Raw genomic sequence first — 54,042 nt, 5'->3', positions numbered from 1 at the left:
ACATACTTTACTTCTTTTATTTTTTTAAATGCGTTATATGTATTAAACACAAAACGGAAGTGTTTTACTATTATAAAACAAAACTAGATTTTATGTTTAATGAAATTAAAAAATGTTAAGCTTTATAAATTAGCAAGGATCTAATTGATATAAAGATGAAGTTCAACGTTTACATATTTATTAAAAAACAACAATAAAATTAAATTGGAGAGTTGACGTGGAAAGGTAACCTTAAAACAATATTAGATTTTTTTATTTTTTTTATTTTGATAAAGTAAGTAGGGGAGATGTGTAAATAAATATGAAAAATGTAAAATCAATTATGAATGTGTTGTTTTGTTTATTTAAATAATAAAAAGAAGAAGAAGAAGAAGAAGAAGAAGAAGAAGAAGAAGAAGGAAGGTAGTCGGCTCCGTGTCTAATCATGTCGACAAATTATTTAAAAAATGTAATGTTTTAAAATACCAAACAAAAAACAAAAGGACACACCTAACTTTAATTTTAAACAATCAAGTAGGGTGTGACAACTTAAATGACGTACCCCCTCTTTTTATTTTGCTTTAAATTCTTTATTTTTTTCTATTCCTATATTTCTTTTCTTTTTCTAAAATCAAAACTTATATATTTTTCACCATTTCCCTCTATTTTTATACATTTTACTTATGTGTAATTTTTTAGTTTTAATCTATAATTTTAAAACAGTGTTTTGCTAATACATCTTAAATTTATTCATAAAATTAAGACGGTCCAAAATTTAGTAAATTAAGAGTATGTTTGATAATATTTACGAGAAATAGTCTTTTCCAGAGGTTTCTTTTATCTAATTCTATATTTTTATGTTCAAAGATTTCTAATTGTTTAATTAAATTTAACTATCCAATTTGATGATTTTTTATTTTTATATTTCTTGACTTGTTCTTTATTCATTTTTCATATCTACGTGTTTTGTTTTTTTTTTCTTTCTATTTATTAGTTTTCCTTCTTTTCTTAATCTTTTATATATTTAATATTTTTATTTTTTTTCTTCTCTAATTATAATAAGAGTTTTTAGGAAAAAACATACAATTTGACAAACTATTTACACTCCGTAGAAAAAAAAAATTACTAAAAGACATGATGTATGTTTTATTTTTTAGGAAGGGTAAATATTTTGTAAAGTATTCTATTTTTTACAATTTTCTTTTTCAATAATTATATATTCAATTTAAATTTAAATTTTCAATTTTTAGTATTTAGATTAATGTATTATTTGATTTTTAAATTTTGGTTCTGGTTAATTTTTTTTATTTAACAATATTTATTTTATATTTGTTGATTTTTATATTTATATGTTTAATTTGATCTTGTATTTCAAATTGTTCAATACGCAAGTTTATGTATTATTTTGATGTTATAAATTTATATTGTGAATATGTTTATTTAAATGTTTTCTAAATTTTATATTTCAATTTTTATAATATGCATATTTATATGTTATTTTAATTTTAAATTCATTGTTTTAGTATCATCAAAATTAGTTAAAACTGTACATTATATAAATTATTTTCATTAAAATAATCATTTAGGTTGTCTTTAATATTTGACGATCATGATATTTTATATAATAATGTAAATGATTATAAATTTAGTTAAACATCGTTGTAAAGAAAAATGAATCGAATGATAAATAATATTTCAAATCAAATTTTAATATATGATTAATAAAAATTATCATATCATAGTTATTAATTTTATAATGAAAATTATGTGTATTTGATAACGTTAATGTTTTATAATTATTTTATAATTATTTCTATATGTATTTTAATGAATTCTATCCAAACTTAAAAAGATTAAGTAAAAATGTTAGGAAAAACAACACACAAAAAATACGATAAAAGTAAGAAATAATTATTAAATAAATTTATGTTCTTGATTTTTTTTTTCTCTAATAAACAAAAAACATTCGTTGATTGTTTTAAAAATACAACAAATAAGAAATCGCAACACTATCGAACATAGCATACTAAAATAACAAATTTTAAATTAATATAAAATAAACGTGTGTTCTATAAATATTTTTTAATTGGTTTATTTATAATCTATTATAAAAACTTTATTTCTACCCAATCTTAAAATCATTTCAAAACATAGAAGAACAGATAGTATATATTAAATGAGTGTTGAATTAAACACATTACCTAAATTAAACTATCAATGATGTAGAGTGTCTTTGAATCATATAGTTCTTATTTTTCCTTATTTATTTATTTTATTTATTTTTAAGTTATAGATAATTTTATCATTGACACCTATAAATTAGGTATGAGGAAAACAAGCACAATTTTCTTCCTTGTCTCCTTCTACATTATATTAAAACAATTCATTTCCTGACTTGTCTTATTTGATTTGATTTGACACAAATTATTTACACATATACTTTAGGTTAAAAGTTTAAAGCTATGGTATTATTTTAAAATACATAACATACATTAATTTAAAAAGGAAGTAAATGGATAGGATTCTTCATAAAATAAATGGATGAGAAGAGAAGAGAAGAGAAGAGAAGAGAAGAGAAGGAGGAAAGTGTAAATGGTAATCAATGGTCAGCCATAACACAACCAAACCGAAGCCCGCGGTTCGGCTTTACCGATTCCCCACGTTTCCACATTGCTTAGTCATCACGCTTGCCTTGACAAATGTGGTGTGATCCGTTAAATTTGTCTAACCGTTTGCCTACCCGTTACGGCCGTCCATTCCCTCCCTTCTGCCTCCCCCCATCCATTTGTCCTCTTTTTATTTAGTGTAGTGAACAAATGGTCAGAGTTTCGATTTAAAAAACTTAAAAGTAGTTTTTAATTATCTAAACAAATAAATACAATATATTATATCACGCCATGTTTTTAAGTATAGCATATTATAATTTTAATTGAGAAATTTTTTCATAAATATAAAAAAAATGAAAAGGTCTACGGAGGTAGTCACTCTTTTTAAATATTCATTTCTTTTACTTTAAACAAAAAAGAAGGACGATCAATAGTGTATAAAAAAATCTTGAAAAAAAATCGTTTAATACCACTTTAACTTATTTATAAATATATTTGTAAACATTTCAATGGTTTATAATTTAAAGCAATTTTTCAATTTTTATCTTGTAATCGACGAGTTATATTTTATCTAAAATCTAAAAATTATAAAATAAAAATTTGTAAAAAACATATGTATGAAAGAGATAACAATAGATTGTTATATGTTGTTGTATCATCATATATTGTTAATATTATTATTTTTCTTCTAAACTTTACTTGGATAGTAATCATTTGCTAATCCATAGCTTAGAAATAAGTTCTCACGAATTTTAAATGAATTTAATTGACTTATTGTATGGAAATATAAAAAAATTTAAATACAAATTGCAAGACAAGAGCAATACAAACTTGAGTCAAATTCTAGATGTCGTTTTTTCCCGGTCACAGGATTTGTCTTCCTTACACGTTATCTTCTAAACCACATTTAATTTTATTCTTGTGAGCAAAGTTTTCCAATTTGACTTTTTATATATTTTTTTATTTTTCAATTGCAAAAAAAAAAAAAAATAAAAAAAAAAAATAAAAAGAAAAGAAAAAGAAAGAAAGAGGGAGACAAATTAGATGTTTAGAGTTGACAAATCATAGGTGTAATTACTTTCCTTTTTTCTGTTTTCTGGTCCATAGGTGTAAGAGTCTAACAGCTAGCTGCAAAGTCACATTTCATACTTAATTAAATTATGCATAGCCTAATTTATTATTTAATCGATGAATGATAAAGTAATTAAACGAGAAAAGCATTTAAGCATCATAGTTCAATTATTCTGTAAGTGTTAATAATTAAATTTTTTCATAATCTATATAACGTAAATTGTATTTCATTAATTTTAATATTAAATTATAATGTAAAGAAAATGCATATACAAAAATATTAATAAGTCCTACCTAAACTCTATATTCTAATAAATCTTTAACCCTATTTAACACTTCATTAGGGGAGCAAATTTATTTGATTTGAACTTAGATAAAAGCTTTAAATTTAAAATTCTATTAGTAAAAATTTTAAATTTATTTTTTATCGGTTTTTAAAAATTTGAAAGAAGTGTATATAAACATAATTTGTTTAGAAACAAAAATAGGTAATAAAGGAGATATTAATAATCGAACAATCTGGAGAAAATCCGAATAGACATTTTTCGTAAAGATTATGGGTATAGTAGAGTAGTGCATTGTCATTTATCAATCTCAATCAAACCATCCACACATAAAGGCTGTGGATATTTGACTTTTAATAATCCACATTTTCGGCATTTAAATTCCATTTTTGTGTTTTCTTTTATGGAATTTAAATCCCCGAATTAATACTTTCCTTCCGGAAAGAACCGATAGAATTAGAAATAAACCAAAAGAAAACAATAAAATTACCGCAAAAAGACGCGTGTATCAAATTACAACTTTGACCCTCAACTTTTTATATATTTTTTTGAAGAAAACAAATTCTTAAATATTATTTATCATTAGATTAATCCAATATCAATTAAAGTTTTAGAAATTAAAAAAAAAAAAAAAAAAGAAATTAAAGTGCATGGCATTGTTAAATCTAAAAGCTTCAAGAAGTTAATTTGTAATTAAATAAAGCACACATACTTTTAAAATTCCTTAATAATATTCTTTACTTGATGTACTTATAGAATCTTTTTTCCCTTTTATTTTTCAATTTAAACTTATATTTAGCGATTACTTTTTCCAATGGAAGATATAATGTTTAAATTATTTTCAACAATTCTCTTAACCAGATTTTAAAAAAATATATTCTTAACTTAATTAAAAAAACAAAACGCTGGTTTTCGAAACATAAGTTATTAAATGTTACGTTATTTTTTAGTTTTCAGTTTTTGACTTTTTTTTTTACTGTCGGGTAAAGAGTAGATAATAGAGATTTGAGAATGTAAGTATTGTCGATGGATTTTTCTTTTGGCTAATTTTCTATGATTGATACCAATTTTGTTCGCAATCTAATTTTGGCATAATTTGATATAAAGAGCAAAAGATAGTTTCCCAAATTGGTTAAAGAAATAAAGAAAAATAAACTACTAAAGAAAATGGAATAAACATATCTTTTGACCTAATATTTGGTTCTATTTCATTTAGTACAACTCGATTGGATTAGTTCATGTAATTTGAGCCTAAATTTTATTTGATTTTTTACTTTGAAAAATGTTACATATTTAATTATTAAGTTTTAAATTTGATTTTGCCATTTAATCTACTCTCTAAATTTAAACAAATTTACATTTTTACTCTTTAAACATTATCTTTTTGTCCAAATAGTTCATAGTTTTAAGATTTGTACTTTTAACCTCGATTATTTACTAAACGATACCATCTATGTTTCAAGTAAATTTTAAATCAATTATCATAAATTATCAAATTTTATGTCCCTTTAGTTTTCGTTTTTTGGGCCAAAATTGAGATAAGAAGATTTGGAGAGGGAAAAAAAAGAGAAAATATTTTTTAAAGGATAAAAACCAAATAAAAAGATAGTTAGTGGACTCACAATTGGGCTTTTCTTTAATAGTTCAATGGGCTTATATGAAGATATTGAGAACCCAAATGCACTAACACCAAGCGTCGTCGTATAATAATGGGCCTTCGTGTACAACCGAGCCCATCAACAATATGTGGCTTTATATATATATTTATACTAATTTTAGAACTTAATAAAAATTTAATTTAGTCCCTAAAATCTAAACCATATATATATATATTATAAAAAGATAAATAATCCACTGATTTGATAGGTCATTTCCTCCACAATTGCAAAGAAGGAAGCAATTCATTTTCTAAATTTCCTTACTTTAGGTTTAGGGTGGCAAAGTCAATCCTCAATATTGGTTTAGTCCATTTTCCAATGGAAAATATATCATGACAAATTTGACCTAGTTTCTTTGTGGATAAGAAGGGTAATTTAATTATTCATAATCTTCCGTTTATAGTTTGTTTTTTTAAATTGGGTTTGTTTTCTTCCATTTTATTATTCGTAATTTTCTTTCGATAGAAAACAAAATTAAGCTTTTGAAAACTATTTTAAGTAGTTTTCAGATTTATCTTTGATTTTAAAAATGATATGACAATAGTGATTATAGACTTGATTTTCAATTAAAAAGGAAAAAAGAAAAAAAAAAACTAAATAATTAACGAGAACTTAATAGATCATTTTAAACTAAATTGGGTAGTTGTCAACTGCAATTTCAATCTCAAGATTATATTTGAAAGTGGGAGTTTTTCTAGTACTACGAAAGTACTATACTCTGCTTGTTTACACCGTAAAATTGTCTTTACATATATTTGTGAACCGCACGTTACTATAAATAAATATAAAGGTGGAGCAAGGAAAAAGATAACAACGATGTAGGGAAATTTTCCCTACATTCATAGTGATATGATTTTTTCCCCATTGAAAGTGATTATGGAATGACTATCACTTAACAATTTATTTCTTTCTACTTAAATTAGTTCTACCACCCTCTAATTTTTGTAAACATAAAATCAAAATGTTATCAAGAATATTAATACTTCAAAAAGATTTTGTAATTAAATCTAAATCGCTCATACATAGTGGAACCAAATATTAACTTGATCTAAACACTTTTTGCAAAATAATTATAATAAATTAATTAACCTCAAAACGAAATTTCTAAATTCAATTTCAAACGTAACTTTAAATCATTGATATGTAATCTCCTTTTAAATTACATAACCAAACATTCAAGTGATGGTATAAAAAGTCCAAAATGTTGTTCGTTCTAACAAAAATGTTTAAATTGTTTAAGTTTATTATTTTAGTGTTGGTGATTTAATTAACTTATTTAATACAACAATTTTAGATTGAGTAAACCTCTAATATTTTGAGCAACAAAATTGATATCGAATAGCGTTTTTAAAATCAATATTGAAATGGTTATAAGTTTGAATGTAACTCTAGTATTATTTATTTTTATTTATGTATTTATACGAAATTTATGCATACTAAATAATTAAATAATCGATGTAGATCGACCATGTTATTTAAGACATATATCTTCGTATAAAAATGAATAGAGATTCAAGATAGAATCGAAGTTATTATTATGATTAGGGATAAAAGGATACTTGCATTAACATTATTGGCCATGGCGTACATTATTGACCTAAGGTTGGAGAAAGAATAAATAAATTTAAGTTCTATAGTTAACAAATGTATTAATTTATAAACAAAAAATAATAATAATTTATGTTAAAATATCATTTTAAACCGGTTTTTATTTTATTTTAGTCCTCAGAAAAATAGTCCCTACAAAGAATTAATTTATTGTTGAATTGTTTACAATAATGAAATTTATTGTTATTAAGAAGTATAATTTTATTTTAAGTTAAACTAAAATGAAATTTAAAATAAACGTACAAAGTAAAAACTTAGTACTCACAATAACTATTTTGATTTTTGAATATCGTGTTTGATTTCTCACAATTTATTTATAATGATATTATCTTTTATAATAAAAGCTAGAAGTCGTAGTAAACTAAAATTGATATGATTTAGAAATTACGAGACTTATATCTATGATTTGATTTCTAATTTAAATATTTTTTATATTACATATATAAATAAAAAATTAATTGTAATTATTTTTTAATTATATTTATAATTTGAAGGAATATATCATTTAGTTTGAATAGAAAATAATGAGCTAACAAATATTAACTTAGTTATTACGACTTTAAGTATTAATTATCCTAAACGTTGTCTTAGTATTTTGAACATATATTATTAAAGCTAAAGTGTGTGTCAACATCTCGAAATGTTGACTGCCTACCCATGTAAGAATTTTGTGTTCCTAGATTGAAACATCAACATTTATTTATTTTCCTTTCTTTAAGTTTATGAATATATTTGGCGTTCAAGGAAATCAAATTTATTATAAAATTTGTTTCTGTGGGTTATTATATTTCGTCCTTTATATAAAGCTAAAATATGCATACACTACCAACATGAAATATCTTGGATGCAAATATAATTTCAATTTTCATCAATCCATCAACTCTTTTTTATTCATTCCAAAAAATTAGCAATATATATATATATATATATATATATATATATGCATATAAATAAAAAGTCTGGATCGGGCCAGTCTTACCCGGATCCGCAACCAATTTCAATTCATTCCTCTTCATCATCCACGATCAGAGCCGCCGATTTCCCCTCTCCCCGAAATTTCTACTTCCGACAAGAAACCGCAGCCGAATCAACGCAAGACGGCTTCAGATTCTGACTCTGTCTTGATTTGCCTTCCGATCCAACGCATACAGGTTCTAAGTTCAGATCCAGATCCAAATTTCTGTCCAATTTCTGCTCTGGAATTCTCTCAACCCTAATTCCAACTTCATCGCGTTCTTCCTCGTTCGATTTCATCCGCTTCGATCTCTTTCCCATCAACAGATGGCTCGCACCGTCGATCTTCTCTATATATTTCGTCGCAGCGTGTAATCGCTTAAGAATGGAGAAGAACTCCTCCACTTCTTCATCCGTCGCCGTCTCCGCTTCTTTTCCTTCCTTGGTCACAACGTCCTTCTGGTTTCCAGCGCCGGCGTCGTCTCCCCGCTTTCTTTTCCCTCTGTCCGTACTCCGACTCCCTGGAAACAACTCAAACGGCATCGTTTTTTCTTTAGTGGTCAGTAGTGAAGGCGAGAGAATCTTTCTTTTAGGCTTTTGATGCGTGAGTGTAGAATTTTCTCTACAAAAATTTATAATGCGAAGTGCTATTAAATTGTTTTCTAAGCAGTGGAACTTCTGTTTATAATTTTCACTTTTTATAATTTTACATATTCAATTATTAAAAAAAAAAAAATCCCTACAAGAAAATCATTTCTACCTAATTAATTGGAAAATTTGCACATGTTAATTTTAATTCACTAACCTATCAAAGTCTGTATAATTGTAGTACTAGAAAATAGAATAGAATATATAAACAATAAAATGAGTTTCCTCAATTAAATTACCGTTAAAAGACCGTATAAAACAAAGTCAAAGATGTAGTTAGTGTTATTTTAAAACGAGGAAGAGAATTTGTGGATTATGGTCAGAGATTTATTAAATAAATGTTGACTATTTTATTTATTTAGATTTTAGAACATGGGAGGGAATAATAATAAAATAAATTGTTGTTATTATTATTATTATTGATTTATATATTTTGTAAAAGGAGGAATAGAGAATATTTGTTTGAATTGTCCACGGAGAAATGTGTCAAATGAAGTTTGTTTGAGAGTGACGTCGTAAGAGGACGAGATATTGTGTTGTTGGAGTGACGTCAGCGATAGAGATTAGAAAATGCTTTGAAAGAAACCTGACTCTGGTAACGTGTGGCCTCCGAACTTCGTTTCCCGGAAATTTTGCCCAACGCTTTCGGTCATCTATGACTTTTATGACCATTTGCGGATTAATTCCACAAATTAATCGTCGGATAATTATGGTATCAATTTATTATTATTATTATTTTTTTTTTTGTTACTGGATGAATTATAAAAATTAGAGATTAAAATAAAATGTAGTTAAATTTGTATTATTGGGTTCACTTCCCTACGGTTTATAAATAAAATGAAGGCCAAAGACGACTGATGGATTATCTATTATTTATTTTGACAAGAGGACAATTTTAATAAGCTTTGAATAGCAAAGGAAGGTGACTAATCAATATCGGTGGGTGTTTTGTTTATTGGTGTATTGATATTAGGTATATGAAGAGCAACAACACAATGCACATGTATCGTCCACGTGTTTTTCTTACTCTTCTACACGTGTCTCACGTCTTGGTTGTTGCATTTGGGGTTTCACGTGTCCTAATTTTATTCCTTTTTTTTTTGAATAACTGTTCTTTTTGATTAATTATTAAAAAATATGGATAATGATTGGGTTCATACTATAATATGATTCTTTTCGAAGATATTCGGTAATTTTACTTTTGTATACGGATAAATAAAAAGTATATGAGATAGGTGCATTAGAAGAAAACATTGAGTTTTTTTCCTCTTAAAATACTAAGACCATTGTATCGTTACTAAAAATTTGAATATGAACAACATATGTTCTCTTTCTAAAGATTTTTGGTTTGGATAGAGAATAGAGGAGAGTGTGGAAATTAATTATCAAATTTTGGCCGATATTAGAGCGTAGCATATTTGAAATGCTAAAAATAAGGTTGTTGTTTTGTAATGTATTTGTTAACTTCGATTCTATTTGTGCTTTGGAGTGTTAAATATATCAGTGAATTTGATGGTTCACATGTGAGAGTCAGAATACTTAAGATACATTGATTGTTTAGACTGTTTCAATAAGTTAGAGTCTTCCTTCTTTAACATTTATTGAAATTGAATATAGATGTTGTTTGGATTTTGTGTAGTGAATCTAGGGATCTTGGGTGGGTGCTTCGAGATCACCTAAAAGTATTTATTTGGTTGGCCTTAAGTTTAGTCATACATGGAGAAAATAATTGATAACTTGGCTCAACTTCTATATTATTTATAGTGGAATACAAGAAATTATGGATTCGACTCACATGGGAGAAAAAACCAAGATCCTAATCTAGTGTGATATTAGTGTTATTATTCATTTGTTTGGGTTTTTTTTTCAAAAATTGTATGGAAAAAATTATTTATGAGTCGGACAAAACCAATCCATTATTCCTATTTCCATTTTCATATGGGAGTTTTTGAACAATATAAATATGTATATTTTTGTTATTGTTGTATGGTCATGAATCATCGATTGATCCAAAAATTAATTTACTTACATTTCAAGTTATGGAAAACAAAAAAGTTAAAAAGTTATAATTTTTTCTTTAAAAGAAGGATTCAACAAGTTCAGAATCTATTTCAAACTTTTTTTATTACTTAAATGAAAAGTTTGCTATGTTCAATAATGTTAGTAACTCTATGACTTCTCATTTGATGTCTAAGGTTGCTTATCTTTATTTGGTCAAAAACATATGCTTAGAAGTTTGACTATGACATCTATTTGATTTTAATGAGAAGAGAAGTGAAAATACATGAGAAGTTAACTATCAATTTAACAATTGCAATCACGTTTTTTTAAGATAGATAAATACAATTATAATGATATCAATGAATATCAAGTCAAGCCTAAGGTACTCAGTTCATAAATACATAAATGTCATGTCATTAAAAAAATTTCTTTATAATGATAAAGTTTTAAAAACAAGAGATAACCTATTAAATTTTCGGTTTTCAAGATAGCGATTGACAAAGTGACACACCACTAAACATTAACATAATTACAATTACGAAATTATGTATGTATTTAAAATATCATAGTTGCAAATTATAAATCACATCTCAAGTATCTATAAATCACAGATTCTCAAATTTTCAAGTTTTTCCATTATGAAAATTCTCTAAAATTAAAACTTTTCATCAAAGCTCCCAGAGTTAACAATGGAATCGGGGCGGGGTGGGGGACACTCCCTATTCCCCATTTTGGGGAGTTGGGGTCAGAGTCTAAGAATACTCAATCTCCGAATTGGATCCTCGTATGAAAAAAATTCTCTATCCCGTTATTTTATTATTAATTCCAAATAGATTTAAATTGATAATAACAATTATTTTAATAATTTTTATCTCAAATTTTTTATTAAGAAATTAAGTTCATTCATGCAGTTTTTTAAAAATACATTTTTTTGATAAACTATCTACATCATAAATGAAATTAAAAAAAAAAAACCTAACAAAACAGTAGCTAGTTTAAATTTTAAATTAAGAAAAAAATCTATATCTATAAATAAATAATAATAACAACAACGATAAACAAATAACATTATTATGAGTGAAAAACTCTCTCCATTTCGATTTGACACTGTCTCTACCAAACGGAGCAGGTCTTTGGGGTTCCGACCCCGCAAAGAATTTAGCCATCTCAAAGTTTATTAGGGATGTATATGTTCCACAATAATTTTCACCACTCATTCATCTTATCTTCATCAATCTGACTATAGTTTGCTCTCCCCATCCCCTTCGGAGCTAAATGGTATCAATTATTCTATAGTGCATATCCCATCTTTCCACTATGAGTAGGCTTGACCAATACCCATCATTCTTCTTCCACCAATGCACATTTAAGACTAGTTTGATAGCACATATATTTATGTATAGTTGTCAAAACAAACATAACTCAACGATAATTGATATGTGCATTTTATTTCTCAAAGGAAAATCGTATACAACTTTTTGAAAGAAGGATGAAGATATTAAGAAAATAAGAAGCTCCCAAATTATCTAAAGACCGTTGTACAAGTCGGATGAGACAAAAGATAATAACAATATTTCTTTTACCAAGTCATATAGCTCAAACAAATCATGATCCAACTTAAGCAAGACTATATTCTCTAGATTGTTTATAAAACAATAATGGATTACAATAATGAAAGTTATCTTTGCAAACAAGGATGTCTAAACTAGGTTGGAAATAATGATATATCAAACCTATCAATACTTTGGTTCTCAAAAATCATCTCTGTATCTTACCAAATCTAATCAATTCGATATATATATATCATGTCACGGATGGATTAAATAGACAAAAATTGAAAATAGCAAATAATCTTTCAGTAAATATTACAACTTATTTATTTACTTTAAATACTCATCTGCTCTTCTTAAATAGTACACTGCACTGCCATACTATACTTCTCCAAGCTCCAATGGCGGCCTTGCAGGTTTCCCCATTTCATCTTCTACTGCTTTTCTCCCTTTTCCTCTTCCTTCTTCCTAACTTCGCCCTAAAATCAGCCGTCGCCGCTGTAACACCCAATAAAATAGGCAATGGGTACCGTCTGATTTCCGTCGGCGATGCTCCCGGCGGCGGCATTCTCGGCATCCTTCAAGTCAACACCAAAACCCAAATTTACGGCCCCGATATACCTTTCTTGCAGCTCTATGTGAAGTACATTGAAATTCTGAAATCCCATTTTTACTTAATTTAATTTTCATATTTTGGTTCATTTTGGCTGATTCTATTCATTTGATTTTCACAGACATGAAACAGAGGACCGTTTGAGAGTCCATATAACAGACGCGAAGAAGAAACGATGGGAAGTTCCGTACAATTTATTGCCGAGACAAAGTCCTCCGCCGCCGAGACGTACCGTCGTTTTCCCCAAAAACAACAAAACTTTTACAGAGTATTCCGGGTCGGAGCTGATTTTCAGCTATTCCGCTGACCCCTTTAGCTTTGCGGTGAAGAGGAAATCAAATGGGGAGACTCTTTTCGATTCTAGTTCCGACGAATCCGACCCGTTTAACAGCTTAGTGTTTAAGGACCAATATCTAGAAATTTCGACTAAATTGCCGAAAACTGCAGCGTTGTACGGGTTGGGAGAGAACACACAGCCCAAAGGGATGAAACTACAACCCAATGAGCCTTACACTCTTTACACAACCGATGTGGCGGCGGTGAATTTGAACACCGACCTTTACGGGTCCCATCCGGTATATATGGACCTGAGGAACGGCGGTGGCGGCGGAGAAGCGAAGGCTCACGGGGTATTGATTCTGAATAGCAATGGGATGGATGTGTTTTACAGAGGGAATTCATTGACGTATAAGATAATCGGCGGTGTTCTTGATTTCTACTTCTTTGCGGGGCCTTCGCCGTTGAGCGTCGTTGATCAATATACTGCATTAGTGGGCCGGCCGGCACCCATGCCTTATTGGGCTCTCGGTATGACTCACTTTACATCTATTTTGTTAAAATTCTTATGCATAACCCTTATAATTGTCATGAGAGTTTTATCTTTCAATTACAAAATATAAATCATGAGAACCAAAGATTCAAATTAGTGAAGAAAAAAGAGTACATGTTAAGGGTTACCCTATTCAATACAATAGCTAAACTAAGTGTTGTTAAAGAGTGAAATAGGCAAATATTGTTGGTATTTAGGGAGAATGAAGAAGATGAGCTTTTTGTTGAAAGTGTTTTGGGTTTGGTTTTGATGTGTCGTGTGGATGAGGAAAAAAAAAAGTGGGTTTGGTTAGATGATTAATGGGAAGGGAAATGGAAAGGGAAAGGTAAAAGGGATGGTCCATACTCTAAAGTGGACTTTTTTGGAGGTAAGCTTTCATGGAGTCATAGCAACATGTGAGGGAGTTATTGTTGTAGGTCTACACTTGTAGATATTATGATAATTTACTTTCATACTTTTATTTTATTAATTAATTTGATGATGGGTTATTAATTTTAATTAAAAAAAAAGAAATTAAAGGCTTAAATATCTTTCACTTTAAAACTAATTAGAGGTCTAAATTAAGGGTGTTTCAAAACAGTCAATTACTTGATTTATTCAACTTTCTTTTAATCATGTGATTGCAAAAGACAAATGCTATCTATTATAATCTTTCCAAATCCTATCAAAGAAAAACAAATGGAAGTTGGGAAAAGGATGCTTTGTTTTACTCTTTGTTTTGTGTATATAAAATGTTCAAAATTTAAAGAAACCATTATTGGTTTTTATTTCCGGAGTATTATTAATTTTGTAAAGAAAACAATTAAAAACAAAATGTTTTCCTTTTTTGGAACCATTTACATCAAACAAATTTAGCATGGGTTCAAACCATCCAGGCGTATATTGATTATTAAGGAGGCGTTATTTGACGATGAGTTTGTTATTATGGTATTTAGTGACTATAATTAAGTTATAATGGTTTGTGTTTGAGTTATAATAGTATATGTTTGCAGTGTAAATTAATTATTTTAGTTTGAAAAAAAAAAACAATAAACACCATAACAAATTGTTGAAGTAAATGATGAACGTAAAATAGTAAAAATTGTTAGCAATTTAAAGGTTTAGAAGTTCAATTATAAAATTGCAATGCTACATTAGTTTTAGGTTAAATACTCTTTAAATTTGATATCGATATGAGAGGTGAATCTATATTTTTATTATATATTTAAGAAATATTAAGTGCTTATTTGAAAAATGATAAAAATATTTATTTAATACTTAAATTTATTTTTTAATTTATTTGTAATTTTTCAAGAAATATCAATTCAAATTGAAATTTTGATATATCCATCACCATACATATTTTAAAATTTTTCGAGAAACATTCCTTCAACCCAACCAATAATGATTAGATCATTGGATGAAATGAATATTCATCTTTGAAATGTCAGCAACAAAGAAATAGATGTGAATAGGTGATCTTTTGTAGGGTTTCACCAGTGCCGATGGGGCTACCGAAATCTCTCCGTCGTCGAAGACGTCGTGGAGAATTACAAAAAGGCCAAAATCCCTCTCGATGTAATTTGGAACGACGACGATCACATGGACGGCCACAAAGATTTCACTCTTAATCCCATCAGTTATCCTCATCCAGCTCTCTCATCGTTTCTCAAAAAAATCCACAGCTCCGGCATGAAGTACATTGTCTTAATCGACCCTGGAATTGCCGTCAATTCAACTTATCCTGTTTACCAAAGAGCTCTAGCCAAAGACATCTTCATCAAACACGATGGCCACCCTTACTTGGCCCAAGTTTGGCCCGGCCCCGTTCACTTCCCGGACTTCCTCAATCCTGCCACTGTCTCCTGGTGGGTCGACGAGATTCGTCGCTTTCACGATCTTGTTCCGGTTAACGGCCTTTGGATCGATATGAATGAAGCCTCAAACTTTTGTACTGGAAAATGCACGATTCCGGTGGGGAAACAGTGCCCCAATGCCACTGGTCCTGGGTGGATTTGTTGTTTGGATTGTAAAAACATGACGGACACAAAATGGGACGACCCACCTTACAAAATCAACGCATCAGGATTGCAAGTTCCAATTGGGTACAAAACAATCGCCACTAGTGCCGTTCATTACAATGGTATTTTGGAATATGACGCTCACAGTCTCTATGGATTTTCACAAGCAATCGCTACACACAAAGCCCTTCAAGGGTTGGAAGGAAAACGCCCCTTTGTTCTTTCACGCTCCACGTTCGTCGGTTCCGGAAAATACACCGCCCATTGGACCGGTGATAATCAAGGGACATGGCCGGATTTGAAATACTCCATTTCCACTGTCCTCAATTTTGGTATTTTTGGTATCCCAATGGTGGGATCAGATATTTGTGGGTTCTATCCAGCGCCGACAGAAGAGCTCTGTAATCGTTGGATTGAATTGGGTGCTTTTTATCCTTTCTCAAGAGATCATGCTAATTTCTATTCTCCTAGACAAGAGCTTTATCAATGGGAATCGGTGGCTATTTCTGCTAGAAATGCATTGGGAATGAGGTACAAGATTTTGCCATATCTTTACACTTTGTCGTTTGAAGCTCATGTCAAAGGTGCCCCAATTGCAAGGCCGATTTTCTTCTCGTTCCCAAATTACGCCGAATGTTATGGAGTTAGCACACAATTTCTTTTAGGGAAGAGCTTAATGATTTCTCCTGTGTTAGAGCAGAACAAAACAGAGGTCACTGCTCTGTTTCCGCCGGGGACTTGGTACGATTTGTTTAATATGACGAACGTGATTGTGTCCAAAAAGGGACGCTATGTGACACTCGATGCGCCACTTCATGTGATAAACGTTCATTTATATCAGAATGCCATATTGCCGATGCAACAGGGTGGGATGCTTTCTAAGGAAGCTCGAGCAACGCCATTTAGCCTCATTGTCACTTTCCCCGCCGGCGAAGACGGTGAGGCTAGAGGAGACCTGTTTCTCGACGATGATGAGCTACCGGAGATGAAAATTGAAAAGGGTACTTCGACGTATGTGGAATTTTATGGTGTTAAGACCAAGGGTCGTGTGAAGATATGGTCGGAAGTAGCGGCGGGGCAGTTTGCTTTAGACAAGAAGTTGATTGTTGAGAAGGTTACGGTATTGGGGTTAGATGGAAGTGGGAAGGCGAAAGAGGTCTTTGTTAATGGAGCTCCGATGGCGGCCGGAGTTTTGGCCTCGACGGTTGACCAAAATTTACAGGAGCCATTGGGAGAAGAGGGTGAGAGAGGAAGAAGTTTGATGGTTGAAGTTAGTGGTTTGTCGTTGCCGATTGGGAGAAGCTTCGATCTATCTTGGAAAATGGGTTCTTGAATTTGGAAGTGTTGGTTCTTGTTTTTCTGTCACTCACCTTCTTCACTCGTATTTCTCCTTTTCATTGTTATGTAACATTGGGCTCGTGATTGGGCCTTTGAAATCTTTATGATTTGGGCCTGGGCAAATATCTATAATAGAGCGCCGAAAAAACGACGTATTGCCACCTCATCCGACAAATCTCAATTACACCTCCCAAAGCAAAATCACATTTGGAGAAAATTCGAACGATTCATCGAAGTGTGTTTTGAAATTTAGATAAATATTGTCATGGTTGAATTTTGTAGTTTTTATTCAAACAAATTATTAAAAAGCATCAATATATGAATTAAAGAGAGCAGGGGTGAGAAAGAATTAATAGATGCATATGTTTGGCATGCAATAATCCATGTATAGTAAAGAAAACATACTTTTAAAGTAGAACCCAAAACATGTAAATGAAAATCTGGAATGGTGCACCGGAAAATAAGCGGTCTTCGTAGCTATGGAGTGAGACTAAGGCAACAGCCGAAATGGCGTCTTCATCATAATGATAGGCGTAACAGCTGGGAGAGCGGGTTTTGGAATAGGACACGTGTCGAATGTGGAATGGAGAACCAACGGTTTAACAGAAGATTTTGGCGGGAAGAGTAAGGCGGTGGATTCCACGTCGGCGCAGTGGGCGGGAAAAACGTAAGCCCGTTACGTCGGTCCCACGTTTGTCGTTAAGCGAACATCATATTCGTGCATGTCTCATGGCAATGCACATCGCGATGATAGATAATGGTTTGTTGGATGTGGAGCAAGGTCATTATAGGAATTTCACATGATTTATAATCAAAATGGGAAAAGCATTAATTATAATGTCTTTTACTTTTCTTTGGAATTTGGTCGGGCTATGGTTTTCGGGTCGGATTCTATTTGCTGAAGTGTGCCGAAGATTTCCAGCCGTTGGATCTTTATTTTTTGCGGATTATCAATTTGGACAGTGTCACGTGCATAGCAGCATATTGTTGCCTTTCTTTTTTTTGTTCGTTTATTCAAATCTCTCTCACTTTCTTTTCTTTTATATTCTGAATCCATGTGTTTCTCTTTTGCTTTTAAGATGTCATTAAGTTGGATAAACATATTGAAATATCTATAGCTCTTTTTTCTTTTTGGTTTTACGTCAAGAGGTAAAGATTCAAAAGCTCCAACCTTTTTAGTAGGTCTACACGTCTTTTAGATGTTGAAATATGTGAAGTGAATATTTAGATATGTGTTCCAAGCACCATGGTTGACTAAATTACATGTTATTAGTAATGTCTATGTTCAAGCCAATACTTATATGAAAGAAACCATTGCAAGATGAAAACTTTGTTCCCCTTCTCTTTAGTTTGGTCTTGACCTTCATTTTCTAGATTATCCCTTTTCAAGTTCATTTATAAGTAACATAAAATATAGTTGCTTGAGTACTTATTTCTCGATTGGTATAAGGTGGTGGTTCAACTAGTAGAACAGATGACTTTGGGGTACCAATACATTTCTCTATTGAGACATGCGTTCCTTTTTCTCATTAGGGTTGATTGGATTTTGAACGTTACTGTTAACAACTTTCAATAAAGTTAATGAGTGAATCAACCCACTACAGTATCATTCCTTTTTCTAATATATAGAATGTTTGTTTTGTAAAAGCTGTTTTATTGTGAATATAGTTGGCTAAACCAAACACTGGGGGGTTAGTGATCAATTTTCAAGATTAATCTTAATCTTAATACGATTTAGAATGAGTGGATGTGTTTCAAAGCAAGTTTGATAACCTATCGGACAACGTTACTTTTTAGGATAATTATAAAATGTAGCAATTTTTAGAATAATTATTAAGTATGTATCAATATATTTTTAAAAATTGTAAATATAACAAAGTCTATCAGGATTTCTATCATTGATGGATCCTTATGGTATCGACAGACTCATATCATCGATAAATTTTGACAGATTTTGCTATATTTACAATTTTTTAAAAATGTTGTTATATATTTAATTATTTTAAATATAATTGTTACATTTGCAACTATTCTTACTTTTTTTTACTTTTTCGACTTTGTGGGCCTAATGGAACCTTCGGGTATGGGCCGTAGGCCTTATAGCGAATTCTCACCAAATGGATGTGTTTATCGATAATAAATATAATTATATGATTATGGAGGCGCGTTGCGTTAAGTTGACATAATTAAAGGTGGAAGAAGGCATGCATGAATAATACATATATATATATCTTAATCTGTCTTGTTTTGTGGGGTTGTTATGTTAAGAAGATGATTTGGGCGTGCACAATTTAAATTAAATCCTTATGAGGGAGATGATGATCACGTGCATTACGGCCTCATACTTCCCTCTCAATGCCCCCAATATATAATTCACCCAAAAGATTTAATTTTTTCATTTTTCTGTAATTTTAAAAAAATTATTTGTTAAAAACAAAAAACATCAATTTGTTGAATTTAAGTTAATGGTGTTTGCCTAAGAAAATAAATTAAAACTATTGAGGATGAAAATTTGTCTGAATATTTAGAAATATTACAAACTTTTTTATCAATCTTATATGAATTTTTTTGTTATATTTGTAAATATGTTTATTAATTTTTTATTTATAATAATTTTTTGATTATTTATTATTTGATCGAGAAACATATTCAATGAACAAGTACTAAGTACATATAAATATTAAATAACAAAAATTGAATACAAACAACATAATTTTATCATTAAAATTTAAAGCAAATGTAACGATTTATTTGAGGAAACAAAATAAAAATTAAAAAATTATAATTATGAATAAAAATAAAAGGAAAAAAAGCACAAAGAAAATTTAAGATTATCCGTCACCTACTTATAAAAAGTTACAGATATATTTAAAATTTAAAACACAAAAGAAAAAAAAACAAAAGGTATTCTCATATGGAAAAGAAAAAAATATGATTAAAGATAAAAAGGTAATATTAGATTTAAAATTTGATTCCAATTTATGTAAAGATGAAAAAGGAAAAGGAAAAGGAAAAATCCATAAAAATCCTAAATTCAAACAAATTCTGAGATCCGTGAAAATTTGCGGCGTAACGATAGAGTACGGAAGTTTGAATAAATATTAAATAAGGAAGATGGATGGGATGTGCACATAGCTCCCATGGCGATTCATCCATCCATATGCCATCATCAAAAGCTTCCCCCTTTTAAACAAATTCCACTCTTCATCATTCACTTCTCTTAATTTTGACCACTCCTCACAAAGAATTGCAGGCGCCACCACCGTGAAAAATTCCTTGGGATAACACAAAGACACAGAACTGAATCAGAGTACATAGCTTTTTCCAATTTTCTTTTCCTTTTTCTGTCTATTTTAATGTCGGATGTTCTTGGAATTGGAAGTGGGTCAATTCATTGTTCCCATTGTTGTTACTGTTCATACTGTTACTGTATGATTTTTTTTTTCTTTATTAAATCATATTTTTCGAATTTTGATGAGATTTGCAGCATAATCGATATTTTTTTTCTGAAAAATTGAACAATGTTGGGTATAGATTGGCGATTTCATCGCTTTAATATGTTTATTGTTTTCACCCTTTGAAGAACAGGGCTCAGAGTTTTCTCCATCTCGGTCTGTGTCCTTTTGTTTGCAACTGGGAAAGAAGTTGAAGACGGTGGTTGATCAGTAGATTTTATGTCGGCTTTGTTCATATTGGCAGTGATTGGGGCTCTGTTGAAGCTCTGTTTTTCTTCTTCTCTCTGCTGCTTCTGGCAGAGGTTGATTCAAGTGCAAAATTATTATTCAATGCGTTTGAGATTAAAAAGGCAAGACGAATTTTTTAGTTTCGTTCGTTTTTTTGTGATTTTCAAATGGTTTTTAAGCCTAACCTAATTCTTAGATGGGTTTCATTTGCAGGACTTATTCTGGAGTAAAATTTTCTTGGGTTTTTCGTATAAAACGATTTCTACTTCGTTTCTCCACTTTACACTTAAGTTATTGTGATTTTCAGAGATCTTCCATTGTTTCCGTTTAATTATACATAAGTTGTCCTCTTCCTGTTCTTCCATCGATTCAACACCATCGATTCAATAAAAAATGTCGTACTCTCCTAATCAGAGATCTGTTAGCGGTAGTAGAAAGTCGAATGTGCTGCCGAATAAATTTTCTGCAGATCCCAGAATGAGGAGAAAACTTCGTATAATCTGTTACGATCCCGATGCAACTGATTCATCCTCGAGCGAAGATGAAGGAGAAACATACGCTAGAAAGTTCAACAGAATCGTTCACGAAATCCACCTACCTCCGCTGAAAAAGTCTCTCCAATCCGAGAGTTCTCAGAACAGCAACAATGAAAACAAAAACCCCAAGTTTAAACAGTCGAAAGCTCTGTTCAAAAACCCTTCATCTCGAAGGCCATCGTCCTCGAAATACAGAGGCGTCAGACAGAGATCTTGGGGTAAATGGGCTGCAGAGATTCGAGATCCCTTTAAAAGAAGCCGTGTTTGGCTTGGTACTTACGATACCGCAGAAGAAGCTTCTCAAGCTTATGAGTCGAGGAGGTTACAGTTTGAAGCTATGGCAGCAGAAATGGCTATTGAAGAAGAAGGCAAAATGAGTGGATCATCATCTACCCCTGTTTTTTCGGAAAGTACGGCGGAAACCACCGTGTCTCATACATCGCCGTCGTCGGTTCTTGAATGGGCTGATTCAACTGTGCAAAGCCACGATTTGAAAGAGGGAACAGAATCGATAAAAGAAGAAACAGACAGTAATATGAACTATCTTCAAGTAGGGGACCCGGGTAATCCGTTTATTGATGAAATTAATATGGGGATTGATTTTGATTCGATTCTGGCTGATGGAATCGGGATGTTCTTGGAAGATTTTGCAAGTTTTGATGACACCCAGATTTTAGGACTTGCTGATGATGAACCCAGTGGTCGTCTTCCAAGTTGGGATTTTGAAGATTTTGGGAATGATGATATTTCTTGTTGGCTTGACGATTCTATCAACATTACATGTTCTTGAATTTTTTTGGAGCTTTAGGAGTTTTGTTCATTGAGAATGCAGTTTTAAATTTTGTTTTGGAGTGAAAAATGAGAGAGGCCTTTTGGGGTTTTTGCTGTGCTGTGTTCTCTAAAATAAGAGATTTCCAACTCTTTGAATTTAGTGAATCAAAGTTTGGGGGACTGTGTTATCAATCTCATTGTAAATTGCTATCTTTTTCTCTTTTAATTTACAATTTTGATTTATAAAAACAAACAATAATATATGGTTATTCTGTGTCGTTTATGGTAAAATGATACCAAAGAGTTACACTAAGAAGATTTATGCTTGTTTTGTTTGAATGAGTGAATGGGTATTATTATTTTTAAGGTACGGAGGAAAGTGAGAATGAGTACTTGGCGATATTAGCTGTAAGCCAACTACACATAGTTTGATCCATAGTACCATTTTCGTACTGTTACAACTTACCCTTTAATTCTTTCACATAACATAACGATTTATTTATTTATTGTATTTAATTTTTATTTTTAAATACTTTTTTTCAAATTATTATTTTATTAAATCTAAATTTAAAAAATAATAATTTGAATTGTTGGAATAAGAAAACGATTGACATCTTTTTGAAATTTAGGAACATAAACAAAGTGTAAGCATGATACTTATTTAACGACCCTCCCCCCCACGTGAGCAAGTACGTCTATGCTAATTTTATCTACGTGTCATCTCTAATAATTGAACATTATATTGATTAAACTAGAAGGCAGTTTGTAAGTAACAGTTTCTATTGAAATTATTGAATGCTGCTTTATCGAGTTCAAAGAAATCCTTTCTCTTGGAAACTCTTGATCGAATCATCAAACATTTGCTCGATCGTCTTGAAACCAGGGAATCCCAATTCATAAATCTTGCTCGTGTCCATGCTGTGAGGGTTGCAATCTCCTTGCTGGGAGCTGCACCTGTTCGTGTTTGTAATTTTTAACAAGAATGTTTATTATGATGAACTGTTTGGTGAAATGAGGAAACAAATAGGGTTTTCTTGAGATTTTTCAACTTACTTGCTTTCAAATGGGTAGGATGGATATTTAGATCTTAGCATATCGATGATCTTTGACCAGTGAGCCACCGTGCCTGAACATATGATCCTGCCTGATGCTTTTGGATCTTCCATTGCCAAGATGTGCGCTGCTACCACATCATCTATATGCACAAACCCGAACGTGGAGTTTGGATATTCTCCTCTTTCACCTGATGGAACAACCCATCTGTTTGATGTTTGTTTGTTCGTTTTTTCCATCAAAGAGAAAACTGAGAAAGAAATTTAGGGACTGTTTGAAGATGATGGAAGGATTATTGTAAACCTTTCATAATGGTGAGTAGGAGATGCTGTGTACTGGTTGGCTTTGGTGTAAGCAAAGGGCCAACTACAAAAGATGGGTTCACCACAACTAGATCAATCCCATGTTCTTCTGCCATACGCCAAGCCTCTTTTTCTGCTAGAGTTTTTGCAAATGCATACCAAAGCTGCCAAAATACCCAAATGAAGAAAGTAATAGAGAAAAAAAGCCTGAGATTTTAATCGATTGAATTGAATTGATCTTCCTCTGCACATGAATTAGAACAAAGAAAGGGGGGTTGGTTCTTACGTTGTAGCGCTTGCAATAGTCGGGATCTGTCCAATGCGATTCATTGAGAGGACAAAGTTGTTGGACATTATAACGACATCTAATTGCAGAGCAGGAAGAGGTGAGCACTACTCGTTTTACACTGTTTGCTTTTAAACAGGAGTTTAGTACATTCACTGTACCATTTATACTTGGATCAATCAGAGTTGCCTGTGTCATATTGCCAAACGTTAATCATACACTTGTAGGGAAATAGCTTATTTAATAAGGATTAAATAGTTTAGTAAACAAGGTAATCCCACATTCAGGAGAATGTTGTGTGCATACGCCAGTTGTAGATAATAAAAGTATTTAGATAGTACTTGTTCTTGAGTTTGAAGACTGAGTTTTGTATAGCTCTGGGTGCAGGTTTTTTAGATTGTATAGACTCTTTGGATTAGACTGAGTTTCAGTTATTATATATTGTAAGGACGAGAGCTGCTTTTGCCAATCAATAAAATTATTGTGGAATGCCAAATTCTCGATCCTAACTATGAATTAAAAGCATTTGCCTAAAAACACTCCCTTTAAGTTAACCAGAGAATCAGGACCTTGCCTTGATGTTGTTATCGTAGGGAACGAGAACAGGTGAAGCAGTGTGGAAGACGCCATCCACTCCTTGAATGGCTTCATCAAAGCTACCTTCTTCTAACAAATCAGCTTTTACTATCTTCAGCCTCTCCTTAGCTCCATTAAACTCCCACAGAAACCCAACATGTCCATAGTCTCCTATCCAGAAAAAGAACAAGTAAATGTTGAGAATATGTATGAAATTTTAGGTATACCATAATCTGGAGAACAGTTAACTGGCCGAGTTCAAAATTCAAACAAAAGTTATTTCTTTTACATACTTATTGTCATTAATTTATTGCTCTATTCCTCGTATCGTGTCGAATTGTCAATAGTAAAATACCCTTCTTCTCTTTAATCCATATGAGTTTGTTTCTTTCTTTGGAAACCTTCATTCGTTGAAACGTTATTTTAATCTACTGTTCTCTTAGTAATCCAGGAAAAACCTCTATGTTCAAGATTAATGAAAGGTTATAAGAGACCACCATTAAGATCAAACAACAACTACAACTTGATACCAGGGGATTGAGATGAGATGAAGTTGTTTGACATCTAAATTTTAATTTTGATGACTGCAGACCAAGCTGATGAAGGGAGGGGAAATACAAAGCAATGGATATGATTATAGTTCACAACCTGGGTTTCTAACGGTGGTGCGAACGTGATGGCCATTCTCGAGCAGTGTCTTGACCAAGCAAGAGGCTATGAAGCCAGTGCCGCCGGTTACGCAATACTCTGGCATATCGACTGACTGGGTGTGGGTGGATGGTGGATGGTGGATGGTGGGGTGTGTGCAAAGGAAGAGTTTATACAGTGGTCGTAGTTGAGGATATTGTTCATGTGTGGGACACCTGCTGTTATGATATTGTTGAACTCATTTACTAAAGTGGAAGATGACTCATCCATTTTGTAAGGTTGGAGTTTTCAAAAATAAACATAAATTGTGCTTTCTTTGATTTATAATCTTTTTGCCTTTTGTATTGAGGGTGTGCTCAACGTGCTCTGCAGCTTGCGTTTTAAAGTGATGTGGACAAAATAAGCACAATATTCAATAATAGAACTAAGACTGAAACCGTTATCATATGGAGTGTACTTGTAGTGCATTCAACATTTGTTGTTGTTTTTGATATTAAGACCTCCGATATTTAGTTAGTTGTAAATATGTTTTTCTTGTATCAAGTTGACGTACGATTCGATCAATTGACGCATTGTTTGAATTGTTAATATTGAAGTTAGACGTTGGATTTTTCTCATTCTACATACTATAAGAAACTCAAGCATGTGTTTAATTGGTTATTGATCTGTTTAACATTTTTTAAACATCATTGAAATGTCAATATTGATATAGAAAAAAAAAAGTATAGCTTCTTCAATCCATATATGGATTTATTGAGTTGAAATTGATTGTACACAAATCCACGTTGATTTGACATTCAAGTTAAGTTGGTCTCATTCCATATTCGCCATATTTATAGCATTTGTCAAGTAAATTTGTATAATTTCACGCAGATAACATATTTAGTATAAACTCATGAGAGTTCAAACCAACCTCAACTTTATATTTTGTATACATGATATATAAAAAAGCTATATATGGGTGTGTACGAATGATAATATTAATATTAGTAATTAGTATAGTATTAAGATTGCTTCAAAGATCAAAGTAGAAACCTCAATGCCTACAAGTTGTTGAGATAACTTTTTAATTAAGCGCAGTTAATTATATACCTATTTCACGTCTATGTATAAAATCGAGAAATAGAACCTAATTAAACTTGGAAAATTAATTAGTTCGATAATATATGAGGTTCGGAGTCCATTATTTATGAGGTTTTAATTGATAATATTAAATATTTATTACATAGACATGAAGTCGTTGTAGTATAGTGGTAAGTATTCCCGCCTGTCACGCGGGTGACCCGGGTTCGATCCCCGGCAACGGCGTTCGTTTTTTTGCACGGCCCTATTTAATATTCTTCTTACGCTGGCGGAGGGAAATATATGAACCCGCCATAAAAACGTTTAACAATTTTCTTTCCCGCGCGAGCGCTCTTTTCTCTCTGTCTACCGAGGGTTTTCAGATAATCAACTTCTTCCATGCCTCATTCTTCACCGGATTCCGCTATTCATTCTTAATCTATTGTGATTATTATCTGTGCTTTCCTTTTCCTTCCAATGAAGAGAGCTCAACTCAAAGAACAGGCGGATGCTAGTCTTGAGATAATTTCCATCGGATCCTTGTACACTGGTTCTTGGGATAAGAAATACTGGAGCAGTTCTAGGGTCTGTTTGTTTGTTTGTTTTTTTATCTTTCGATTTTCTCTCCTCTCTCTCTCTCTCTCTCTCTCTGTATCTTCTGATTTATTATTTGCTGCTGTAATTGATTTCATTTATCGTGTTGGTTGTCTTGCAGTTTTGATTACATCTATCTAGGTTTTATTTGACAATTTGTTTATCTCTTCAAGTGGAAAACATGTGATTCGATGTTTGTAACATCGTTTCTTCCATGTATTGTTTTTTTTGATTCGGTTGCTTGAAACATTTTCTGATAATTCGCTTTATTTAACTGCAACTTGGTGATTCCCAAACTTATCTAGCTAGGCTTTTGCTGTAGACTCGGTAACTATTAGTTGATCGAGTTGTCTACTTCACGAAGCTCAACTGACAAACTCATTTTGTGTTGTGCGGATTTGGAGTAAATTGGCTTGGTACAAATGTCCAGTAAATCTAAATTGCATGAGGTGTATTGCAACTCTCAGGAGAGTCAATTATAAAGGGTTTCGATATCTAGACTGGGAAATTATGTCCACTTGGCGAATTTGTCAAATCGAACTGCTTGCTGAACTATTGCCATTTTGTTATATTCATGCGATTGTTGTAATTACAAATGTAATATAGATTTTGGAGTTTTTTTGTCGTAGTTTTGCTGAATTTTATGAATTATTTACCGAGGATAATTATTGTGGGACTGATTGGTTATCTAGGCGTGTCTATTCCAACCCGGCGATGTAAATAGGAGTCAAATTTGAGAATGGTGATTATCCCATCGTTTTTCTTTTTAAGAGACTCTCTCATTAGAGCTTCAAGAAAGTCGGAGAAGATGTATTTAGATGATTATGGATGAGGAATCTCAAATGGGGACTTACTGTAATCATTGAATTATTGTGTAGGGTAAAGATCGATATCCCTATCCGGTTGGGTATCAGGCTGTTCGGTCTTATAATGGGATCAAATACAAAATGGAAGTTCACGAGGGTCCAAAGGGGCCTTTATTTATGGTGCGTATGATCTTCCTGTTAATCATTGAATATCTCTGCTTCTCGTGTCATTGGAAAATATTTAATAAAAGGTTACATCGGCCCTTGCAGATTTTGTCCATGGATGGAAGTTCATTTTCTGGTCAAACCCCTGATATTGCTTGGGATATGTTTCAGAGGAAAGGCTGCCTCCACACTAAAATTTGGCACGGGAAAAGGTCTTCATGCAAGGTTGATGGCGTGGAGGTAGAACTTTTCTCTTTCAATCTGCTGTCTGTTTGTTTCTTAGCTTTGAATTTTTCTACGGAACTCTTTAATCAGTGGAGTCGACCACTACTAATGAGCTCTATCTTGCTATAACATTTCTTAATTTCTAGCACTTTTCTGATCGGTACTTTATTTTATTCCCACTTTCTTTACATTGTTCAACCGTGGTAACTATTTTCATTCTTGATACCAAACTCAGCTTTGCGTAAATGTTCTAATGACAAGTCAATTGGATGGTAAAATTGTGGAGTTTATCTTCTCAATTTGAACTTTGAATATATCACCACTGAACAAATTCACTTTCATCAGTGAAATGCTCTTGTATCTGCACAAGAGAAATTGAATTCTTTCAATCTTAAGAGCCATGATTAACTTTTTACCTTCTGTAGTCTATGTACATATTTGAAATAATATAGCTAGATGCGTTTATCTAGAAAACATAATTAACGCAAATCTCAGGTGCAAGCAGTTCGATGAACTTCCTCCTTTTTATTTTTATTTTTTTGCTCAGGAATGGGGCCAGTTAAATATTTTACTTCGAGATAATTGGTTAATCTTCTGGTGTTAACTGCTATAATTTAATCACAGAATATTGTATGATATGGTGCAAATGTACTTCTTTCTTTAATTCTTACAATTTTCTTCTCTCTCGATCAATTGGAGGTTTCTTTTGTAACTCCTTTGGCATAGGCTTCGGCCTCTTCTTGTACATTTCACACATCAATGAAATTTGTTTCTTATAAAAAGAAAAGAAAACAAAATCACAGAAATATCAGAACATTGAGTGACATACTTATATTTCTTTTCGTCCTTTGTAGTTTTTTGGGTTCAAAAATCCATTTATTCAGAGGTTACTCAGGGAGCTAGTGGCAAATGTCAGTGGAACAGCAGAACTTGGCACGCTTCCTTCAAACTTATGCAATAAGGCTTCCGGATCTGCACAGACTGCAGTTGAGCATCATACTATTGGTGAATGTGAAAATGCTGCACTAGTTTCTTGCCATGAAAAACCGAAGACTGCAAGAAAGAGAAGGAGTCGTCATGGAACTGAAATGGAAAAGTCACTTAATGGTGCTAATCTAAAAAAAGTACGTAATCATGGTTTGAGAATTAAATCCATGACCGCAAAGCATTTAAGCTCAGCCTTTGTCAATGAAGTGAATCAAGGTTTTTGTGGTAAGTATGTAAATAAACCAATTAAAGATTGTTCCTTTATTGTTTGCTTCTCATTAAAAACATAAAGAGATTGTTCTTTTACTATTTCAAAAAGAAAAACAGTTCAGCAACGTTTGGCAGCAGTACATGTAATGTCTAAAAGAAAGGATAAGAATCTATAAGTTGCCAGGCAAATTTGGATTTCCGTGGTAATTTTAACTTCTTTGTTCATGTCTCAGAGAAAGCTATGTGCGTACAAGAAAAGGTTGGTGTCTCTGAGTCCACTCAAGCAGCTCCTAATGTGTCCATTTACGATAAACTTGTGAGATTAGATTCTTTTTGTTCACTTGTAAACTTCCTCGTTTGCTTTTTTAATTTAATTTAATTTAATAATAATAATAATAATTTTATTTATTATAAACCACTGTTTAAATTTAAGCTCTTATTCACATTTTAATAGATATATAAACCACAGAAGCAGAGATCATTTTGAGAAATGAGTTTTATTTTCCTTTTGACAGATTTACAAATTGTGATTGTTCGAAACGCTCTTAACTTCATACAGCATGATAGGTTATCAATGGAAAAGTCGGAAGGTATTAGTCGAGAAATGGAAACAGATGGTAACATTGCAGATGCTTCTATTCAAATGTTGTATTGTCCAGATACTGAAGACAGTAATCATTGCGCTTCAGATACTTCAGGTATAAAGCAAGGTCTTCTTGACCTATCAATTTTATTTTATTTATTTATTTTTTTTGACAAATCATAGGCCTATTTATATATTGTCTTTTTTTATTTCAAATTTTTATTATTGGATGCAGTTATTGTTGAGTCTGCTTCTGTAAGCACGGAAAAAAAAAATTTCAATCAGCCTGAATTCATCATACCTGAAGAGTCGGTGATGGACTCCCATCCAGAAGAGATTTTCTCATTGGACAAAAACTTAGGCTCCAACAAAAATGATTTTGATTCAGTAGGTCAAGACATGGTGAAGTCGATGATGACTTTTTTGCTTCCACAAGCAATTCCTCTGCTTAAGGAAAATTCTGGCAGGAAAGAGACGGCCACTTCTAATATGGAAAGGTTTATTTGTGGTAATTTATAAATAACCTGTGCCTACTGTAATTAACCTTCGACTTCAATGACATGTTAGATATGTGTGCATGTGCAAGCTTTTTAGTTTTATTTAAATATATTTTGGTTCATCTGCAGATGGAAATACGAAAAATGTATTGTCTATAGAGAAAGATGGAGAAAAACAGGAAAACATGCACATACAAAGTGGGAGTTACGAATCTGCTGTCCCAAGTCTTAAGTTTTCCAAACACGGTCTTGACAATCATGAGGGTGAGCAACATGATGAACATGCAAACATTAATAGCAACTTCTCTTCTATTGCAGACAGTGGTCAAGGTAAGGAAGATATGAAACCTATTGATTCTTGTGAACGCATGAATGACGAGTTGGTAAATCATCATGAAGCCACGGGAAACAAGAAGTCCTCTGACAATGGAAGTGGTGGAAATTTGCGTGGAACATGTCAGGAGGATCATTTGTATGCTTCCGAATGTCCTCCCAGCACCTCTTCTGGTAGAGGGCTTTCTGATGAAACCAAAAGGATGGATGGATGGCCATTATATCTTGAAAAGAAAACTCCTAAAGTCCATATAGAAAGCCATGTTGATGAGCAACCTTGTTCAAGTGGATCCTTTTCTCAACTCTTGCATGGTGAGAATTTGTTATCATGCATACATCCTTCTTCACCTTATTAGCAATTTAGTTAGTACCAATCATTCACTGACGAGAACACCATTGCTATAGACTACATCTGTACTCAAAAAGCATTTCTGTGACTTGCTTCATGTTAATTAAATTTGATATTGAAGTGCAAATTCCTTTACAACCAATTTATTAACTATGAAAATCTATTAATTGATGTTATGCCATCTTTTTTCAGCTCAAAATGCAAATGATTCAGGTGTAAAAACCTCCACATATTCAGAGGCATTAAATAAGGAAGACACAGTAGGACAAGAGGCTGTGGGAATGAACACTTTGCCATCTTTTCAAACTCCAAACATTGTGTACAGTAGGAGAAAAGCTCAAAAAGTGTCTCATTTAGGTAAAGAATACAAACGGCAATCCAATAAAGCTTATGATACTAGTTGCTTTCGAAAATATTTTGGTGCTGAAACGTCTTCCCCAAAATCTCCACATTCTTACGATACCAATCTTTTCACTATACCTGAAAATCAACAAACAAAAGAATTACTTTCTAAACATCCACTTCGAGAACAACCTCCAATTGATTGCAGTTATAAAACTACTATGAAGGCTGAAGCAGGATTAGAAAAAATATGCCATCACAGTCCTACATTTGACCTAGATGAAGCATCACTTAGAGTCAACAAGAATCATGATTCAGGGCTTCTTGAAAAACCTGTTTTGAAGGAAGATTTGGAAGGTTGTATTGACGAGGGAATGATTCAGCATAATAACGTTTTAAGTACAAATAAATATGAGTTATCTCAAGAGATGGGGGCAACCCTCAGAGACGACAGTAAGGATTCTTATCCTTCTTGCAATGTGGAGCTCTATTGTGAGGCGGAAGGAATGTCAAAAATAGTGGGATCTTATTTGCACCCTTTGCCTGTGTTATCGATTTTCCTTAGCAACATTGAGAATGTAATCCACATATGCGTTCTGTGTGGTCTTTTGGTGGAAAAGAACAGAACAGTCATTACTTACACGGTGGAAATGAAAGAATCAAAGGTAGGATACCCAACCTTGGTTGGCCACACGACAGTACTGATGCCAACTCTAGAAGATTATATGGGTAAAGAAGTGAGTTCTTATCTTTATAACTTCCTTCAGTTTATTTACTGTGTTAAACTTTCCTTGCACGAAGGATTTAATTCTCTAGTTTATGTTACCAAGATTGCAGTAGAGCGAACAGGTTTCCAATTGACTCCAGATGGGAACTATCTTGTTTTGATTGGTGGCATCAGAACACCTTTTTGCAGGTTGTGAGCATTTTCATGAATTTTAAATACGTATTATTTTAACAATAATATCATGAAAACTAATACTGAAAAGATATTCCCAGGACAGGGAGTATAAATTGTCCATGCTCTACATGTACATCTGGTGAGTTTGAAGAGAATGTGGTAAAGATTGTGCAAGTTAAACATGGCTACGTATCAATCATCACAAGCTTGAGAAGTACCGACATTGTACATTGTATATTGGTTTGTGAACCTGATCAGCTTGTTGCTGTTGGAAGAGGTGGCCGTCTGCATCTTTGGGTCATGGACCCAATTTGGGGGTGTGTTCCATCGGAACTAACCATTTTTTAATTTTTGTTTCTACATATAAAATTGATGTTTGATAGTAAATGAATGTGCAATTAATTCTTCCCTTCAATTTTGATACAAGATCAATATGCATCATAAGTAGTTTACTCAAATTATTGATTTGGAAAACTTTAGATTCAAGTTATTCAATAAAGATGAACCCCCTCATTTTGTGATACATATTGTTATTGCTGAAATCTAAATGATAACACGTTTGAATACTGCATTAGTAAGCTTTCATGGTTTTGAGCTCTATTTTCTTTAATGATTTGTGGCTATTACTTAAGGGAAGATTTTGGGTTGGGGTAGTCCCTTTGTCTGTCATTTGATTGGCGGTATAAACAAAATTTAATGTACAATGTTAATTGGCCCTGGCTTTATTATTCTTCAATTGGTAGCTCTGCAATTGTTCATGACGCACTATGCCCGTAACCTAGTTCCATTTGCTCAGATTAATGATTTCACTTAAACCATAATAGAGAAAAGCTGATTCGAGCCTAACGTCTGCTTTTGCAGCAAACAGATGGAAAGTCATATCATACCATCCGAGGACCACATATCTCCTAATTTGGTGGAACTTAAAGGGATCCCAGAGTTTTCCAATTTGGTTGTAGGGCACAACGGTTGTGGTGAATTCAGTTTATGGTATGTCCTTGGACAGTTAGAAGTTTCTCATAAAGTACAATTATCATTTTCATTTCATTTTAGTATTTCATTTTTGTTATAGTACTGGTGTCATTACTTTAGTAAGCCTGGCTTGTGTTCTCTTCTAGTTAAACTGAAGATGAACTAATGTAGAATGTCAAAGGTTTGCCGTAGGTGACGTATATGTTGTGAAGTAAAATTTTTTTTTAAACGTAAGTGTTGTTTAGTGATGTTGAAACTTACTCACGTGGGAGTTTATGCTGTCTTCGGATAGAATTGCAAATTCAAACCGAAAGTTAAGCCTTACAAAACTTAGTTCTGGTCATGATCAGTGCCTTATCGGCATTACTGTATTATCTACAGTGAAAAGTATATAGGAAATCAGTTAGGAACCAAATTTTGTTAAAACTATCTCATTCATCAAATACAACCATTTCTCTGTACTTGTAATCAAACAGGCCTAAGATAGGGATTTGAATAGGTTGACTGCTTTATATGATGGTTAAGTCAAATTGATATTGCGATTGTTTTGGATGGTCACTAGATCTAAAAGGTACCTTCATTTGTTTTAGGGATATCCGAAAACGTGCTCTGATGTCTCGGTTCTATATGCCAAGTGCCTCAGTTAATCAATTCTTTCCAATTAGTTTGTTTAGTTGGAAAAGAAAGGAAAACCTCGCCAGGAACTGTAATTCAAGTGACTATGTTAAAGAGCTGTTGTGTGCAACGAGTATGAGCTCAAGAAATACCGAGGAACATTTGTCATTTCAACCAAGGGACGCTGCCATATGGCTTTTTGCCTCAACCATGTCAGATTATCATGTTTCAGATGAATATCTATCAATGGACGGTCAGATTAATCATGCAGAGTTTTGGAAACTAATGCTACTTGCTAACAATACGGTTACATTTGGTGCGGAGCTGGATTTAAGGTAGTGTGCTATAATAAGTTCAAACTTACAACAATAGATTTACAATTCCAGAAGATAATTAAATTTTTCTGCAGTTTCTAAACGCTCCTTGAACTCCCAAAGTAAGATTGAAAGTAGATGCTTGGATATTAATTAGTAAGTAGTTTGTTAAGAGAATGCAACTTAATTGTAATATCTAACATAAGAGAATGCAACTTGTTTATTTCAGTCTAACTGAGAATACATCATATTCATTAATTTTGTTTCTAGCATGGTTATATGTTTTAGCTTTTGTATCTTTTTTCACTTTATAGAGCTTCTGCCATTGGAGCATCAGCTGGCCGAGGTATCATTGGGACGCAGGATGGCCTAGTTTACGTCTGGGAATTGTCTACAGGAAATAAATTGGCCACTCTTCTTCGTTTCAAAGGTACTTACATTATAGCATTGGTGACTGAAGCTTTCCTTAGCGTGCACTATTCTTTGTGAAAAGAGTTCATTTCTCCAGTAATATACTGAAAATATTTCCATAATTCTCACAACTCATCGAGAGAAGAAACAAAAAAACAAAGACTCAATACTCATCATACTTCTCTGGACAGTTGTGAAGTTTAAACACGATAACAAATCAAAGACAAGCTTTTAAGAGTTAGGAAGTGGAATATGAGATCTGTTTATCAACATAGTAATGCCATTTCCCATTCTCTTTCAAAAGAAGTTTCATTTCCAGTGCTATTATTATTATTAGTTTTAATTTCTCGAGTTTCTCACATATATTTTTTCTTCAATATAGGTGCAAATGTTGTTTGTATTGCAACTGACAATAAAGAGACAGGTGTAGTGGCTGTAGCGGCTGAAAATAGGCTTCTAGTATATCTACTTTCATCAGATACGAAAAGGTAAACCATAAATGGCCTACCACTCAAGAAATTTACATGCACAACATTGTCATAAAAAATGTCTTAGTTTTGAGTTGGTGCTTGACATGATGTTGATATATGACAAATGTTGGATTTATTCTGACATGGCTTCATCTGAGCCAACTATAAAATGTAAATAATCATTCATCTACGAAATAAAGAAATCAAAATTAGTGTAACTTCTATCTACAAATTAACCTTTCTAGATGGGGGCATAGTCCATTTGGATCTTACAGAATAATTAGTCAATTCATGCCCAATTGAATTCACTAATTATTAGTGAGTTTCGTTTCTAATTTTCAGTTTTTTAAAGTTTAAATTCATCCTCCAATAGGTTGTCTCATTTTAGGGCTAGAAATTAGAATACTAACGTTGATCAAAATGATGCTAGTAATTTATAATTGTTACATGTAATTTTTGACCCAATGTTATAGGTTCAAAAAATAATCAACATGAAATAAGAAAAAGATATAACAAGGTTGAAAAAAGTAACAAGATATATATTGCACTTGGGGCTTACTAGCCTTGGAGAAAGAGTTTGTTAGGCTAAATTAACTAGTTTAGCTTCGATCAAGCCTGATGTTGAGCTTAGCAAAACTTGACGTGGAGCTTAGCAAAATAACTAATAGAACATGTTTTGTGCATGTTAGTGGCCCAAAGCATCACCTTTGGACCAAAATGGGCCCATGAGAGGATGGTTGGCCTTGACCAAGGTCAAAACCGACCCTAGCCAAACGTGAAACAAAATATGCCTCTCAACTTGATAGGGTGTTTAATTATCCTAAAGCAACTTTGAAACTCGACAAAACAATCCAAGTCAATCATCTTTATAAATGGACTACTGTAGTTCCATAGTTTTATAGGATGTAACTTGAATCTTGAACTTTTACATTGTTTCATTTTTCGACTTATACATTAAAGATGCGGCAAATACTATGATGATTTTTTTTCTTCTGTCGACCACATTCTTCTTTCTATAAACAAAATTGTTGCTGGTGTCACGTTAAATTGTGGTGTAAACAAATTCATTATTATTATTATTTTATGATGGGTAATAAATTCATTATTATATTTAGTGCGTAATATGAGTTTGCCCAATGTTTAGAAGAGTGGACTTGCAAAAGCATTTGTAGCATTTTCAAGTAGCATAGCATAGTGTCAAGTAACGGGCTCGGATACTTAGCAATAGCATTAGATAGTTGCTTACCCTTAAAAAAGTGGGAAAAAATGGAGATGGCAGTGTGTTGATGGTAGTTAGGTTGGGGGGGTAGCCAGTGTTTTTAAAGGCTCAAGGCGCATTAAGGCGCAATGGTCCTCTGGGGCCTAGGCGCAAGGCGCACAAAAAGGCGCGGGCTTTTTTTCATGAGGCGCACTATATAAAAAAAAAAAAAATATATATATATATACACATACAAAATTGAAAGGAACAACAATGTATAAAATATAAGTAAATAACCAATATAGAAATGAGATTTAACTCTAATGTATAAAATATTATAATATTAGTTTTCTACCCAAAAAACAAAACACAATAGAAGTTCATTCCTAAAGATCAAACTCATCATCACTAAATTGATCCTCATCTTCATTCACTCCTTCGTTGGACTTATAGCCATCGGTATCTTCTTCTTCCTGATCAGAGTCATCCAAATTTATTTGTTTGGGTGTGGGTTGTGTGGTAGACGAGGATGAACATGAAACATTAGTCGCTCCTGAGGCCCTAGCTCTAGAATAGAAGGTTGGTTCTTTTGCTCCGGCAGCTCTTGAAACATCACCCCACGTTAAAATATCATCGTCAAATACCAGCTCATCCTCCTCCTCAGAATCATCATCCAATCTTCCAATCAACCATTCGTTACTATCATCAATATCTCTTAAAGAGATGGGATCGACGATATCTCGAAGGTTGTATCGACGTTTTAATTCTCTATTGTATTTGATGAACACTAAATCATTCAAACGACTTTGAGCAAGCCTATTTCGTTTCTTGCTATGAAGCTACAAAATTAGAAAAGTCATTGTCACTGCCAGTGAATCAACAAAATTACATTCGCATGTAAAGGAGAGGAAAGCTAACCTGCTCAAACACACTCCAATTACGTTCGCATCCAGAAGCACTACAAGTAAGACCTAAAATGCGAATAGCAAACTTTTGCAAGTTTGGAGTTGATTGTCCAAAATTATCCCACCATTCCACTATAGGCAAAAAATATATATTAATAAAATAATTATTGTTGAGTAATCGACTAATCGGTTAGTTGAAATTTACCTGGAGATATTTTGTCCCTTTGTCTGATTGCTAAAGGTTGTCCAAACAATGCTTCAGCTCTCTTATACTTGCTTAGTTCTGCAAGTATTTTGTCTTGGATGTCTAATGAAGCAACCATTTTTGTTATGCATGAGTAGAGCCCGTTAACTATTTCATCATCCTCTTGGATGCTAGGATTCGAATAATAGAATGACGGGTTTAAATAATACCCCGCTGCATGCAGAGGACGATGCAACTGAAGCTCCCATCTTCTATCAATTATGGTGAAAATGTCCTTGTATTTTTCTTCATTATTATTGAACGACTTAGCAATAGCTTCTTTAGCTCTATCCATGACCTCATAAATATATCCCATAGGTGGCTTCTTTTCGCCATCAACCAATCTAAGAACTCGAACTAGTGGGCCAGACACTTTAAGAGCAAACACAATTGTAGTCCAAAAACTAGCCAACAAAATAGTTTGAACTACTCGCCTTCCTTGTTGCTCCTTGCTCCATTTGCTATCCTTCCATTCATCTGAAGTAAACATCTTCCTTAAGTTGTTCTTTTGATGATGTATACTCGATAATGTAATGCAAGCAGTAGCAAAGCGAGTCTTAGCTGGTCTAACTAACTCCTTTTGGTTAGTAAATCGTCGCATCATGTTTAATAATCCAGGACGAACATAGATGAAGTTGCTAATCTCCATGCCTCTTTTCAATGCTTTGCGAATATTGGAGATCTTGTATATATCCTCCAACATTAAATCTAAGCAATGAGCAGCACATGGAGACCATATCAATTGTGGTCGCTTTGCTTCTAACAATCTCCCTATTAACAAAGAAAATAAGTATACATTTAGCATAGAACTCACTAAATCTAACAATCTCCCTAATAGCATAATAGTTTACATTCTTACCTGCCATCACATTTGCTGAGGCACTATCAGTAACTACTTGTACAACATTTGCTTCTCCAATGCGCTCTACAAAATTGTCAAGTAGCTCGAACATCTTCTTTCCATCCTTCACATAAGATGAAGCATCGATGGACTCAATAAACATGGTGCCCTTAGGACTATTAACTAAAAAGTTAATCAATGTCCTATTTCTTCTGTCGGTCCACCCATCAGCCATAACAGTGCATCCAACCTTAGCCCACTCTGCTTTATGGCTGCTCATCAACTCATTTGTTGCTTCTAATTTCTTCTTCAAACATGGGACTCTCAACTCATGATATGTTGGTGGTTTCAATCCAGGACCAAATTGCCCAATTGACTCAATCATAGGGGCAAAACTATCATATGTGCAAGCATTCAAAGGCACTCATGCATCATAAAACCATCGAGCAATTCTTTGGATGGTGTGCTCCCTCATTTCCTTCTTGTACGCCGCATTCAACGAAGTTTGTTTTCCTTTGTCGTTCTTTCTATTTTGAACCACACTTTCTGGATTGGGAGTAAAAAATGCATCCATTGGACCCTTTTGTCTTGGCTTCTTCAAGCTCGAGCCACTTGATGTTGCTCTGTTATTTACACTAATACTCCCTTCATCTTCATCCTCCATACCGTAATCTTGTACATCAATGTCCACAATCAAATTTCTTTGTTCTTTGATCTCCTTTTTCTTGGACATGTAATCTCTAATTTCTTCCTTTACATGATCCGGACATTTTTTACAAGCTATGGCATTTCTATAACCACCAACGAGGTGTTGTTTCAATCGATACACCCCTCCTTTTGTTACTTTCGAACAAAATCCACAGACAAACGTATTTATATCTTGTTCATTTTGCAATCGACCATATTTCCATGCTGGATCTTTTTTAGAACTTTCATCAGCCATGTTTTTTAATAGTAATCTAATGGCAGCAAAAGAAGCACCAAAAAAGAAGATTGGATGGCAAAAAACAGAGTAATGGGAGGCTGGCAGCACAACAGTAATGGCAGCAGTCAGCACCAAAGGAAAAAGAAAAAGAAGAAGAAGAAGAATAGATTTTTTTAATGGCAGCAGTCAACACCAAAGGAAAAGAACCAAAGGAAAAAGAAAAAGAAGAAAAAGAAGAATGGATTTTTTTTAATGGCAGCAGTCAGCACCAAAGGAAAACAACCAAAGGAAAAGAACCAAAGGAAAAAAAAAAAAGAAGAAGAAGAAGAATGGATTTTTTTTAATGGCAGCAGTCAGCACCAAAGGAAAAAGAAAAAGAAGAAGAAGAAGAATGGATTTTTTTTAATGACAGCAGTCAGCACCAAAGGAAAAAGAAAAAGAAGAAGAAGAAAACAGAGCAGCACACCTTAGGATTTTTTTTATTAAGATTTTTAATGGCAGTCGATCTTTAAGAAGAAGAAGAAAACAAAGCAGCAGTCGATCGTTTCGTTGTCTTCATCTTCAAGTCGAGCCGAGCTGTCGTTTCGTTTCTTCACAGCCACGTTACACGTACTAGGTAAATATATTAGGTAAATATATTAAGTAAAAGTTAAATAGGTTTAAAATAGGTAAATATTTGTTTTTTATAATTAAGCCCAGCCCACGTTATAAAGCCCGCGCCTGTGGGCTTTTTGCGCCAACGGCGCCTTGAGGAAGGCGCGCGCCTCAGCCGCACCTTTCCATCGGCGCCTCGCCTACCCACAGAGAAGCGCTGGGGGTGCGCCTTGCGCCTAGGCGCGCGCCTCAACGCGCCTTTCAAAACACTGGGGGTAGCCCAGTTACCCCTTTCGTGAAAAAGGATATAAATCAACTACGAAAATGGAGACTTAACTTTCTCCTTTTGGCCAACACACGGACTCCTAGGCTTTCTTGGGCTTATACACTCTCAACTCACTCACCTTACCCCTCCGACCCCTCCTCCTCTATCCTCTAACATTAATAAACAAATAACTAAAATTAAAGTTGAAAACTATGTAAACTAAATATTTTGTTGGACATAATTTTAGTAAAATAAATGAATGGATAAAAAAAATAGGGGGGGGGGGGTAGTGAATATTGAGGGAGTGAGTGGAGAAAATTGATTGGGTTTGGTGCAATAATCACAATAATAAAAACATTAAATAGGGAAAAACGCATTGAGAAGAGCCGAGTGGGCTTTTGGGATCGGGTTGGTAGTTGCCAGTTGGCCGCTGGTTGGTCCAACTCCTCCAAATTATCAATCCTTTTTATTTATTGCTTTTGCCTATTTGGACCAATCATTATCCCCCACGTCTCCCTCCATCCTACTTGTATTTAATTTCCTCAAACCAAACCAACGAACAAACTCCGCCCTTTCTCTTTTTCCATTGTCTTGCTGTACGACACGTGATTCCAACACGTGTCCTCTTTTGTCGACAGTTTTAAATACTGTTTCTGAATTTACAAAATAAAAATAAAAATAAAATTTTATTATTACTCTCTGTCTTCTTCTCTAAAAACCAAAATTATTATTGCAAGACCGATCCTTATGAAATTCAATACCTAAGTATATAGATTTGAATTTAATGACGAAATTTTTAATTCATCGTAGTTTTCATAGGTTCGATTTATTTTGTGGATCCTTAAATTTAATTAAGAAAGAAAAATAAAAATTGTCTTGATTAGTATTTTAAATTTACCTATATATATATATATATATATATATATTTTTTTTTTTTTTCTTACTTGAAAAATATTATTATTTAATAAATTTCAATAAAATTTAATTTTAAAAAACTAGATTTAAGGTTTTCAAAATAGCGAATATGAGACTAGAAGGTGATTGTAAATGGGAATGCAATTAAGTGCTCTTTTTTTTTTTTTTTGTTTTAACAAATTTATCTATCTCCTAAGTTTCATTTTCTTAACTATTCCAATTTTTCCATCTTTAATTCTAACTATTTTTTTGGAGCTTGTTTGGATGGATTATTTTTAAAATATTTTAAGTGTTTAATAATTTTAATTTTTTTTATAAATTAAAATACTCGAAAATATATTCTAACCGCACTTCTAATTTATCAACTTAACTATACGAATTGGGGAGATCTACCAAAAAGAAAAAAAAGTAGATTTGAGATTGATTTTGAAGGCAAGGTGTTTGGGTAAAAAAAATGTAAACTTCAAATATTAGAAAATAACTCATATTCAATGATTTCTATATAAAAAAGAAAAAAGAACAAAATAAAATAAAATAAAACAAAAAATAACTTAAAATAAAACAGAGAAAGAAAAAGAAAAAGAAAAAGAAAATTGTGATTTATTACTTTTTTCTCTTTGTCTTTTGTTGCACATTTAATATTTGGCTGTTCTTTTGGTTGTCTATCTTCAATAATGTGATGATACACACACACACACACACAAGTCAACTGCTTCCAAATTCAAAGCTATCTTCAAAAGTTTTTGCTCATGATTAACATATATTAACTTTATCTCCTTCCAAATATATCTTTTTTATTTTTTTTATTCTCTTTTATTTCTTTTTTTTAATGAAGGAGAATATTATACTTTTCGTTTAGAAAAATGTTTGCGTTTTCAAATTCAACAATTTTCTCGTGAGATTTGAACTTTTGATAGCACTTTCTCATACGGATCTCCATCATTTTGTTATAATAAGTTTCGTATTAATTTTAGTTTTGAGTAGTTCTTGTATTTATGAGTGTTAAGTTTAGATGAATTGAAGTGTATAGTTGTTTTGTTTGATAAGTTTATTGGTTGGTTTTGAATGCTAATCGTATTTGAAGATTGTATGCTTATCGTTTACGTTTTTGATAAGTTAATTTTGATTGATCACATTAATTATTGAGTTGATATATTTAATCTAATTAAATTTTGTATTTATTAGGTGATTTGGTGTTTTCAATGCACAGACACTAGATTTTGCTAAGAAGGGAAAACATACTTAAAATGCACAGATTATTTGCCATCACACAAAAGTCGTAGTCTACCAGATACTTTCTCATGGTGTTAGAAGCACTGAAATTCTCCTCAAGTAGAATAGAAATGTCGACAACAACGCAAAAGTTATTGATATGCTATTAGAAGCGTTGAAAGTCTCTTCAAGCAGTATCGTTCGAAATGCTAGACAAGTCTCCTCATGTGGAGGAGATTTGCTAACTAGTAGAAACACTATCAACATATATGTTTGCTATCGACACCATAAATATGTTATTGACAAGTGCGATTTTATGATATCGTATATAAGGTGTCAAGGGATATCTTACATGTCGACACTACTTGTTATGGCGTTGACAGATATTCTCTTGACTTTATCCATACATTGAGGTTGAAAACACAATTTTTTTATCAAAAAAAGCTTTTCCAATGTATTTTCCAACATTTACTAAGGATTTTTGGCAGAAAAAAAAATATACTATTATGATTTTAGTGTGAATATTTTACATTAATTAGAAAAATAGACGCACTCAACTTTTTTAAATGGGGTATGTTTTGAAATTCAAAGAAAGCTCACAACGTTCGTACAAAGTTTTCAAATGTCAATTATAATCTATCTTGAAAATTTTAGTCCAGTAATTAAACCAACTATACCATTAAAAATTATGGGAAAAATACACTTTGTTATCTTATTGGACAATCAAATTGATCTTTATGATATTCAAATCCTAAAATCTATAGTGAATAAGATAAATATCTACGTTTGGTAGGATAGATTTAAAAGGGTATTTGTGTCTCAACTTCAAATCGTGAAAGTATTTTATTATAGTCTACCCCATCACGTTTGAAGCTTCAACTAAAATATTGGTGTTTATTACACATTATTACTTACAACACATTTTCTATTTTCTCTACGAATTTTTTCTCTTCCTCTTTTTTTCATATCCCAAACAAAATAGTTTAAACCCTAAGAAAAAACTATATTATAACTCATAAACCATAATAACCCATTTAATTAGTGTTTAAACCTCACTTAAAACTTTACTAATATTTTCTCGCAACACTTCTCATCATTTTTTTTAGTTTGTTGTTAATTAATTACTATGCATATAATCAATAACAGTAATAACCATACATACATATTATACATATATATATATATATATATATATATATATATATATATATATATATATATATATATATATATATATACACTTAATTTTCTCATATTTTATAAGACAATTTATATACATATTAGGAGAATTAGGTTTGCCAAAACAAGGAAATTATTAATGAATTGTGTATAGTTGAAAAATGGGACAACAATGCAAACAAAATTCTTAACATTCATAATATTTCATGTTCTTTTTTTCTTTTTTTATAATTTTATTCTTAAAAAAATGTTTTTCTTTTGTCCCAAATATTATGATTCAAACTATTGTCACCAATTATTTCCTAAATAATGAAAAATTTTAAATACATAAATATTCATTTGATGTTCCTTACAATAATTTTTCTCAAATCAGAAAATAAATATATGTGAAATTTTGACCCACATATATAGGTCAAACAATGGTGTACAATGTCGTTTTAATATGCTCGTGGATACATTCATGTCACATGGCCCTTATTTAATTCTTATACTTGTCGGTTCATACATATACGGTTTATATAAAAATAATTTTGATCATATCAACACATCGAACATATTTCAACTAATTAACAAAATGTGACTTCTCGACTAAAATATCAAATACTTAAAACGGGGAAGATTAAAAAATTAATTTCTATATATAAACTCATATGATCATATATAATTAATGTTTTATATGCACTACACTATGTTTAGATTTAGTAATAATTAAGATTTTCTATAAGATAACTAAATATATGAAAAGAAGTATTTTTTTTATGGTTACATTTAAACTATATCTTAAATATGGGTATGGAAGGTGGATTGAGAAAATTGAACCTTAAGGGTATATTTATTAACAAGTTGAATAAATATTGGTTATTGGTTAGTAGTCAAAGTATTTTCAATTGACTATTGCAAAATTTATTACGATAAGGACAAGTAACAAACATTTGTTTAATATCCCATATTTTTGCATTACAATCTTATAAATTAAAATTAAGAGCAAAAATATTACTTCAATAAAAGCTACAAACTCATCGTTTGTGATCTTGGTATGACTTTTTGATCAGGAGTAATTAGATCAATAGCCAAAATGAATAGCTCATTTAGTATTCTACTTATATATTATCAACTTTAAAGTTACAGGTTCGATTTTCTCACTTCACATATTGCAAAAAGAAATTGATATCAGTGTAAACATCCAGAGCGAGTGATTCAAATCTCTAATATATAATGGTCAAAGACACAACTACCTAAACTAGACAAACTTTGCTATGTTTATATGTGTCACTCATTCTTGAGGTATAAGGTAATTAGGTAAATATAATAGCAAATTTAGCATAGTCTTGTGGATAAGACAACTAATATTATTCTAAAAGTAGATGATCTAATCTTCCAACTTTCCAATGTTTTTTTTTTAGTAAGAATTGAACTCTTTAAGCGTTGATTATATATATATATATTAGAAAACCATCAGTGCTATAGTTAATCATGGGGAAGGACACAAGTGACGAAGTGATTTACTTTGAATTAATTAAATCAATTCCATTCACCATTCCTACTTTATTATCATATTTATTTTGTAATTAACCAAATATATGATAGCGAAGATTCAAACATATATTATCTCTATGTAATTAAATTTACTATGAATGTGATTGAGGGATTGATTCGGTATTCAAACCTTCGTAATCTTATTTCTTCTAAAATATATTATATGTGAAAGAATCAAGAGTCCGTTTTTTTTTTCACCTACAATAACAAATGAAGGTTATTTAGGTAGTTGGAAATATACCTAAATAGATTAAAACATAATCGAATAAAAATAAAGTTCAATATTATTTAAGAAAGATTTTATAACAAAAAAAAAAAAAAAAAGTGCTTAGTTATTGTAATTATTTAGAGATAATTAATAATGGAAGGAAAAGGCAAGAAAAAAGGTGGAGGAGGATATACATAAATTAGGAAAACGCCGCAACAAATTAATTAGTAGACGAAAGACTTTCAATAGTGCAACAAAGTAGTTTAAAAGACAAAAAGCTAAAATCATGGATATTATTTATATAAAGGAAGAAAATTATGTTTTATAAAAAGAAAAATATCCTCTAAAATGTTGATATTGTTGGATACCTCCATTTACTCTTTCTCTCGTCAGGAAGAGGTTCCAATTTCCATAATTCTCCAAATACAGAGGCTGCAAAACCTTAATAATTATTTTGAGGTCGAGATTGGGATGCACAATTTTATAAAAACACCAAATTAATAATAAAAATATAAACCTTTATATTTCCTCTAATAACTTTTTTTTATCTATTTCAATTGTTAATTGTTAATATTATGAACTCAAAATTGATATATATATATATATTTTTTATATATATAGTTAAACTAATTTTAAATGGTTAAAAAAGTTGATGATGAAAAAAGGATTGAAGTCTCAATTTTTGTATAGATATATTGAAAAAGTTAAGAAAAATAAAGAAAGAAAGAAAAACCATTAATTTTTATAGTGTATTCATACTCCAACATTCTGGGCTTTTTTTTTTTTTTTTTTTTTTTTAATTTTATGTTCCAAGTTCTTTTTAATTAAATAATCAAAATGGATGATGAACAAAGTTTAAAATATGGAGACAAAACTTTAGACTAAAATATTAGTAAAATGTAATATTTTTTTAGAAAAATTATATAAAAAATATATGTTTATATTATATTTTTATTAGTAAATCTTTTTTTTTTTTTTTTTTTAAGGATATAATGAGAATATGGATTGTTAAGAAGTGTATGAAAAGACTGAATATAGGATAGAAAGGGTATAAGATTAAGATTTAATATGGGATAGAAGGGTTAGTGTATGGAATATGAAATGATTTGAATTAAAATATAAAGATATTATGAAAAAGAAAAAAGAAAAAATTGAATTAATAGAAAAGTTAAGTGGGCGTTGAGTGACGTGAAGTGCTTCATTTAATCGCCTCATCTGCCTCCTTCATTGCCCTGCCTCCCTCCCTTCTCTTTATATCTCTTCTTTTCCTTCCCATTCATTCTTACATCTATCTCTCTCTCTCTCATTAACCTTTCTTTTATTCACTCTCTTTTCCTTCTTCTAATTATTTCTCTCAATATGCCTCCTATCTTGCCGGATTTCTCTACCTCCGTTAAGCTCAAGTATGTCAAACTTGGCTACCAGTATCTCGTCAACCACATTTTAACTCTCACTCTCATCCCTGTTATGCTTGCCATTTTCCTTGAGGTTCTTCGTATGGGTCCTGACGAAATTCTCAATCTCTGGAAATCTCTCCATTTTGATCTCATCCAAATCCTCTGTTCTTCTTTTTTCATCATCTTCGTTGCTACTGTCTACTTCATGTCCAAACCCAGAACCATTTTCCTCGTTGATTACGCCTGCTTCAAACCCCCTGTTACTTGCAGAGTCCCTTTCTCTACTTTCATGGAACACTCCCGTTTGATTCTTAAAGACAACCCCAAGAGCGTTGAGTTTCAGATGAGGATTCTTGAGCGTTCTGGTCTTGGAGAGGAGACTTGTTTGCCTCCTGCTATTCATTACATCCCTCCTAAACCAACCATGGAAGCTGCTAGAGGTGAAGCAGAGCTTGTCATTTTCTCTGCTATGGATGCTCTGTTTCAGAAAACAGGGCTGAAGCCCAAAGATATAGATATTTTGATCGTGAATTGCAGTTTGTTTTCGCCTACTCCGTCTCTCTCGGCTATGGTGATTAATAAATACAAGCTTCGGAGTAATATCAAGAGCTTTAACTTGTCGGGGATGGGTTGCAGTGCAGGGCTGATCTCCATTGATTTAGCTCGTGATTTGCTTCAAGTTCATCCTAATTCAAACGCCGTGGTGGTTAGTACTGAAATTATTACACCTAATTATTACCAAGGAAACGAGCGAGCCATGCTCCTCCCTAACTGCCTTTTCCGTATGGGCGGTGCCGCGATTCTACTCTCGAACCGCCGGTCCGAACGTCGTCGAGCCAAATACCGATTGGTTCACGTCGTACGAACTCACAAAGGAGCCGACGACAAAGCGTACCGTTGCGTATTCGAGGAACAAGACAAAGAAGGTAAAGTCGGGATTTCACTTTCTAAAGATCTCATGGCTATAGCCGGAGAAGCTTTGAAATCCAACATTACAACCATCGGACCACTCGTTCTTCCAGCGTCGGAGCAGCTGCTTTTCCTTTTAACTCTAATCGGCCGGAAAATCTTCAACCCCAAATGGAAGCCGTACATCCCAGATTTCAAACAAGCGTTTGAGCATTTCTGTATCCACGCCGGTGGACGGGCGGTGATCGATGAACTTCAGAAGAACCTACAGCTATCGACAGAGCACGTGGAAGCTTCTAGAATGACACTTCACCGGTGGGGAAATACGTCGTCGTCTTCACTTTGGTACGAATTAGCTTACATTGAAGCTAAAGGAAGAATGAGAAAAGGAGATCGGATTTGGCAAATTGCATTCGGGAGTGGGTTTAAATGCAACAGTGCTGTTTGGAAATGCAACAAAACAATCAAAACTCCGGTCGATGGGCCATGGGCTGATTGCATCGACAGGTATCCCGTTCACATTCCTGAAGTAGTCAAACTCTAAGAAAATTCCACAAATTCAAAAACAAAAATTTGAAATAACACCCAAAAAGAACAAAAAGATTTAATAAAAACAAAAAAAAAAAAACAAAAGAAAAATATGGACTTTGGGGTTTTAGCATAATCATCTGCCAAATTTGCTTCCTTTGTGATGTATTTATCTATATGAAAACTCTCTCATTTGTCTATGGGTTGTGACACCATATATTTCCACTTGTTCTTTCTTTCTTTTTCTTTCTTTTTTCTTCTTCTTAATCCTAAATGGATTTGCATAGATGGAATTAATATTGTGTTTGTATTGAATTTAATGTATGATCCCATTTGTAGTTTGGTTTGGGGTTTCACAAAACCAAAAATTTCAGAAGTAGAAGGAACAAAAAAAAAAAAAAAAAAAAAAGTTATAAAACTTGTTGTTTTATCTTATCTTCATCATTTGAATCTTTTACAATATTCCATGGTGGATGACAGAAATCTTGTTTTTTTCTTTCTTTTTGTTAAATTTGGAAATTCATGTTCTTATGTTTGGTCTCCACGAATATTGGGGAGTAATCCTTAAATACATCACTTATTATTTTGCCATCCACTCCAACCACACCACACATCAACTAAAATAGAAAAGAAAAGTTAAAAATTGAGGAGTTTTTAACCAACACTATGATTAGAGACATTAAAGGAATGTGTGTTTTCTAAACTATTTTTATTATATTTCGAAGTAGAGTACTATTAGTTTTAATGATGGTAACAATTCTTTAATTATATTTTGATGATAATATAAAATAACATCGAAATTATTTATTTATGATGACAAAGAAAAATATAATCTTCGTAAATTGGTGTATTAAAGGTTGTAAAAGTATTTCTAAATGTTAGATTTTATTAGTTAATTGATTTTTTGTGAGTAAATGATAGATACTTTTTTTTATTTAATGAGCTAAATTAGTTGATAAATTGAATATAGTGTATAATAATGTGGTCAAACTGTAATACGAACAAAATAACCTTTATAAGAATAAGTTTATCTTATATTTCTACTAAGTAAAGATTTACGACTATAATATTTTAAAAAAATATTTACAAAATGTAATAAAATTACGGGAGATTAGAATATTTCATCTTTTTTCTTTTTTTTTTAAAAATATAATTTTTGATTAGAATTTTAGATTATACTTATCTTATACAAACTACTATGTGACAATTTCTTTTAATAAAATTAGATTGGAAGATGAAGTACTTGAGTATTATTCTTCTTGAACGTAAGTGTCCCTCAAATTATATAAATGTGTGTAACGTTTGACCTACAAAATAAATATGTATAATTTGTTATTAAGATATATGTATTTGGAGGGATTAAGATATAATTATGAGTGAGAAAACGTCATAGTTCCAAAAATAAAATCAATCTCACCCACATTGATAAGTAATTAATTAATCAACAAACAAACATGATATTCCAAACAATAAATTTGAAGTTAAAAGGGAAAAGAAACAATAATTTTGAATATTCACTTCTTAAATTAAATTCACACTTCCACATCGTTTTGAATGTGTGTATAACCAATAAATGTGATATAATATATTCAAACCATGCATTTAAAGTCATAATAATTGTGTCTAGTAATAAACTTAGTAAAATGAAATAACGAGAATTTACACAACAAATCAATTAAACATCCGACTTGAAGTTGGATCGATTTAGGTTTTATTAATAAATTGATAAGACAACGTCTTAACATTCTTAACATCTTATTAAAAGACTTATACTTGCTTGATTTTAAAATTGAAAGATCAAATTTCCAACATTTGAAAAAGGCTTGATTTCAATCGTTTATAGAAACTATTAAAATGCTTTGAATTCGTTATGTAGTGTACTACAAACAACCTAACACAATTTTTTTTGTTAGTGCATATTAACCTTTGTTTAGTTACTCAAACGGCCACTGTCTAATAAATTAAAAAGAGAAAGAAAAGCTAAGGAGCAATAAATAAGGAAGAGCACTTTTTTGTTAGTGCATTTTTGAGCATCTATATATCTAAGATTGCCAATCTCAAACGTTTCGACACGCACAATTAAAAACTAGAGCTTTCTATCTCAATCAATGGGGCAAGTTGGCAGCAAAGTTTAGATATACATCTATACAAAACACAAATTAATAGGTATTTAATGTATAACGGCCAACTATATAAAAGAGATATAAGAAAAGAAAAAAAATCAAATCAAATCAGCAGGACTTTTTATTCATAATATATGTGTTGTTGTTATTATTATTATTTTAATATACCCAACTAGATTTTAGGGCAAATTAAGGTATCATTTATTTTCAAGTAACGCCCAATGTGATCGTAAAGTGACAACTCCATATTCAATATAATTGATATATGGTTTCCCTTTTTTACTTTTTATATAAGATCTATAGATTAGTTTAATCTGCCACAATTAATCTATAACTAATGCAACTTAACGACTAACTAATCGAACTTCAATTTAACTAACTAATTAAATGAGTTGTTTGATCTCAACACTTTTATTTAATATCTCGATTAACACGAAGTGATATTTACATTATTTTTAATGATGATATGTGAGGTTATAAGATCAAATCACTAACTTTGAATTTGATAATGCAAATATTATATATGTCAATTGAATCGTGTTTGTTTGGAATGCATTAATATTAAAACGAGTAGAGATGTTTACGAAGTTGGACCATGTAAAATGTGGTGTGGTGTTGTTTTAATTACTATGCTGGTAGCCTTGGTCCACACTCAAGATCTTCAAAACTTTATAAACTCCAAATTATCATTTGCTCACAAATGACATTAATTTTTTTTTTCTATATGAACAAACCCTAAACTTACTCTATAAATATATAAAATTTTCTTTTACTTCCATTATTAAAAGTTCTATGTTTGTACATATATTTACTATTTTAAATCCACTGTATGATAATTTATTTTGTTTGAGAAAAGTACAAAAAAAAAAAAAAAATACTACGTCTATTCAAGATGTAATACCCCATAAATAAATAGTTTTTTTTTTTTAAAAAATGATATCCTTTATCTATGTTATCTAATAGTCCATAAATAGTTTGTTAATTTATTTGATTCATATAGATAGGATCAGTTTATTTTAATTTGTACGAACCCATCGAGGGTTCAAGATATAAAACAAGAACTCGAGATAAAATGCTTTAGTTCAACCAAATGTATGACCGTTGGTTAAATTTTCAAATTTTAAAATGCTATTGCTAAGCCTAATAAAACAAATCACTTATTACAATAGCATCACATGTAGTTTTAAGTTGAATTTAGTGAAGGAATAAACTTAGGTATATGCAGCCAGGTTGCACCAATCTCTTGTGCAACCCTTGTTGTACCCAATTGAAAAGTTGACAGTAGTACTCATTAACTATTCACTTTTTAAAAGAACAATTAGAAAATCATGTCCACTAGAACTTTAGATGTAAACTCTATCCCTAATTTTGAGCTTACTCCTTTTAATTTGGTTTAAAAATCAAAATTAAAAATATAAAATTCAAACCTATGAAAAGAGTAAAATATGAGTAGATGATTACTTCATAATATGGTGGGTATTTCTCTTGAATTATTATTGGCTTTTCTAGTTACGCATGTACATCAGCATATCAATCTTCTCTTTTGTCTTTTTCATATTAGACAATTGACAATTCCAACTTTTTTGTGTCCTAATATGTCACCTTGTGAACATAAATTTCTTTTTCGACATTTTTGTTTTTGTGGGTAGGAATTTCGATATTTTCCTTCAACCTTCTTCAAAGAGTTATTTCACACTATTTGATTTTAGGTTAATTTACGTGGTTTAGTAACTATATTTTAATCATGTATAGACAATATTGTTAGTAAGAACAATCTTCTAAAATATCTTTACAATGATATGAATATATGTATATTTAACTTTCGTGGTTTTGTTTTTGGTTTAACTCAAAAAGACCGGATCATATCCAATAATCATGATCATCCTTTTACCCTAACTGATATGCTGAGCATGTGTGTATAAAGGTTGAGATAGATGAATTTGTTATTATTAGAAACAATATGCATAGGACACAACTATTTATCATTACTAAGAGACTAAGTTGATCATTAATTTATTATTGTTTTGAATCCGATAGAACAGTGATTCTATTATATACAACCAAGTAAGTTGAACACCACCACAAATAGGCTATGACTAATTGGGTAAAAGGACTCCAAAACTTATGGGCACATACATATAACCACCACGTACGTTTACATATGTTTTCGGGTATAATATAAGTGTAAAGATTTATAACAAAAACATCAAGCATTTATTCATAGCCAAACTGACATGAGTAATTTCTTTCACATTATATCATTTCTGAAGACTATAGGTAATTTAATTTTGTGTATACATACATGTTCCCAACTACCAAAGTTATGTGGCACACGTACGTTGGAATTGGAAAGGGCATTACCACCATATGAAATTAAATTTGACCACTAAGAAAATTGATTCTCATATTTATGGTCATCATATAGAAAACGATACGCAATATATTTGAGAGTGTCTATATAGAAGTTACAAGTTTTATGGTTGAGTAAATTATAATGTAAAAGAATGACACGTCGGTGATGTGTAAATGAGGAGTTGTGTAATTGAGTGAAAAAAGTGGTATATTGGTATTTATTGAATTGAAATAGACAGTACACAGTACAATATAGAATATGCATGAGTATAATGAGAATTAGTAAATGTATAAGATATAAATTGTATTAGTATTTATGTAAAAGAAAATTGTACTAGTTTACTTAGAATACAACTCTGCAAATAAAGTAAAAATATTTATACTATAAAAAAGATTTTTTTTTTCAAACATGATTCCTAAATAATTGAATAATTAAGTTTTGAATGGAGAGTTATTGTCATAAATAACAAAAGAAATAATAAATAAAAATCTACCTATTTACGAATAACATAATTTTTCCATTTGAACGTATCTCTTTTTTGAACCACTTCGATATTAGTTTAGATCATTAATTGATTTCAAAGGATAAATTTGTTAATGAACATTAATTTAATATAACATCTATCGGATATAGCACTGATCGAATATTTTACCAAAAAATGACCATTAAAGCAAGAATAGACTACAAATGTTGTGTATATGTAATTCAATAATTCACATACTTTCGATATATCTTTTTAAATTAAACTAATATTTAAAAAAAAACTAAGATTAGTAAAAATAGGCCTAAATGATACAGAAATATAATGTCATGAAAATAATTTCTAAACCTAACTATTGACTCTTTTGAATGGTATTTATTTCCTTGCTAACCAATTGTTGACTAAATCCAACACAACTTACCACGAACTTAAAGAAAACATAAAAAGAGTAGATTTGGCAAAATTTTTGATAGAGTCCCATCTCGATGGAATGGTGAACCTTTAGTTTGACCATCGTAGAACTTTTTAGGATACTCATTTAGTGATGGGAAGGGTCACCGTTCCGACTCTAATTAAAATTTTAATGAATATATATTATATATAATGTGGAGGGTCGTCTCCCATCCGGACTCTAGTTAGATTTTTAATATACATATATATATATATACATATATATATATATATATATATATATATATGGGATAATCCAACCCATTGGCATTGAGAATGGATGGGTTGGGTGTGGTGAGGCAATGTTAATATTCTTTTGATCTAACCCATTATTTTGACCATCTAGTACTTGTTTACTACGGGTTGTAGGTGGGAGTTAGGTGAATCTACTAACATACAAATTCAACCACATTCAATATTATTATTTTACTTTTTCCTTCTCTCTTATTCTTTTGCTTTAAATTCTATTGTTAAAAGAGTCCCTCTCCTATTCACACCCATTTTTAATACACACACTTAATTACTTTTCACTCTTACACCCTACACATATATTAACCTTAAAATTTCATCTGAATCTGATCTCAATAATTAGATTCCATAAATTCTAGATAAAAATTCATCACTTTAATCATTTATATATACATACATATATAGGAAGTTTTTCACATTATTTATCACTTTAATCAAATGAAATGCAACAATCATTTTCCCACCAAACCCCCATCTCCTGCAAGGCAGCCTTCATTTTGTTTGATAGCTACTCAAGTAATTCTTAACATTAGCCTTCACCCCCACCATTTTTATTTTATAAATTGCATTACATCTTCATATATAGACATGTTGATTTAGACCAAAAAAGAAAAAGAAAAGACATGTTGATATAAATTATAAATTTAATTTTACGGCAAATGACTTTTTTTTATCTTGTTGATTAATAATCAAATGAAAT

General features: G+C 31.6%; 7 protein-coding genes and 1 non-coding gene across 14 annotated transcripts; 5 read left to right on the top strand and 3 right to left on the bottom strand.

Annotated features, from left to right (window-relative positions):
- Window positions 1–8,042: 8,042 nt before the first annotated feature.
- On the bottom strand, window positions 8,043–8,949 carry LOC103489277 (protein NIM1-INTERACTING 2). Its single transcript, XM_008448369.3, has one exon. The coding sequence runs from the start codon at window positions 8,701–8,703 to the stop codon at window positions 8,266–8,268; it is 438 nt and encodes a 145-aa protein (XP_008446591.2). The 5' UTR covers window positions 8,704–8,949; the 3' UTR covers window positions 8,043–8,265.
- A 3,716-nt stretch (window positions 8,950–12,665) lies between these two features.
- Window positions 12,666–17,305, top strand: LOC103489278 (alpha-xylosidase 1-like). Its single transcript, XM_008448370.3, has 3 exons — window positions 12,666–13,002; window positions 13,094–13,779; window positions 15,270–17,305. Exons 1-3 carry the CDS (start codon window positions 12,761–12,763, stop codon window positions 17,132–17,134), a joined length of 2,793 nt encoding a protein of 930 aa, XP_008446592.2. The 5' UTR covers window positions 12,666–12,760; the 3' UTR covers window positions 17,135–17,305.
- A 2,906-nt stretch (window positions 17,306–20,211) lies between these two features.
- LOC103489279 (ethylene-responsive transcription factor ERF118) lies at window positions 20,212–22,321 on the top strand. 2 transcript variants are annotated; one of them, XM_008448372.3, is made up of 3 exons: window positions 20,212–20,449; window positions 20,728–20,944; window positions 21,036–22,321. In XM_008448372.3, the coding sequence occupies exon 3, from the start codon at window positions 21,216–21,218 to the stop codon at window positions 22,146–22,148; it is 933 nt and encodes a 310-aa protein (XP_008446594.2). In that variant the 5' UTR covers window positions 20,212–20,449; window positions 20,728–20,944; window positions 21,036–21,215; the 3' UTR covers window positions 22,149–22,321. The 2 variants fall into 2 exon arrangements, with proteins under 2 accessions (XP_008446594.2, XP_008446593.2); XM_008448371.3 differs by having other exon boundaries at window positions 20,221–20,449; window positions 20,723–20,944.
- Window positions 22,322–22,851: 530 nt separating this feature from the next.
- LOC103489280 (tetraketide alpha-pyrone reductase 2-like) lies at window positions 22,852–25,270 on the bottom strand. 2 transcript variants are annotated; one of them, XM_051091080.1, is made up of 6 exons: window positions 24,995–25,270; window positions 24,345–24,514; window positions 23,771–23,959; window positions 23,486–23,648; window positions 23,183–23,372; window positions 22,852–23,083 (listed from the first exon to the last, which is right to left on the bottom strand). In XM_051091080.1, exons 1-6 carry the CDS (start codon window positions 25,098–25,100, stop codon window positions 22,942–22,944), a joined length of 960 nt encoding a protein of 319 aa, XP_050947037.1. In that variant the 5' UTR covers window positions 25,101–25,270; the 3' UTR covers window positions 22,852–22,941. The 2 variants fall into 2 exon arrangements, with proteins under 2 accessions (XP_050947037.1, XP_008446595.1); XM_008448373.3 differs by having other exon boundaries at window positions 24,345–24,517; window positions 24,995–25,266.
- A 960-nt stretch (window positions 25,271–26,230) lies between these two features.
- Window positions 26,231–26,302, top strand: TRNAD-GUC (transfer RNA aspartic acid (anticodon GUC)). Its single transcript has one exon. It is a non-coding gene; the product is annotated as a tRNA-Asp (tRNA).
- Window positions 26,303–26,378: 76 nt separating this feature from the next.
- LOC103489281 (uncharacterized) lies at window positions 26,379–42,249 on the top strand. Of its 5 annotated transcripts, none has more exons than XM_008448374.3 (16): window positions 26,379–26,641; window positions 27,529–27,636; window positions 27,727–27,861; window positions 28,701–29,058; window positions 29,277–29,359; window positions 29,603–29,741; window positions 29,862–30,134; window positions 30,253–30,768; window positions 30,998–31,884; window positions 31,978–32,063; window positions 32,147–32,365; window positions 32,910–33,038; window positions 33,611–33,970; window positions 34,264–34,379; window positions 34,743–34,848; window positions 41,903–42,249. In XM_008448374.3, the coding sequence occupies exons 1-16, from the start codon at window positions 26,534–26,536 to the stop codon at window positions 41,904–41,906; spliced, it is 3,627 nt and encodes a 1,208-aa protein (XP_008446596.2). In that variant the 5' UTR covers window positions 26,379–26,533; the 3' UTR covers window positions 41,907–42,249. The 5 variants fall into 5 exon arrangements, 4 of the variants coding, with proteins under 4 accessions (XP_008446596.2, XP_008446597.2, XP_050947034.1 ...); XM_008448375.3 differs by lacking the exon at window positions 41,903–42,249 and having other exon boundaries at window positions 30,253–30,327; window positions 30,442–30,768; window positions 34,743–35,033; XR_007824364.1 differs by lacking the exons at window positions 34,743–34,848; window positions 41,903–42,249 and adding an exon at window positions 34,045–34,105 and having other exon boundaries at window positions 34,264–34,358.
- On the bottom strand, window positions 36,305–38,403 carry LOC127151431 (uncharacterized). The gene is made up of 4 exons (XM_051091079.1): window positions 38,037–38,403; window positions 37,139–37,948; window positions 36,947–37,065; window positions 36,305–36,867 (listed from the first exon to the last, which is right to left on the bottom strand). Exons 1-4 carry the CDS (start codon window positions 38,401–38,403, stop codon window positions 36,415–36,417), a joined length of 1,749 nt encoding a protein of 582 aa, XP_050947036.1. The 3' UTR covers window positions 36,305–36,414.
- A 3,837-nt stretch (window positions 42,250–46,086) lies between the features above and the next one.
- LOC103489283 (3-ketoacyl-CoA synthase 6) lies at window positions 46,087–47,926 on the top strand. Its single transcript, XM_008448376.3, has one exon. The coding sequence runs from the start codon at window positions 46,212–46,214 to the stop codon at window positions 47,700–47,702; it is 1,491 nt and encodes a 496-aa protein (XP_008446598.1). The 5' UTR covers window positions 46,087–46,211; the 3' UTR covers window positions 47,703–47,926.
- The last annotated feature ends 6,116 nt before the right edge of the window (window positions 47,927–54,042 follow it).

Source organism: Cucumis melo, chromosome 10 (genome assembly GCF_025177605.1).
Source record: "Cucumis melo cultivar AY chromosome 10, USDA_Cmelo_AY_1.0, whole genome shotgun sequence".
NCBI classification, from domain to species: Eukaryota; Viridiplantae; Streptophyta; class Magnoliopsida; order Cucurbitales; family Cucurbitaceae; genus Cucumis; species Cucumis melo.
Note: the sequence above shows the minus strand (reverse complement) of the source record. Positions and strands in the feature narration are given on the sequence as shown.

Bases quoted from the DNA above. Each gene is read 5' to 3' on its own strand.
- LOC103489280 (XM_008448373.3), bottom strand. From the start codon at position 25,100: ATGCCAGAGTATTGCGTAACCGGCGGCACTGGCTTCATAGCCTCTTGC. The intron at 24,518-24,994 runs GTTGTGAACTAT...TTTTCTGGATAG, and splicing joins CACCACCGTTAGAAACCCAG to GAGACTATGGACATGTTGGG. The intron at 23,960-24,344 runs GCAAGGTCCTGA...AATATGACACAG, and splicing joins CCTACGATAACAACATCAAG to GCAACTCTGATTGATCCAAG.
- LOC103489279 (XM_008448372.3), top strand. From the start codon at position 21,216: ATGTCGTACTCTCCTAATCAGAGATCTGTTAGCGGTAGTAGAAAGTCG.
- LOC103489281 (XM_008448374.3), top strand. From the start codon at position 26,534: ATGAAGAGAGCTCAACTCAAAGAACAGGCGGATGCTAGTCTTGAGATA. The intron at 30,769-30,997 runs GTGAGAATTTGT...ATCTTTTTTCAG, and splicing joins CTTTTCTCAACTCTTGCATG to CTCAAAATGCAAATGATTCA. The intron at 34,380-34,742 runs GTACTTACATTA...TCTTCAATATAG, and splicing joins CACTCTTCTTCGTTTCAAAG to GTGCAAATGTTGTTTGTATT.
- LOC103489278 (XM_008448370.3), top strand. From the start codon at position 12,761: ATGGCGGCCTTGCAGGTTTCCCCATTTCATCTTCTACTGCTTTTCTCC. The intron at 13,003-13,093 runs GTACATTGAAAT...TGATTTTCACAG, and splicing joins TTCTTGCAGCTCTATGTGAA to ACATGAAACAGAGGACCGTT. The intron at 13,780-15,269 runs GTATGACTCACT...GATCTTTTGTAG, and splicing joins CATGCCTTATTGGGCTCTCG to GGTTTCACCAGTGCCGATGG.
- LOC127151431 (XM_051091079.1), bottom strand. From the start codon at position 38,403: ATGATTGAGTCAATTGGGCAATTTGGTCCTGGATTGAAACCACCAACA. The intron at 37,949-38,036 runs GTAAGAATGTAA...CTTTGTTAATAG, and splicing joins CTCAGCAAATGTGATGGCAG to GGAGATTGTTAGAAGCAAAG. The intron at 36,868-36,946 runs GTTAGCTTTCCT...CTAATTTTGTAG, and splicing joins ATTGGAGTGTGTTTGAGCAG to CTTCATAGCAAGAAACGAAA.
- LOC103489277 (XM_008448369.3), bottom strand. From the start codon at position 8,703: ATGCCGTTTGAGTTGTTTCCAGGGAGTCGGAGTACGGACAGAGGGAAA.
- LOC103489283 (XM_008448376.3), top strand. From the start codon at position 46,212: ATGCCTCCTATCTTGCCGGATTTCTCTACCTCCGTTAAGCTCAAGTAT.